We start from the raw sequence: 67,215 nt of genomic DNA, 5'->3' as shown, positions 1-67,215 counted from the left end.
GGGGGGGGAAATTTATTATGGTTTATAATGGCAAATGATACTTTAAATATTACATGTTAATAACTTGATTGGAATTATAACCTTGAATTGACAGTTTGATACTTTGAAAATTATGAGCCAGCCCTAAAAAAAACAAAAAAAACTCTCTGTATAAATATATCAGGTGACCGTTAAGGCCCATGGGCCTCTTGTCATATTAAAAATTGGTCTTGAGCACAGGATCCGAGTTTTGATCCGACCAATCACCGACACAGTAGAATAACGAGGTCGGAATGCAACCATTGACAACAGTACAGCGTCTGTGTGACGATATAGACACGAATAACCTAATATATCCAATCTGAACCTCGATCTCATCGCAATATGTAATGAAACATCTCCTGTCTAAATTAGCATTGAGAGAGAGAGAGAGTCGTGAATGGCAAACCTATAGCTATATGACGACCGTAATAATGTAAATGGCAACTAGCTCCATACATATAGACAGTTTACCGTCTAAGTCTCCTGATCGCGAGGTCCAAGTTATAGGGTGGTCTCCCCTCTAGTACATTTACAAAAATCTATGACAGCACAGCGGTAATTAGCTATGGTGCTGCTATATCTAGCAGCAGTGCAGAACAGAGCTTATAGATATTTTTTGGGAGTAGGTCGATGTTATCCCAACGCAGCCAGTGCGGGTGTTATGGGATGGACACCGGTCAGCCTTCGTCAGTGGTCAGCTGTGGCATTATAGCCGTCTGTGTAATATCTCGGATAATATAGACTGAACAGTAAGATTTGAAGTGGTCAAAAACCAAAGTCCGAATAGATATAAGAACTGGTATTATTTTATCAGGGAATGGCTTTTTAAAAAAAAAAAAAAATACCGTTATATTGACGTCGTGGATAGCGCACTCCATGATCAACCAATCAATTAACGAAATGCAGATTAATAACATCACTACAAGCCAAAGACTTTCCATTGATGTCTTACCTATGAGATATTTATGAAATAGACGTTAAATCGGTGTTAACTGACAATTTTAACAAAGGATACCAACAGTTCGTAGAAAATGGAAATCAAATGTTAATAGATTGTGCAGTAGACACAGCGCAAATAGCTGTAACAAATTGAGAACATGAATACGGTCGTTTTAAATCGTCTTTCCAAACTGAAAAGTATTTATAAATGAATATACCAAAAAGGAGTAATTTAACTAAATTCAGGTGTGGTGTTGCACATATTCTTATAGAAGTAGCCGTTATGAGAGGGTATCTGAAATAGAAAGAACCTGTTTTAATTGTAAAAATGTGTCTGAATCAGAGTCGCATTTTGAATTGAATGTAACCTGTATAAGGATCTGTGAACGGATATGCTTGCAAGAGCAAGGAGCATAGTTATTAATTTTGAACGTCTTACCGTTTCAGATAAGCTAGTAGAATTACAATAAAAACCTGCTAAAATACTAAAATGAAGGCGCAATTGTATATATATAGACAAGGTTATATTTCGTATTATACTTTACATGTATGAGTTTGTCATATTGCTTGTGAAATTCTTACTGTTTTCATTGGTCAACAACTCAGCTCTGAATTACTATAATGGGGTTCTAATCCGGTAATATGAAGTCTACTCCGGTTATATGAAAGCGCGTGACCTGCTAGTCCGGTAATATAGATGCGCGTGCTAAGGGGGACAACTCCCATTGGCTGACGCCGAGTGTGTATATCGGAAGATCCCGAACCGTTCCGATTACATGTCGTCTGTCACACCCACACACGACAGAGGACATTGCGGCAAGGATATGTTCGAATACACCGAGGACCACCAAAAAATGGAATTCATATTGAGGACTTTTTTTTCAAATTTTGTCAGTGAAACCAATGTGTACACACAATAAAATTGCACCGGCCCCTTGTTTTCGAACTGCACAAAATTACGTTCAACCAAATTTTAAAACAAAACTTTTTATCACTGTTGGCTTAGTATTGTGAATTTGAATAAATATTTTGTTAGTTAAGTTTGATTTATTGTTTTATTTTAGTGGTTGCCGTATCACAAATTCGTTATACAGGTTTTGTGCAGGTAACAATGGTTCACATTGCCTGTCTCGGTTTCATATTTTCCGAGCCGATGCTATTTTATCACATAATCGGTCTGTTATCCAGTGAAATCGCCCGTGTAATATTCATTCATATGTCACTAGTGTAATATACCCTGGAGCGTTTTTTTCATTGGCTGTGCCAGTTAGAAAATTGGCTGTCCCAGTTAGAAATCGATTGTGACGTCATGATATGGACAATGACGTGACATCATAAATTGTAAGTGGCGCAACAAAATTGCTGTCTCCGTTTGATTTAGCCCTCTACATTTTGGCTTTTAAACCTCTCAAAATGTAAGTTTTCTCAGTTATGTGATAAAAAGTATCTTAAATTTGTTTTCATTTCATATGAGCTTTTATGAAACTCGTCTCGAAGTTTTAATTTTTGCTTGTCAAGGCTCGCAAAAATAAAAACTCCTAAGACTCGTTTTATAAAATCTTTTATGAAATGAAAACTCATGTAAGATCTTATATATATATATATGCATTTGCAGTTGTGAAATTCTGTTCAAATTTCAAATTTGATATCGCTACATAAATATTGTATTTGTCTGTTGAGTTCAACGTTTAAAAGACCATATCTTTTAAAAGACTATATAAATATTTCATGTATCTCTAAAAATAGAGCCAATCTTAATCATGTAGTGTTTTTTTTTTACCAATATGTGTGGTAGTATTGATGAGGTGATGAAACAGAAGGTCCCATCATTGTATATTTTATTAGAAACTGTATCTATCTATGCTTTCTACCTGCTTGTGTATAATTATTTTATGACTGTCTCTATATTATGTATGTATTTTAACTGATACACTGAATTGTTTTAGTTGTTTAAATACTATATGTTACCAGAGGCGAGGCTGATATGAAATATTTGAACTTGAACTTGCTCAATCCATTTGCTTGGCAATACAATATGTTTAAACTAAAACTTGAGCTTGAACCTTCCAAGCTTAAGACGTCACAGGCGTAACCTCGCCGTTTACCGCGCGGGCTCACTACCACTGGCCATTGAGACGGGACTGTACGCCAGGTCGCCCCTTCAACTCATGGACAGACTTTGCACCAATTGTGACCAGAATAAAGTGGAGAATGAGAAACATTCTCTAATAGAGAATTCAAATTAATGATTTACTAGTATTATCAGTTTACACCATGTACCACGAAGACATTTCTACCTTTGACCTTCATATAAGTATATTACTCCACACAGAGTTACGGAATTATATAATATTTTATGTTTATGTTATTTTGGCCCTACTGAACTCAAGGGTCTTTGTACAGCGCACGTGTTTCTTTTTAATGTAGTTCACTCCTCCTTCTCCAAACTATTTTTATGTTATTCCTTTATTGATTGAGTCGGGTTCTGAAGTAAGTGCTAGCCTGATAGGGATCCCACCACTTGGCATAATCTTGTGTGCGCCACCTTGTTGATGAGACAAGAGAAAATAGTTCGATCCTTTGATGTACATCAAAAGAATCTCGCAGTCACGTAACGGTAAAACTTGACAAGCTTTAAAGTTGGGCGTTTCTCCTTTGTAATCTTCAAAGGACAGGTATCAGCCTAGCGATTGGTCAGTTTTTTTACATGACACCATTCAAACAGCTATCTTCGTGCCTTCAATTTTGCTATGACATATTCCAGGGGTGCAGAGAGCAAAAGTGAGCGTAACCCCTGGTTATCGAGGATGAATGAGAGTGTACACACGAACAACTGATTAACAGCAGAATATTATGAGTGAAATTCTTCGTGGTGAATTGAAAGAAAATAATGTAAGTAATATTGAAAAACAAAAAAAACAAAACTTGCAACGATGGAAGACATGCTACAGGGAAGAGAGAGATTACCTCTAATATCAAAGATGGTTCAGTTGATATCAGTGTACAGTTTTGATTATTTTTTACTGACTTGGTAGTCGTGACAGGTAGAACAAAATACAGGGACGTTGGGGAGCTACTAATGTACATGCTGAAATAGAAAGAAAACAGCATGGATGCTTTTTTTTTTTTTTTTCTTTTTTTTTAGTTTTTCTGTTAAATTTTTACTTTCAAATTGAAACAGTGCAGTATAAAACGAAATTCGTTTTTTTTTTCTATTAAAGTGTTTACTTTTCCTATTTTTGTTTTGATTCTGTCAATAGCAGACAGTCCATTATTGCAAAACATAATGGACACTCTGGTATAATAATGGATTCCTATGTGTCCATCTTGAAATATAGTGTACAAATACAACAATGGATGACGTCACAACTGGGTTTTAAGTACCAATGATTTGCATCTTATATGATGAACGACTGTTATTTGTATATTTTTCTCATTATGTTTAACCAAACGGTGTTTTTCCCGGTTGGACCATATATTTTCCCTCTCAAATATTTACGCAATGAATTGGTGGTTTCTTGCATATTTTATCATATTCTTGCATGAGCTTTTGCTATGTTCTGTCCCGGCATCACATACTGGCTTGTATATTCTCCTTCTTGGTGTAATATTTGGCATATTTTTTTTAACACATCCCGTATCTTTATGTCCCTTATGGTAGACATCTCGTTATGGCTCGCTAACAATGTGCAATGGTTACAATGGAGTGTACAAAATTTCAACTCATAAGGCTGTTTGAAACTTTCCAGTTGTTTTAGTTTAGTAAGAGAAAAGCCTATTGTCATCCCCACGCTTCCCTGTTACTTAATGGCTACTGCATCAAAGCGGTGATATAGCAAAAAACAGACCCCTCAAATTCACACCGGTCCAGCTATATGACAATCGGGAACCGTCGGCACTTTCTGTAAACGAAAAATATTTTCGCGTTTACGGAAAGTGCCGACAATTCCCAATTCGCTATATGAGTGACACTTCTAGTTTTTCGTCGTTACTTTCTGACGTGTTGCAAAACTATAATGTACAGAGCCTACGACCTAAACTCGACCTTCTCTTCACTGAATAATATAGTTTTAGTATTCTAGCATTAACCGAAACTGGATTAAACGAACCCAAAACGATAGCGATATAAAACTACCGGGTTTTCAAAAACCTTTCTGTCATTATAAACTTGATAAAATAGGCGGAGGAGTAGCAGTTTATGTACTGAACGATATATTTGCTAAAAGACGATAGGATCCGTTTGGATCGAGCTTCACATAAAGGATGAAACTACTATTCGAACCTTTTTACAGACCTCCAAATTCTGACATTAATGATTTGAGCAGATTTGAACATTCCATTGATTTAGCATATAATACCGGTATTGATAATTTAGTTATAACGGAATACTTTAACTCAAATATTCTTCGTCTTGGTCCCCGTCTTAAACGGTGAATGCATATTAATCAGCTGTATGGTATGTCACAGCTCATCAACGAATACAACTTTTACACTGAAACAAACTCTAGTTTATTAGATATTGTTTCTCGTACGTATGTAGACGAACATTTTTTAGAACAGAATACGCGCTATCATTGCCCTGTTTACGGCCTACTTGGTCTAAGGAACATCGTGCTAATTATAACAAACGAAATATCAGGCTGTTCAAATACGGAGACTAACATTTTGGCCACAGAAAACTTATAGACGTTAACTGTAACGCTCACATTAAACTGGATGACCCAAATGAATCTCGTAGGAATTTTACTGAACTAATTATGACCATTGCCCGAGAATGTATACCTGATAAGTCTGCAACAATCAGACTCTGTGATCTGCCATGGATGTGTAACACAATTGACTGGCTTAATTTCAGACGTTTACGTAACAAATGCGTTAATGCTTGTGCGATTGCTAAAAAGAAATTTATGACAACAAGCTAACTTCTATCCTACGTGATACTGATAGTCTAAATATCATTTCTGTATAATATGAAATGTTTTTTGTGTATACACATTCGGGGTTTTCGTGGTTGCTATGGAACAATGAACATAAATACAACGAATTTGAATTTGATACAGGTGTCTACTGTTTGTTAATAAAGGATATCCACGAAAGTTTGTACCACGAAACGATCTCAATGGCTTCAAACCACGAAGGAAAGTACCCATGAACATTTCGTGTTATACAGTATTAAATATTATCAAATATTATTCATCGGCAACCTCAGTAAATCAAATTCAATCAAACTCTAGTACATGCAGGTTCCAAATACGAAAATACGGGTGAAATAGCCAAATTATTCAATTATTATTTTATTTCCCAGTCTACTGTTGACGACACACGCTCCAATCGTCCCGTCAACCAAACTCAGATTCATAAATTAGATAATATCATCATAACAGTTATGGGTGGTTGCGATGCTTTATTTTTGCTCGATACCTTGAAAGCTATTAGCCCAGACCTGATGAATCCACGTTTATTAAAGGAGGGCGCAAATGAACTATCTGTGCCTTTATGCATCCTTTCTTACTTATATATATATACAAACTGGCATATTTCCAGACACGTGAAAAAGGTAGCGTCCTATTTCTCTTTTAAAGTTCATTCGAAAAGTAATGGAGAGGTGTATGTTTACGTATGTTCGTCATGTTTAAAATAAGTAGACTTTAGTTACAAAATGCCAGTCTGGATTTCGCCCTGGCGATTCTACAGTAAATTTATCATTGGCTATAACAAACGATTTGGGAAGAGCAGTTGACTTGGGAATATAAGCAAGACATTTGACCGTGTGTGGAACAAAGACCATTTATACAAACTTTTGAATAATGGATTAGGCGGTTAATTTTTCAAATGTTTCAAAAACTACGAAACAAACAGAAAACAAAAAATTATAATTAACATAATATAATGAACTCCGGTTCATAAATTAGATAATATCATCATAACAGTTGTCGGAGGTTGCGGTCCTTATTTTCTCTCGATACCTCGAAAGCTATCGGCCCAGACCTGATGAATCTTATTAAAAGAGAGCGCAAATGCACTATCTGTGCCTTTATGCACCCTTTCTTACTTATATATACAAACTGGCATATTTCCAGACACTTGGAAAATAGCTAATGGTATTCCTGTACATAAAAAGAAAGAGACGAACAGCGTGAAAAAGTAGCGTCCTATTTCTCTTTTAAGGATAAATCGAAAAATAATGGAGAGGTGTATGTTCATCATGTTTAGAATTAGTAGAATTTAGTTACAAAATGTCAGTCTGGATTTCGCCCCGGCGATTCTTCAGTAAACTTATTATTGGCTATGACTCGGGAAAATAAGAAAAACTATGTTTTGTGATATAAGCAAGACATTTGTGTGGAACAAAGACCATATATACAATGTACAAACTTAGACAAACAGAGAGTGTGATGTGTGGTATTGTTTGTGGTATCGCAGTCTGCAATTTTCGAGGTCACCTGTTCCGCTGTTTTTGATGAGCATCAAGATGCGGATTCCACTTTGTCGCCTTCAATGGTATTAGTGAGATGTGACGTCGTCTCCAGTTTGTCAGAGGGAGAATGTAAGATGAAATAATTTTCAATTTTGTTTGATTTTAATGTTATTATTGATATAGAAATAACCTGACCTAAACCAAAAGTAACAATATTCGTAGGGATTGATTGTAAGTAAAACAGTAAGTAGAAATACGAAGCTTAAGGGAGCACCTATTCAAAATTTTGCTTGTCATTGCAGAAATTTATTTTGACCAAAAGAAGTAAGATAATGTTTTCCTCTTTCCATTTTTCTTTTATTACATGTGCTGTAGAAGTAAACATTCTCGCCGGTAGCAATGTTCGCGCGGTGATACTTTAACACTACGGCGGTATTAACATTTTTGCATTGGCAATACTTCTTAAATCCTTATATTCTATATGTATATATATTATGTTATGTACATCCAAATACAATTAAAAAAGTAAAAATTTCCACTTTTACAGTTTAGGAAAAAAGTGTCATACATTGTAGGTATAAGTGTAAAAATAGCATACTATCAATTTGATTACAATTATAAGTAATTTAATCGATAGTATATTATTTGATATATGGTTTCGAATGATATTATGCATACACATAAAATATGAGGCTGATTCTTGATGTGCTTAAAGCAAATATATTGAATACATATCTAAACAAGCAAAAGATAAATAAGGCACGAAGAGAGCATTGAATCCTTATAACATGGTTAAAATGCTCGTGTATATCTCATTTTCCAACAAACTTTGCACGTGCAACACTCTTCCAAAACCTTCCCCGTATTCCATATATCAAGAAATGACATGTGGGTATGGCTTCCGATGTCGATGTAGCGAACACTTATTTTTTGTATGTATAGGATTTCCTAACAAGCAAACAACATAAAATTCTATAAAACCTCTAGATCTCCTCCTAAGACCCTGAAAAGGTCACGATCAGAATGTTCCGCTGAACTTACCAATCAGGTGACTTTGTAAGTCTGCTAAGTGTTGATTTCATGTGTCGATAGATGGATGCTTTGGGAATGAATGAAATGAAGATCTTGTAAATAGTATGACATCAGTGTTTATTGTCTGCCGAATTGAGGAACCGATGGCAATGGCAAATGAAGATTCCTTTGGCATTTTTAAAACCCAAACTGTGAGAAAGGGTTTTTCATCACGGCATGATTTGACAAGTTCTTGGCTTACACATGCTATACACTTTCCTCAACTTGCTCAGGGTGAAGGGTCACGCGTACGCACCGGGTACAATGCCTCCTTGTTTCAAATCAACAATATATGAGAATGGGGATAGGACAGGGATCAGTGCTGAACAATTGCTATCATAACACTGACTGCCCTTCGGGTTTCAGGTCATTCATGGGTTTTTCTTCGTCATGTAAATTCTGAAAAAAGAAAACAAGTATGAGTACTTTTGAATTTTATTTTATCTAGGGCGTATATATCAAACTATTTGGCACTATTGAAAGTAAAATAGATAGACAGCAGAAGAAAAAAAATGTGGACCACAAATCGACTTTATAACGGAAATTGATTAGTGTCGGTCGTGTGGAGGTGTTCACGATGATATTCCAAACATAGATATTGATTGCCTTTCTTCTTCCACACTTATTTTACCGAAAGGGAAGGACTATCTCAACATGATTTTCAGCTATAACGTAAATAACCCTAGATTACAAACGCCATAAGACAGTATCATTTTAAACGCAAATTCCTTTTTGTGTGATTGAAGAAATGACAACCTGGTATTTCTATATGTCCTGTAGTGCTTAAAGGTTAGTTAACTAACATCATATTAGACATTTAGTAACCAAATGTTGCGAAACTAACATTCTTACGAAGCAAAACATTCTAAAATTTACCACATAAAGTTATAGTAAATGGTCTTTTGACATTTCGCCATCGTTATCCACATGCAAAAGTTTCGAATGATTGCGCATTTGGTTATAAAAACTTTTTGCAATCTTTGTTTATCTTATCAAAGAAACGGTTTTCATTCTCAGGTTAAACTCGTATTCCATTGTCCAGTAATAAAGAATAGCTTACGCCATTTAGTTCGGGAAAGTCCGTTCTACGTCGGAATCGTTTTCGTGCGCTCTCCGGCAGACAACAGCAAACTAAATCACACACAGGAACCCAGAGCTTAGGATCGACGGGAGGTTGATCTGCAAAATATCAATATGTAATACAATGGTATGATGACCACCGGAGGTTATAACATATACAACTTGGCATGAGTGTGATCTCATTCTGTTATCCTATGCCGTGCACTTCTCTAGATAAATTGAATATCTTTCCTGACCGGGTTACCTCAGTCAAGGGTGAAATTCTATAACATACTGGGTTTTTCCTTGTACCTTTTCGTAAGAAAAACTACTCAATTTTGCTATAGTCTACAAGTATCCCGTCCGGACCCTGAAATAAATAGGGCTTCTTCATTTCTAAAGCTAAATTTGAATGCTTCCGCGTAAACAATGTAGTCCGTCAAACACTCGAAACAATGTAGTCTGTAAAAACTCGAAACGGGAAGTTAGAAGCACTTATTTGGAATTTTGTAAAGTTCGATGCAGAAAGCTAAACAAATGAATTATATACAGCGATATGATAATTTTGTCCACTTAAGATGCATGCGTAATACAAAAGGTATGCAATAATTACGTCAATTCTTACAGAAAAGCTACAATGTAATATCAGTCGCAAATATGATTGCTTGCACTTCCATATAGAGATTATTCATTAGAAATAGTATGGTTTATTAAGGATAGCTGTATCACTGATAAAAACTGTAATTACATTTTGTTTTTCAGCATTAATATGGTATTGATGAATTGTTGCTAAAAAAAAGCATACGGTGCAGAAATTTGAAAAAACATAATTAAAAATGAACAAAAGTATTACCAATGCAATAGCAAAAATATCAACAACGGTGTCCTCAATGTAAATATAAAACAAGGCAAGCCCAGGAATCTATCCATGGGCCTCAAACCAAATTAGCTATCGGGACAACGGAATTATTCAGGCTAAATCGAGCTTGTTATATCCAAAACTAACTAAAGGGGAGGTAACTGTTCTTACGAAAGACTGCAGCGGAAGTCTCTAGTGTTTTACCAGCAGTAGTATCGGGGTCCTTAACAGTAAGGCCAATGAGACATTTGTTTGGACGATATATATATAGAATACAATACCTTTGAGTCGACTAACAAGGGAGCCGGTTATTAACACAATGAGGACACCTAGTGCTCCTAGCCACATGTACGAGACGGAATACAGTACATCTAGTCCGGTTCTGTAGAGGAAAAAAAATACTGCATCTTATTTTGACTTTTTACTAGTATTGATAAACATCTTCTTTATCAACGAATCATTCTTTTATATCAAAATACGATACCTAAAGTTGGTTTTGTTGAAACTTCTGCCATTGATACAGGATTTCTTTTCAAAACAAATTTCGACTAATGAAGGACTTTAACGATATAACCCAAAGACTATCTACGGAAACATAGGACCCTGCGGTGTTCATTTCCAAAGCCAACCATTATGGTTAATATAAAATTGTTCACCACATTGTGTTTATTTTGCAGATAATATTTACTGACTATAAGCAAATTGATTTGAAAAAATATTTTGATTGTATGATTTATTTTTATTTTTTTAAAGACACAATTTACATCATACTCACGGTGACGTCACAGTTTCCACAGCTGGCGTGGTGACATCTATGGTGTACATGGAGCTGTTGTACATGGTACTATTGAAGGCAAAAGAGGCGTTTGGGGACAAACAGTTATACGTTGGAGCTGGGTCTAGTTTTGGATGAACCTTCACACCAGGAGAAATTATTTTTCCTAATGAAATCCATCCGACGAACAGGACACTGCACATTCCTCCTACTATTGCACCCTATGTTGTGAGAAAGTGTCAATCGGTTAAGGTTTCATTTTGTTTAAAAAGGAGTTATTTGTAATATAATTACTGAAAAATGAATAAAGGAACTGCACATTCAAAAGTTTAATGTGACCAAACAGAAACTCAAACAATGAAAACATTTTACTGCGCCATTTAGTCTATTTAGATAGTATATGTAAAATTGAGGTCAATACCCCTGCAGGTCGGGGATCGAGAAAAGAATACACCTGTTATTACCCACTGTATGTATCGTAAGAGGGGACTGATGTGGAAATCCCCACTGCAGAATTGGGGATTCGCTTTTGCGCCCTCTAATTGAAGATACAAAGGCGACCAAAATAAATGTATTGCACCCATTGCAATCTTTGGAATATTTATATATTTCTCTCTAGTTCAAACTACATTTTATTTCCTAGAGCCTTGCTTGGAAATACCTCACTTCTCACTTTAATGCTGAACGTTCGCCCAGGTAAGGAAGGCAATGGGTTCTGTCCCCAGGCCGGGATATACTTAAGTCCTTAAAATGGAAGTTGTTATTCCCTGCTTAACGTTCAGCGTTTATGGTAATGGTAACAACAGGTTCACCTGTTGTCTGTATAATGTGACTGGGCGGAATACTGTGCTGGGTGCCTCCGATATGGTGTTTCAGTGAGGTAACACTATAAAGTCGGCGTCAGATCCGCGCTATCACAAGGAGGCAAGCACCCGAACATACCCTGTCTCCAGCAAACACACACTAGCACGCTTACACAACACACATGGAGGAATGTACTAATTTATTAAAATAAAACCAACTTTAAGGTCAAATGAGTGGCTATCAATGTCCGAAGTGTCCCTGAACAGGAGAAGATACATGAGTAGGAAGTGTATTGATAATCAGACGAGAGACAGCATAACTGTGAAATTTGAAATATCAGATGGTCATGCATGGGGGACAAAACCAACAATAACACATGTATTTATTACATTTTTGCCGGTGAAATATCGGATTCTATCAACTTGATAAAATGATATCTTTCACACTGTGACAAATATCAAAAGTGATCTTTTCATTCTTTTTGGTATTGACCAATCATAACGGTATCTTTTATTCGCTGCATTCAAGGGCAACGATTTTATTTTTCAGATTCAAATGAAGCGCCGGTAGAATAAGTGGTTGCTATGGTAAATGTTTGGTACACACACTTAAGTATTTACATAAATATACAATTAAAATCCTTTTTATAAGCAGTCATACCAGAAAATAGCAGAAAACGTCGGAATTGCGTTGAGTATTTCATTTAAAATGGCGCGCAGCTTGTTGTCAAGCGTGACGTCATTATAATATGGCGCTAATTATTACGCTTCTGATTCCCGCCCTTATTTATTGCATTATATTTTTCATGTTTTATGCTTTAAAAATGTAATAAATAGAAATTGTAATGCTATCTTCAGTAATGAAAAATATATTTCACTCATGTGGCTAATATTTTGATATTTTCACTCGTGCTGTGCACTCGTGAAATATATCAACATATTAGCCACACTCGTGAAATATATTTGTTATAACTGAAGACACCATTAAATATCCTCTATATCCATTACAGGAATGTGGATAGATAATGTTAAAAGGTGTAGAATTCACATATACAATATCTTTAGTTAATAAAAAGAGCGTTTGGTGTGAAATCATGTGCGTAATGTGAACAAATATTTCTACAATTTTATACACGCAATGACTCTTAAATACATTTAGATGTACACTTAGTTGTGATGTATATCACAGGGATTACTTTTATTAGGTTATACGTGTTGCATACCAATGAATTTGCCCATGGGTTAAGGAATCCGAGAACGAAAATGCCTGTCAAAGCTCCCGTCAGACTTGACGATGTGATGTTAAAAATCTGCAAAGAAAAACACAAAGATGGCGGCATTAAACGCTCTCAAGCGTGTCGACATTGAAGAAACAAGACCCAAATAAAAAATATACTTCCATTTATCAAATAGCTACGTGTGCTTTATCTCTTATAAACCGCTTAAAGGGACATCACGTGAAAAGGCGTTTTTTTTTTNGAAAGCACTAAGATAACTTTTATATTTACATACGGATATATGTAACTCTCCGTCAACCTGGAGTATTAAACAGCAAAGTATTTAGAGGGACCTTTCAACATTACACTGAATTATCCTTTTCCAACACGAGCATGAAAACGTCAAATGACCATTAGTTTTGACAGTGTGATTACAGGATCTCACGCTGTTGTCGACAACGATGGTGTTACAATCACTGGTCTGTTTCGATTTCTCGCCACCACACAGCGTTACCTATCATTTACTTTGTTTAGTGTGTTTCGATTTCTCGCCACTACGCAGCGTAATCTATCATTTACTTTTTTGTCTGTTTCGATTTCTCGCCACCACGCAGCGTTATCTATCATTTACATTGTTTAGTGTGTTTCGATTTCTCGCCACCACGCAGCGTTATCTATCATTTTCTTTGTTTAGTCTGTTTCGATTTCTCGCCACCACGCAGCGTTACCTTCCATTTACATTTCTTGTCTATTTCGATTTCTCGCCACCCCGTAGCGTTACCTTTCATCTACCTTTCTTGTCTATTTCGATTTCTCGCCACCACGCAGCGTTACCTTTCATTTACTTTTCTTGTCTGTTTACATTTCTCGCCACCACGCAGCGTTACCTTTCATTTACTTTTCTTGTCTATTTCGATTTCTCGGCACCACACAGCGTTATCTATCATTTACTTTTCTTGTCTGTTTCCATTTCGCGCCACCACGCAGCGTTATCTATCATTTACTTCTTTTGTCTGTTTACATTTCTCCCAAACACGCAGCGTTATCTATCATTTACTTCTTTTGTCTGTTTACATTTCTCCCAAACACGCAGCGTTATCTATCATTTACTTCTTTTGTCTGTTTACATTTCTTGCCACCACGCAGCGTTACCGACCATTTAATTCTCCGGTCTGTTTCTGTTTCACGCCACCATGTAGCGTTACATATCTGTTACTTCTCCGTTCGGTCGCCGTTTCACAACACCACGAAACGTCACATGTCTGTAACTTTGCCAGTCTGTTGCCGTTTCAGACTGACGCGCAGCCTTACATATCTTGCACTTTCTCCGGTCTGTTTATGTTTTACGCCACCACGCCACTACGTCCCTCACACGAATAACATCACACAGTTAAATGTCCCCGACAAACGGTGTTAAACCAATTTCAATATTCTACTTTTGCAACCAATGCCAATAAATATGATATATTATTAGTTATGTGAGACTCATGTAAAGAATTCCTTTTGCTTATTTCGTGACGGTTACGGTAGCAAATTAAATTGTTACATTTTACTGAAAGTGGCTGACGTAGAACTAAGGTGAAAGGACAGACTGATTCTCCACGGTTGACTTTCTCGTTTGAATCACTGTCTTCAGTTTAAAACCTCGTTATACTGCCACTGTTCGTCCAGAGAAATAATGGCGTTATAATGGGGTTTCGCAAAAAATTATAACAAATATTTAAAGGCATTCTTAAGGGAAGGAGAAAAAGGGACCTTGAAATATGTTGCGGTAAGTGAGATTGCAAATGGAACAAAGGGGCCTTATATCGAGATTTACTGTATATATCTTTATAGAGTATAGACAGAGTTTACACATGATAGTTTCCTTTATCTCTTGAAAATATGACCCTAAGTAAAATAGACGAGCATGCGCCATAGGTTCAAGAACGATTAGTTACCATACCGAAGATATCTAAGTAAAGGTAACAACAGAAGACAAGGAGGAGCGAACAGTGGGCTAAAAACATCAAGAACCAAACTAAAACCCTGGATTGGAAGCGTTTTGCGCAACACATATGGCCCTGAAATGATTTATGTTGGCAAATCTAGGTACGTACGTTCGTCGAATATGACATAAGTTACAACGATGTACATGTCATTGCATGCAATGCATCACATATTGAGGAAGCACGGTTGTCTAGTGGTAGGACGCCGGGCTCGTCACCGAAGGGTTGCGCGTTCGAGTAACGGCACGGCACTGTGTTGTATCTTTGAGCAAAATACTTTACTCCGCTTGTTCCAGTCCACTCAGCTGTAAATGAGTACGAGGTTGAGCAGTGCTAGAATTGTAGAATCTAATCTGTGAGCGCCGAAATGGCATCACCAGCTCTATGTTCCCTAGGGAGTTGAGAAAGATATTGGCTGGCTGCTAAGGCCCTATAACCACGGATAATAATTAGTGAACCGCCTAGAGACGACCTACGAACAAGGATGTGATAAAGCGGTATATAAGAACCTCGAATTATTATTATTATTATTACATTTAAATCAACATGAGAATGCCAAAGTAAGGACAAATCCGTTATTCGAACTCAACATCGATAACACTATAACAAACTACGAACAATGCGTTACATAGCGCCGGGACTGGACTTGAACCCGCAACCCTTCGGTCACGAGCCCGGCGTCCTACCACCAGACTACCATACTGTGTCAAAATATCGTCATGCAAAATGACTTTCCTTTTCATAAGACCGTGTTTAAACACAGTTTAAGATACTACATGATGCTGTTTGAGATAACATAGATTCTCAGCTAGATAGAACCCGATGGAAAAATAAAAGGAGCATCTTCTGTTTCATCGACAGCAACAGTCATGTAGAGCTAGGTCAAATCCAAGTAATGCCAGGTCCTCAAAACGGGAACCAGGGTAATAAATACTAATAACGTTTAAGAAATATACATTATTTCCAAATAATAATTATCATGATAGCGATAATAAAACTTCATGGTGATGTTGTTACTAAAGATCGCAGTAAGCGAATTAAATCAGGATTGTTGACGATATTCACTGGGTCGAATACATCGTGGCTGTAAAGCTATTATGCAAGACCTGGTCGTGAAATATAAGTCGGCATGCTTATTGTAGGCCCCTCTTTCTAGAGGACAAATGAGAAATAATCTGTTCTCGTAAGGCTCGTTATTCAAGGACAAAACTTTTCATAATAAAATCAATAATAATTCGAGGTTCTTATATACCGCTTTATCACAAACAGGTTCTAAGGTCGTCTTAAAGCGTTTCACAAATTATTATCCGTGGTTATAGGGCCTTTTCAACCAGCCAATATATTTCTCAACTCCCTAGGGAGCATAGAGCTGGTGCTGCCATTTCGGCGCTCAACACAATTCTAGCATTGCTCATCCACATACTCATTTAAAGCTGAGTAAACTTGAAAAAGCAGAGTAAAGTATCTCCCTCAAAGATGCAACACAGCGCCGGGACTAGACTTGAACCCGCAACCCTTCGGTCACGAGCCCGGCGTCCTACCACCAGATTACCATACTGTATCAAAATATCGTCATGCAAAATGACTTTCCTTTTCATAAGACCGTGTATAAGCACAGTTTAAGATATTACATGATGCTGTTTGAGATAACATAGATTCTCAGCCAGATAGATGCAAGTATTCTATACAAAGAGAATGAAACGAAAACAGTTTGTACTGTATATCAAAATCCTTACTTGTGTAGCAGGACCTTCTATTCCAGAAACAACAAACGCGACCACACCGCCAATAACGGCGAATACGAAGACTGAAATAAACAGAAGCATACATTTATATACAGAACCCAAATTTATACATAGATATATTTACTTTTTTGTAATAGTTCTTTGTATATAAAACCATATGGAAGATGAACGTAACACTCACAGGTGATTGACCTACACAATTTGGTAAGAGATACAGTAAGCCAAAACATGAATTTTATTGCATTATACAGCTGTTTTGGCCTTCTATGACTTATCAGTGATATTAGGGGCCAAACAAATTGCAAAAGGAAATTCTCAAATTGTCTTATCTACCGTTAAAAAAGAATGTTTTTTTTAGAGGTGCGCTGGTTAATTTCAAATTAAATTATTTGTATAGTGTTTATATTACGCATCATGCCACTGTTGGTTCGACGCAACAGGTTTTTAAAGCAACTTAGCTTTCACTAGAATAAAAATGTAAACAGCTTTATGCCACTTGTCGTTTAACGAAAGCATTAACCTGAACTAGTAGCATTCTATTTTGACAAGTTTCACAGTCCAACAACAATGCCTAACTGGTGAAACAGTGTATAAACAGTTAGATGTACACACCTGCGATTTGGGCTATGATAATTCCTCTCCTTTCCGACATCGGTTTGGTGTGGGGTTTAACAATATCCTCCCAAAACACTGCAGACAGACTACTCAATAGAGATGACATGGTGCTGAAAACAGATAATTCAGACTTGATAAATCTTGATTCAATATTACTTATGTTATATGTTTAATTGTGATATTGTGAATTGCTTACCGTTATAAATTATCATAAGGTATACTTGGAAAACTTTGATCGTTTATCTTCTTACCATACTGGTCATACGTTTGAAAGATTATATTCCTAAAAGCTCAAATTATATTATAATTAATTATAAATTTAATAAAATTAGCCCCCCTCCTTCCTCCCGCCCGACAACTCGATATCGCAGACGGAGATGAAAGTTACATACATGCTTTACTGTAACTCCACCCCCTAACGTACATGTAATACTCACACCAAACTTTGAATAGACTCATGCTTATGCTGTCCATAGTTTTGAATAACAGGACCAATTATGGGTTGCATCGAAATATATTATACACTAAAATTATTAATAAAACAATATGAAGAAATATTAAATATGAAGCAGTATTCATTCTTCTATTTGAAGCAGAAAGTCATAGACAGTAGATATTTTACAGCATTAAATTCATTCATTTTGGACATTATCAGTGCAACTAAAGAGTGGTAATATTCAGAAACAAAATAATGATAATAATAATAATTATTATTATTATTATTTGAGGTTCTTATATACCGCTTTATCACAACCTAGATTGTAGGTCGTCTCAAAGCGGTTCACAAATCAAATTATTATCCGTGGTTATAGGTTCTTTGCAACCAACCAATATCTTTCTCAACTCACTGGGGATCATACATTCGGTGCTGCCATTTTGGCGCTCACAGCTAGAATTCAACAATTCTAGCACTGCCCGACCACGTACTCATTTACAGCCGTGTAGACTGTAACCAGCGGAGTAAATTATCTTACCCAAAGATACAACACAGTGCCGTGCCGTGACTCGAACCCGAAACCCTTCGCTCACGAGCCCGGTGTCCTACCACTAGACTACTCTGCCACCTAAAAGTATGTAAATAGGTTTGCCTGAGTTGCAACCGATAATACTATACCTGAGAGAAGCACTAAAGAGAGCCGCTAAGAACAGTCCCGGCATGCAGGGAGTGTCCTGGAATATGTCTACAACCATGGCTGGAATTAACTTTAAACAATTAAATATATTAATTAAATTTTCAGATAAGACTGGTTTATAATGTAAGAAAGAAAATAAAAGTTCAAATACATTCTCTCAATATTTTATATGGGAACCATCGTTAAACAAATTTATATTATTTGCTCATTAAAGTGTGCATTGATTGATTATTTTTAGCCAACAAAGAGCTTTGCTTTTCCTTGTGAAGTACATTAACGAAATTATGAAACCATCTCAATACACTAAACAACCTGATTTTCATTGCCCAACCGCTTCGATACCAAAGGATCACAGCCCTGTTTGTTGAAGTAAGCAAACATGACAGCGCCCTCCAGTATGGCTAGCCATGACACAAATAGAAAGGAAAACGCCGTAACAAGGTACATACTGAAATAACAAAAAACAAAACAAAATACTATCGTATTGTCCAACTCATCCTCGATGTACCGGGAGTAACGCTCAATTACTTTCTTCGCACCCCTGGGATATGTCATGACAAAATTGAAGGCACCGTGTGCACCACATTGTGGATGAGACAAGGAGACTAGTTTGATCCTTTGATGTACATCAAAAGAACCTGTTGGTCGCGTAACGGTCAAATTTATTGACTTTGGAGTCGGGTTTCACTCCTTTGTAATTATCAAAGGACATTTATCAGCCTAACGATTGGTCAGTTTGAGACCAATCAAATGGGTAGCCGCGTGTGTTCAATGTTGCTTTGACAGTTTCCAGGGGTGCAGATAGCAAAAATTAGCGTTAACCCTGTGATATTGAGGATGTGTCTAACTTACTTCCTTACTTCACACAAACCGCTAAATAAATGTAATAACCATTGAAAAGTTAAATGTAATAGGTAGTGGTAAATCACTTATTCAATGACAGTATTTGATACAAAAAACCAAAACATCTTAAATTGAGGCAATATAAATATAAAGATATAAATATCAATGTAAAAAAACATGTTGAACGTTTTAGAAAGTCGGAAGACAAAATCACATTTTTTGAAGGGTAGTACGTATTTCAATGAAACACATTAATATACAGTTCCTGTCGCCAAAGGTAATTAACAAACATGAAAGTAACTTAGTAATGCAAACCTAACGATACAAAACATACAGCTAGAGTGACTTTACATACTTTTTCGTTGATTTCAAAGTTGGCGTGGCCTTTATCCTCTGGAAGGACGTTTGCATGAAAACCGTGGCGAAGCCTCTCACTGAACTTCCAAAAACAAGACTCCAAAATGATTGTCTCAACGTCGGGTCGGGATCCATTCTTCAATAAAATGCATATGGTATTTCGAATGTCTTTGATGATTCATGCCTGAACTATTCGTAACCGCTTTATATATGAACAAATATTTTAGTCTAACTGCAAAATGATTTCTTTCTATTATTAGCAATATCATCTCAATGCCATTTTTATACTTACATTAAACAAATACAAACTACAAATACGACGCAAGGATGTACCTATATAGCATTTAGTTTATCGATGCTGAAAACATTAAAAACAAACATTTTTTTACGCGATTGACAACTTCCTTCATCTTGAACGAATCAGTGGTACTATAGTTAAAAATACATATAAAAACGAGCATGTTTGAAGTGATCTGAAATTAAGATTCAAAGGAACACATAGGCTATAAAGCATTTGCAGATACCTTGTAGATTTATAATAATATAGTTGGAGGTTCTTATATACCGCTTTATCACAACCTAGTTCGCAGGTCGTCTCAAAGCGGTTCACAAATTATTATCCGTGGTTATAGGGCCTTTGCAACTAGCCAGTACATTTCTCAACTCCCTGGGGAGCATACAGCCGGAGCTGCCATTGCGGCGCTAACCGCTAGCACTGCCCAACCACGTACTCATTTACAGCTGAGTAGACTGGAACACGCGGAGTAAAATATCTTGCTCAAGGATACAACACATTGCCGTGCCGTGGCGCGAACCCGCAACCCATTTATGCTGTTGACAACTATATGAAATAAAAATATTAGAACATTTGGAATTTTTGAACGTTTGTGTCTTGAGATGAGCTTTCAATTGAAAAGCAATACATTGTAACAAACGATGCGCTAATATAATAAAAACAAATCGACATTTTCATTAATTGCCTATTTCCTTCATGTATGAAAATATCCAAAGACTATGGAATAACGGTAATTTAGTCGTTTCATTAATACCCTGTAATTTTCCCCCATTGCAAAAAGTGATGGATGCGTAATAATGCTTACACGAATAAGTTGACTCGTCCAGTATCGTAAACAGTAGTCCATGTTTCCTTTACTCCGCCTGACTCAATGGTGCCCTATGATTGAAGATATGAGGAGTGTTGTATAAAAATAAGTCGACATACTGTGCATAATCAAAAGAACACCATTTAAGATACTTGTCACCGAATTACACATGCGCTTGGAGTCACAATACTCTGTTTGAGATGTGCGAGATGCGAGTTCATAAGCATTACATCGTGTAAAGTAACAATCTTATGACAATCCCTTTGATAATTGCAGGTTGTCTATGCTCTTGTTCACCTTTTTATACTCATTTATACAATTTCAAACATTTATAGACAATTAATTTATTCTACAAATGAATAATACCTTGGATAATTTTTGAACGAAAACATGCCTTTTTCTGTGATGTAATTGTTTAGCCTCTACCCAGGGTTACTACCTTGATAAGCAGGGCGAATATTCCACATAACATAATGATGGCCTGTATCACATCCGACCAAATGACTGCCTTGAATCCTCCCTAGAAGTCAAAACGATGCCTTTATTTGATGCATGTTATATTACAATAATTATTTCTATCTACATACATTACACTCTAAAGATGAATGACAAATAAATCTTCTTTGCTTTTCATGGCTTTTATTTTTGTTAACAAGAAATCAATATAATCAATTAACCTTAATTGTATTTGGTTTCATTCCCTCACATATTTTACCATTAGTGTATATAATTATACCAACCATAGGTAATCAACCATCAGTATATTTACTAGCACAAACAAACTTTCAGTGTATATAAAAACACCAACATAACGTAAATAAGCTTACTATCAGAGTATATATCAGCACCACAATCAGAAGACCAATGATAGACATCCATGTTGGAATACCAGCCACTAAAAATAAAACAAAAATAAACGAAACAAAAACAAAAACAAAAAACTAAAAATAAATAAATTTACATCAGAAACACACAAAATCAAATTTAAAAAGGTCGATGCTGCAAAAAGCCTGAAATTATAATCTTGTAGACACTAAAACAGAACACATTATAAATTCCAAAGAAAAAGGGGAGGATCCAGATTTTAGTGCCATGACTCTGTATAAAGTGGGACAGTTTTAAGTCTTTGTCAACTTCATGCGTGCAACAGTGTAACTGCTGTCGGCGTTACGGTAGACAAGTAAACAACCTACTAACTCCACGCATTAAACATCTTAACAGATGTAAATATTATGGTAAACACATATGAGTTTAATAACTTACCCGCTTCAAGTGATACTGCAGGTAAGAACAGGACCGTTCCGAAGTAATTGACCTTAAGAAAAGGGATAGAATATAGCGAATGCATATCTATTCAGTATGCTGTGAAAATCATTGAGATAAGTAATAATAGAATATTTCCGATATGGTCAGGTGGTATGCTTTTAACGTTTCGTAAGCGTACACGACATAGAAGTAATCCCTTTCTGTCCAAGCAATTCACTAATTTCACTTCGACGATAAGAGAATAATAATTAAACTAATGGAACTAGTCAGCATCGTATGTAGTACAATATTTCAAAACGACAAACAAAGATGCTATATTCACATTTCCTTGTTAAGTCCTTTTATAAGTCAACCAACCGAAAATGTTTTTTTTATTCCAATAACAGCAAAAGCCATTATAGGTGAGAGTTTTTCCTATCAGAAACGTTTCTGGTCTTTCCGTCAAACTGTTTGAGTAATCGGGATGAATCGTAATGTGGTGTATCATCATAAATGTTTAAAAGAGCCTTTCAAATTTTATTCTGTAAGATTTACTAGAAACGCTGTACATAAACTTTTTCATATAAACTACTTTTATTACATTTAATAGGGTCTAGGATCATGAAATGAACACTCAAGTTGAAAATTGTCTGAAGTGTGGACTTGACCAATCACATGTAACGTCATGAAAAGTGACGTCACACGTGAATGACTAAGCACAAACTTAAGTCTAAGATTGTTTCATGATCCTACGGCCAGGAAGTCAAACTTTAAGTATCTTCCCGATCTTGGATTGTTATTAAAGTGGCCTTAATAGACCTGTTATTATTGTATATTTACATTTGCGCTGCAACCCACTATTCCGTCTTTGCGTATTGCAGAGTAATCTTCTCTTGGGAGCAGGAATTGATTGTTAAGTCATTGGTTTGTGTGAGAAAATTACGTCGTTTTCTCAAAGATTGATGACGTTACTCTCCCAAACAAGTGACGTAACAATCAATACCTGCTCCCAAGAGAAGATAACTCTGCAATGCGCAAAGACGGAATATGAACATTACCAGCAGAAATGCATTTCATTTGAGTATGAAAGCAAACACTCTCGTAACGTAACACGTGGTTTACTTATGACGTCATATATCAACCTTGTTCAATGAGCGTCTTGTCGCTTCGCTTCGGATAACATTTCGTTTAAAGGATGACGCATATACAAAACGCAGTATATAAATAAACTGTCTGAGAACAAATAAATGAAATTCAACAATTGTTCTATGGTAAAAATGCAAATACATGGATTGTTAAAATTCACATGCCGGTATGAACGCAACTCGGTTACATCCATATCAAACATGAAGCCCGGCATGTAACCGATTTGCGTTCATAGCGACATGAAAAAAACGCCGTTCAATCCCTATTTATTTCAGATCCTTTAAAGTCGACCCTGTGTAGATATTGATGAATTTGTTATCTTTGATATATAATTGAACTCGAAATGGCACACACACACATATATATTCATTATAATTTCTGACGGAAAACTTACCCCATAAAACATACTCAAAACAGTCGCAAACATTCTGATGCCATGTGACTTGAAACGGAGTTCCAGGTACTGAAGGAAAATACATATCAGGTAACATACACCTGTTAATCACAAGACAAAAGAGTTAAACAATAAAGTGTTCCATTACTAGCACCACTGTTAGATAGTTATAACAATAGTTCTAAAAATGATCAATCAAGCAATAAACTGCATATATGTGGCACACAACTGGTATAACTGCCATGTATGTCGCAGACAAACCTGAATGGTTTAGATGCGACATACGTGGCAATGCAACTAGCCTTCGGTGTGGAAAGGTCAATAACTTAAAGAGTAGCAGAGAAACAGCTGACTTCACCTAATGTTACCCCACATACAAAAATAAAACGTTGCTATAACATCTGATGTATTTGGATTTTTCTATATTTGAGAAAATAGATATGATTTATTCTATTAAATAACCGTCGCTAAAAGAGCCAGTGTGGATAGTTTTTTAAGAGCTATTTTCCGGGCTCGTAATCTCAATATATAGCAGTAGTTTTCCGACTTTGTATTATAAAAATAGCAGTGGTGGTTATGCTCTCATAACTGACACTCCTAAGAATAGTATAAAGAAGGGCATTGTCACACCAAATAAAATGCATAAAAATAATCTCATTAGTAATACAAGTATAAATTACCGGTGATAATTATATATTATTACATTATGTTTTCATGGTTTGTCGTAAGAAAAAATATCTCATCGCTCACACGTGGATAAAATCGAGAGGCCACCGTATGTGAACTTGATTTTTTATGCACGTGTTAGCGATGAGAAAATTGTTCTCATGACAAAACATGAAAATATTGTGTAATCATCTATATACAACTACCCCTTACGAATTTATAAAAACCACTCAAAACCATACTTCTACTTCTAGGCTCAAGGTTCATCGATCGCGAGATACTCGATGCATAACATACGTAAACAAAATGAATAATTTCGCGGAGGAATACCATTGAACTTGAAACTTTGTAGAAAAAAACCCGTTTTAAAACAATTATATCGTCCTTTTTTCTCCATATGCACATTAATGCTTAACTGGTGTTGAAACCTTTCAAATAGTTTTTCGTAACTTTATATAGATTGCTTTTATGCGAATTTACTTAGTTGGATACAATTTCCAGTGCAGTACGTCACCCGGCGCGAAAAGAAGTTATTTATTTAGAGAAAATACGTTCCTAAATGGGAAAAAAACATTCTCAAGTCGTTTTCAACCTATTTTTTAGTATTCCCATAATGATTAACCCACGATAATGCTAACGGTAGTCGCAATGAAGTGATATAAAGGTGATGATGATAAAATTACAACAGCACAGTGACGAAATAATTACCTCAAATGGGATGTTGGTATAAAAATGAACACATAAATGGTAAAACAATTTCACGAAAGGTTGGTGAAGCAATAACCATGACTTGGTGATAACATTAATGTGGTGAAAAGCTATCCAAAGAACTTGTCGTTGTAAAACAGCAGCGTAAATTTTTGATGATTCGCTAATTTTAATTGTACTATTTTGCAATGTTTCGTATTGATGATAAATGAGCTCTCCGTTAAATTAGACTATACACGTGTACAATGGGGTAAGTTTTTTTTATATACTGAATGTAAACATGTAACCAACCATACATAAATTTGTTCGAATTTGAAGTTCAAAGAGAAAGACAACACATATTTTTTATATTGTCATTAACTAATCATCCGAAACATTATGTAATAATATATTGTACCTCGATAATTGCCAATATAGTACAGTTGAATATCGTCCTTTTGTCCAGTCAGTAATTTTTCTATGAATTAAATAAATTTAGAACTTGTTTTAATTGTAAAATGAAAAATAAAAAAAATAAAAGGGCCACAAACTATTTAAAAATAACAATACATACCTCATATATACTGGTGATGTTTAACTTTCTGAGGGCTGGTACGAATACTGTTCGACTTGTCATATCAGCTATAAAGAATCCAACATAAGCCATGCCCCACTGCATACCATATAAGTACACTTCTGCCGGTATACCAAGCATCAGTATGCCCGATTCATAGGAAACCATCAACGAAATAGCAACTGGTAAAAAGGCCATTTTGGAATCCCCCATAATATATTGCGTGGTAGTTTTCATTTGCCCTCCTCGACGAGCTTGAAAGAGTCCCACACCAAGAGATATTGTCACGGTTACCGCCACCACGACGTAATCCTCCCATTTAAGGAAAGTCATGCTTTAATCTATCGAAGAATTCTTCTCTGTTTACAACGTCGTCAAATATTTAAATATCTGAAAGAAAAAATAGTAGAATTAAAACTCTGTACGAAAAATGAGGAGATACTTCATTTATAAAATGTACTCTTGAATGATAAGCAATGCCTGCAGCATATGTGGCATGACGGGGTGTATACTGTTCATTACAAAAGAGACGTTAGACGACAACAATCAAATGTCACTTTGAGTAGAATCTGTATTCGCCACAGCAAACCCAGAGTAGCACTTTGCATCGTGACGACGAATGTGTCGTTTTTCAGCTTAGATTGAAAAAAACACGTTCCTCATTCCGTTATACATTAAACATTAATAGATTTCTGCGCATCAATCAATACAAAAGAAAGAAGATACCTTTATAAGATACCGGTGTTTTTTTTTTTAGTTATATTATATTCTCATAACAAACCTGTTGTATCATAAGCTCTAAGGTGGAACCATCTATATATATTTAGTTTACTTCAGTGTTAACTCCAGTTCACTCCAGTGTTCACTCCAGTGCACTATAGTGTTACCCTCGTTTAAAAGACTGAAGTACATATTTCAATAATTGATGATGATGAAATGGGTTCCTTTGTGATATGAAAATTGAAAAAGAAAGGAAAGAATCATTCAACTGAATATTATATAATATCGAATCAACGATATACATATTTTTTGTGTGTTTTGATTACTTAAAATTTCAACTGCACAAAGAGAATTTGTACACCATTTCTGGTGATTATAGAACATATATAGATAGCTGTACTCTTTCAGAGGGAAAAAGTTTAAAAGTACACTTCGTCATAGTTTAATTCACATCACATTTCATATCAATGTTGTAGTGTCAGGATGGGGGATCAGTATCTGTTATGTGATATGGATAAATGTGGTAAGTTTTCCCATAATATTATACTTTATATGAAAGGTTTCTCTATAACACGAGATCAATAGAGTAATTAGCTCATTTGTTTCATACCAACAAGTTAAGAAAAGATAAAATTCCAGAAAAAAACTTATAATCATGGCATGGCACTTTATAGATAAAAGGTAAATATCAAGCTAAAGATGTGTAATTAATTTAAGTTCGATATTCCCCAGTTGCCTTCTTATAGGAATATTTAGAAAAAATGTATGAGTTAGTCTGGTTTTGTTTTCTTTGTTAAATATATATATACATCAGGTACATGTACATGCTGATGGTTGAGTAAGAAAATAGATCCCAAAACCACCACCCCCTCCCCTGGGTCTACAGTGTTCCCCACACCAACGTAGCAGATATACAGATGGCCTTGTGGTACAGTAATGAATTGCCCCTTGTTAAAATGTTGACAAAGTTCAAGGTTGCAATTGGTAAAGTTATATATACATGTACAAAAATGATATAAGTTGATTAATTTACTAATAAAAGATCAGATAAATTAAGTTTCACAAGGAGCCTCAAGTTTTAATCATACAGTTACAACTTTACTTCATTGGCAGATTTAAAGATGGTTGATAGGGCAGTGTAACCATACCCTTGACACATATTTCCCTTTTCAATATGACATCTACCTGAGAATATATGGGCAATGACCACCCACTGACCATTCACCTGTGGTTACATGGGATCTGATGGGCTGCCCCTAATCTTGAGCACCGTATGTGAAGGCAATTAATCCTGTCAATTAATCCAGCCCATTGTCGGTCAAGAAGATACACAGGTAAATCAGTATATGGTTACAAGTAAGATACTGTGGCTGTCCATTCGGTTTACAAACTGGGTATTACATAAATAGTCAAACCTAATTGATAACACACCCCAGCATCAATTAATGGGTCGCTGAACCATGATAGAGCCTTTTATACCTGTATGCTCAGTGGTCCATACTAGCCTCAGGGCACAGGTGTTACAATTAAAGGTAAATTAGGAAATATAATTTTGAACATTTCAAAATAAATGGGGAAGGATTATGAAAAGGTCAAATCAAAAGAACAGTGTTACTACTTTTTTGAAAACACACTCAAATCTGTTCTTAAAACAATGACATCAAACCGTATACCTTGTGTAATATACACACCCTCAGGGCATTTCAACCCCAGTTTCTCCTGTGCTAGTTACATGGTTCAGACAGGTTAAATTTACCTGTAGAAAAATCAATTTGGATACCTACCTATTTAATTAATTCTTAATAAATGTTTTGTTTCATTTATTAATTTATTCAGCATACAAGAGGGACGAAAATCATAGTATGTATAAACTGATGAAAAGGCCAGACATAATATGATAAAGAAAATTACCTTGTGAACTGTAGTTAACTCCAGTGCGCATTGATGTAAACTCCAGTGCACATCATTGTAAACTCCAGTGCACATCGCTGTGAACTCTATTTCACTTCAGTGTTAACTCCAGCGCACAAGCTATCGAACTGGAGTTCACTTTAAAGATGAATAAAACTTTACCATTCAGACATGGATCGGGGAACTGGACAATGGTCATAAGGTCAGTGAATTGAATCTTTGTCGAATTGGCCGTGAGATGTGTGACAGAGCAGTCTAGTACTTTGAATCGGATGATAAAAGGCAGGACGGCCTTCTCCTTGACAAGAGACTCAGGGTAACAAAATCCTGCAACTGTGTGTGTATATACGATTTTTACATAGCTTATTATATATCACACCTAGATCAACGAAATCCAATTCTGTATAGATGGATATCGTTGCCAAGTTTGTGACGGATCGGCATGACCAACTAAAAAAGGGGGTGTTTCTCTTTAAAGTTTACTCTTTAAATACAGATAGAGTAATTGTATGATAATTTCACAATGCTATCTCTTGACGTATGACAGACAACGTTGTATTACGAAGAGTGTATCTACAGGTACTTGGGGCGGACTCCAACAAGAAAGATGAGAGGGGGGAAGTCTTTTAAAAATTACCTTCAGGTGAATGAACATGAACTTCATTGAGCATAAGGGGTCGGGTCAATGTTATGTAAAACTGATAACTGCTGTACTCATTGGAAACAGACTTACGAGGAGGACTGGAGAATTGAAACATGCCTATTCATATTTCCTCCCCAGGTCTAACATCGAATGTTAGCCAACACATCAGGGTCATTTAGGCCGTTTTAGATTTCCAGATTTTTATTTGTTGCGTTTTGTTAAATATATATGAAACAGTAAATGAGAAAGTTTAAACAAAAAATGGGTTGTGTTGTCTTTAGAAGGAGTTAGGGTTAATTATTTCAAAATCCTATATATTTCAAAATCGGGTCAACATAGACAACTCTTATTCACACATTCGTTAGGAAACATTTATAAGCTAAGATATATCTATATTTGTATGAAATTTAGTTTAATTTAAGGACAAATATAAAACACTTCACACACAATATTGAACAGAAGAAAAAAAATAAAATTATTCTAATGTTTATAAAGTATATCTTTTACTCTTCAACAGAATGGAAGCCAAAGACTATTTATAATGTAAACTTATGTTTCGATTTGGAATAATTTGATTTTATATTTCAGTAAATTTATAGACGTCACCATAGAGAGGAAAGTAGAAATGATATTAATACATAACGCTTCAAAATAAACAACGTGATTGACATGGTCCTAGGGCGGCCTTGAAATTCCCTGAAACCCAATCAAAAACATCATATGACATAAACTCAGATGTGCGATCCCCACCAACACCGTCCTCGATATCCAGGGGTTACGCCCACTTTCGCTCTCTTCACCCCTGGAATATATCATAGCAAAATTGAAGGCACAAAGATAGCTGTTTAATTGGTATCAGGTACAAAAACCTGAGCAATCGCTAGGCTGATACCTGTCCTTTGAAGATTACAAAGGAGAGACGTCCGACTTCAAAGCCTGTCCATTTTTACCGTTACGTGACCGCGATATTCTTTTGATGTACACCAGAGGTTCAAACTAGTTTTCTCGTTTCATCTTCAAGGTGCTGCACACTGAGCCTTCCATTTTGCTATGCCATATTCCAGGGGTGTAGAGAGCGAAAGTGAGCGTTACCCCTGGATATCGAGGATGCACCAGCTGAGCAGTTGGAGTCTAGAAGAGGGATACAAAAATATAAAGGACATATCAACAACCTAAATGCCAACTATATGAATATAATCATTATCATTTAGGAGAATATAAAATGTTCTCAAACATGATGATTTATTTTGGTTAATTGGTTATCTATGTACTGTAAAGCGCTTTAGATTGGCTTATTCTAGCTAGATACGGCGTTGTATATCTATTTATTTATCCCAGTGTCACGATGCTGACACAAAACGAAACTTGTTAGCGGGCACCAATTAAGCCACCCACTGATTACGATTGAGGTTGCTCGTGTCCCAGGGTTACACTGCATTGCTCAAAAAGCCAGCTTAAGCCTCATATGTTTTGGCTGATCAAGAATATGAACTTTATGAATGAGACTGATAATGGGCCAGTCGCCAGGTACTTACTGGCCGTAGGTCGGTGGTTTTCTCCGGAAACTCCGGCTTTCCTCCACAAACAAAACCTGGCACGTCCTTATATAACCATAGCTGTTAAAGGGACGTAAAACACAAACAAACCAAATCAAACAAACCAAACTTTTAACAAATCTCTCAAATCATGGGTAAATTAACACCAGGAGCGTTCGATATTACAGTTGTAAGATGTAAACCAAACACAGTGAGCCTCGATTCAGATATCAAAATTAATGTGTCGGAGTCTACATATTTATGACTCCAGGGTATTGACCGATCGGCCACATTGCAGGTCTGACACCGGAAGACAAAGAATTGGTCAGGTCTTACAACATAAGACTCGGAAGAGAGGTATAATAATGTCTAGAATTACTTAATAATATAAGGTGTGATTGACTCCGACTCCGACTCAGGCGATAGAACAATAGCCCCCGAAGTTGGTCGGAACGATCAGCTGGAATTTCATTCGGACAAGTTTAATATGTAAAATTTATGCTATGAAGTGTTTTATACGCACCTTTTTCTTTTGCTGTATTATTTCAATGTATCCATTTTTGGGGTGTATTTCAAACTTTTGACTCAAGTTCTTCTGATAAGATTTATATTTGTAACGTGCAGGCAGTCACCCATCCAACTACTGACCACGCTCGACGTAGCTGATCTAGTGAGCGGGTCCCCGGGTTATATCGCATAAGGCAGTATTTTCCCCTCATATTCTATAGCTGTTACACAATTCTAGACTACTTAGGCTAAGTAGGGGGGTTTACCGGTAAGTTCAGATTCACAGTACCAAATAAGCTTTCATTGTGCTTAAGTGATTATTCAATGGAGATAATAACAACCTATATGTATGACGCTAAGCCTTCTTTTGGTAACTCCCACACCCATAAATATTTAAAAAAACACCCCACTTAATTCGTGAATCTGCGCCACCATCAACGCCTGCATGGAACACGCATTAAGAGTTAAAAACGACTTCGAAAAGTTGAATAGGGCGCTTCGTTTCTTTCTGAGGACCTTATGTCACCAAGGATTTGACATTATTTGGATAAAAGTTGACAATCAAATACAGCAATTAGTAGAATCGAAATCGCTCCCTCTCTTAGATTGAACAAAAAAATAACGAGAACGTAATTTGCGTATTTTTGTCAATGTTTGTTAATAGGAAAAGATGTTGTGCTAAACAACAAAACGCCCTGTTCTCTAAAAACAAAACAAAAACTTAGGCTGATTACATGGTCAGTAATGGCCGTGGGCGGTCTTTCCGCAGACGAATATGTTGCCAATCGTCCCCCGTTATACTTAAAGAACTCATAAAGTTATTCTTTCTTTAGAATTTGATCAAGACCTACTAAGCGTTAAAAAACCTTCCATGGTAAACACAATCTATGTCAGTTTTTAATGAGAAAGGGAACTTTAAAAGAAACTATCACATAACTACAGGCCAATGCGTGTGACGTTGTCGGCGCTGGCTGTCTACTCCTACTCACATTGGATATTTGATATCTCTCTTGTTACTGGCCACCACATCAAGGTAAAGGTCAACACTGCACTGGTATTATCGGCAGATTGATGGGTCATCTATGGTCAGGAAAACGTAAAATCCTTTCTACAGACAACTCCACAACTCTGTACGTCATTGACGATAGTTCCGTAAGACATACTGTACGCCAGACAATTTGCTCCGCAGTTTACCTTTAGCCCTTTTCGTCCTTTGATAATGAGTGCAAATTTAGCATGACAGCGCATATTTTTAAACAGCATACTCATAAAGAGCAATTAGATGTGAAAAGCACAATTTACACTAAAGGAACAATTGATTTTACCGGCCATGTGGGAAAGTTTGGCTTGGCGAACAATAGATTGTACCGGTGAAGGGCGACAGTTTGGCTGGGCGAACAATAGGTTGTACCGGTGATGGGCGAAATTTCGGCTGGGCGACAGTTTCCCTGTATATAGTAGTGTTATAATGTTTTGCATATAATATGACGTATTCTGTTCTGGTTTTCTGCCTAATTGAACTATAACATTATCGTTGACCATATGTCATTACGATATAATGAAATAGCGGAGAGTACATCTCGCGTACATGAAAATGGACAACTGTCAGACTTTTAAATGTTTTAAGGAACCATGTGCCACTTCCAATAATTGTAAGCATTCATTGGAAATTAGTTTTTGACACGACAATATATTTAATAAATCATTCCTGAAAAGAAACAATACTTACAGGACGTTTATGAAATAATGATATATACGATAAATAATTTGGCTAAATATAATGACCAATATTGTTCTGAGTGTAAATCAATAAATGAGTGTAGCAGGGCTACACCAGGATTCGAACCCTGGACTTAACATTGATATACTACCGCTGAAAGTGTCTCGTCGGTGCACCTGTACAACAGTAATGCACAAATGAAATTAAGAGGAGGCTTCTGTATATACAAACAACTATAATGTAGTGGGACAAGGGTCCTTGAGTAGCTATGGCTATTTTCCTCTATTGTAGTAAACAGCGTTTATGGCATGTGTCAACACCCTACCTATGTACGTGTGTAGGTGTTGGTATTCCCGATTTTCACGTATACGCACAGGAAGACTAGGCAGATTGCAAGAAACGATAGCTTCCCATCAAAAAAAGTCGTAGACTAAACCTAATTTAGAAACGTCGAATACCCATTTTAAAGCATATGTGAACTTTTGTGGTGCTTATATATAGTGTAGCTGCTTGTACTTCAAATTTAGAGCTGTGTAATGCATTTTAGTGGATAACAATTGATTTGAAATGCGGTATGACTAAAAGATAACTAAACTTTCATTTCGTAAATCTGTAGATTTATCTGAAAGTATTACATAATTCTAGTCCATTCAATGGCGGTGAACGTGATCGGGGTATTACGCAGTCTTGTTAAACTGTTACATTATTATATTTTGGGGTTATGGCATGCCTGTTTTCATATCAGACCCCAGATTGGCCCGAGCTACCTATATCAGGCCAAAGGGCCGAATGCCCGCGGGCCTGATATAGGTTGAGGGCCAATATGAGGTCTGATATGAAAATAGGCATGATATAACATTTTTATCAGAAATATTTTACTGCTGAAAATAACCCATTAAAACAAATAGTTTTTCTCTTTGTGTTGCCGTTTTTCGTGCTGTCGACAAAACTACCGGTGTCCCCCCTTTTGATGTTAGCAAACCTTGCATCTTCCAACCTTTAGTCATTTTCTTTGTCGATAAGTTCATCTAATTCAAGTATTCGTCGAGCTAACGACTCTAGTACTGCCTCCATGAGACTTTTATTGTAGACGAGAGGTGCAGACGACAACAACAACAAAACCCTAAAATTTGAAGCGGTCACCGAAACGTACTGTATTGGTCTGACCCTACCTTAGTAGGCTAGTTCATTCCGTCATGGAGATGCTATCTGGGTTATTGTTTTTGGCCTTGGATATTCGGAAATACAATTATTGCGCCAGTGTGCGGGCGATTGCTTCAAACACCACGCTGACAATACTCACGAACATTTTCATTTCTCGCGCACGACTGACTAAGAATGCGTTGACGGCGCTTCCCTTTTCGTTTGTAAATTTATTTTTTTGCATTGTTTTCATTTGTTCCCGATTTGGTTTCAAATACTACATTCATACACAGCGTTTTGTTTGTTAACGGCATTGACCCTAACTTGTCGTCTTGGGTTTCCGATGTTATCTGTACGACGTTGCACATTTCTCCGTTTATTATCCTTTAACCTCAGTTTATCCATAAGAACAATATACCGTGTGAAATAAAGGTACGCTTGTCTGAGATTTTTTGTGCAATTGAAACGGGTGAATAGAAAATATTATGAGAGATAGAAACTACTGTATTATTTGTAATTTTACTACTTAAATTGGGGATGTTTGTTTTTGTCTTGTTGCGTAATATCTGCAAAGCATTAAGTAGTCGTTAAAAAAAAAACTAATGGAAAAAGACATGTCTGTTCAAATGTAGACGGTATGTGTGTGTAATTGATACAAAGGAATATGCTTTCTTGACGAATTAATTTTTGAAGCAAATATTCTACGCACCTTATATAAATAATGCACAATCTAGGTTAGATACTTTAAACAGATTATTTGCTGGTCCTTTGGCGATGTTATAAGTACAATACTTCATTACAGAAACATCTTACGCACGAAACATACAACATTAGCTGACTGTAGGGGACATACAATGACTATAAAGACATGGAGATATTTACGGAAAATATTGACAAATATCATGCAATGTATCTGTATTTTAAGCAGTTTTCCAGATGGAATATTCTTATTATATAGTCTATGTAAATTAAGCGAATTTTGTTTAACTCCCCCCCCCCCCCCCCCCCAACAAGTTCAAAGGACCAGTAATGTAGGTGTTTCTCGAGTCCATGCTGGGATCAACTTGTCTTGGCCTAGGGTCTATTGTTGGTGTTGAACCCTGTTTGTTCCATCTCGTATGGTTTAACGTGTTGTAGTATTGTAATTTATGAATGTATTGTATGCTAATTGGATGTAAAGTCTTAAATCAATATCGAATTAAGTATTTTCTTGAGTGTATTCAAATCATTTCAGCCTTTGCGTCTCGTTCCTTATTGATGTAGGAAAAAGGCAAAGTGTTTGCTATTTACTTGTAAATTGAGGTTGATATAGTGACCTGTTTCGCTACCTGGGCTAATGTTTGTAAATGTATAGCTTTATAAATTTAGCTTACAACACGGCCACATTTTTATTCTCAGTTCCATGTGCTCGCTGGTGCTTATCGGAGAGCTGCCGTAAAAAAAGATTTGTCATCGCCAATCCCAACTTACAAGTACTATCACAAAATGTGTTTGTAAGTTGCATCTGAAAATGTTTTAAGCAATTTAAAGAAGCTGTTTTTGTGTGCAGTATTTTGTTATGTTATGCATTGTTCTATTTTCATAATATTGTAATATTTTTTTGTTGTTGACAACATGATGTTATTGTTTACTTTTTTGAGTACATGAATGTTATCTTCAAGTTTGCATTTACTGAGTTAAGTAAATATATTTGATGCTACTCAATTAAAAGACTTTAACTCTATTCTGTCCAATCTCCACTTCATCATTGCAGTGTCTATCCCTTTATTAAATTGTTTTATTATAACGTTAAACCTGAAACCTCAACTTAAATAAAAATCACTTAATTTCTCGAGATTCATTGCAATATAAAATTTATAATTAACGCATATTCCTTTAAAATAAGTGACCTTGAATGGAATCCGTTTATCAATGTTAAAAATATCAAATAAAGAAATATATCACTATTAAACTTATATTTTTGCATACTTGGATTTCTTTCACACTTCACTGGCGCCTTTCCGATTTTACTAGGGAAAATATAAACCTGTGGTTCCCTACCTATGAATATATTACCCTAACTTTCATATTCCTAAAAAAGTCTTTTTACACAACCAATACAATTTTCTATGTGACGTTTCGATGACTAGTACGATATGTACACGGGCAATTACAACAGACAAATGACCAGTGAAGCGTATGCACACAAAGGTGTAAAATGTGTACGAGTTAACCGTAAACCCGATGTCCATTTCGGCTACGTTTACACGTTTGTGTTCCTATAAAAGTCGTCTCCGCGTTATAACTTAATACTGTGTTACCAGAGTAGCGTCAGTAATTTCATCACACTTCTTCTGCACATTCATAATGTCTCTTTTACATTTGGTGCACTATTTCACTTATTTTTGTGTTAGAAAATGTTGGAGAAAAATATCAATTACGTTTGCTTGATGTCGACAGAGCGATATGACTTTAATGGGATAAGAGTTTTAAAGTTAAGCATTCGCAAACGCCAAATGCTTAACATCAAAATCTTACATTTTGTGTAAGAATATTTTCTATCTTCATAAAATTTAACCCAGGAGCTACAAAATCTATCTATTCTCAAAACAGAGGTGAGATAAAATTAATTAACATGGGGGATAGGAGGTAAGCAATTACGAGTAAACAAATCCAAGACATGTTATCAAACTTTATAAATGATAAGATTTTTAGCCTAGTTCTACAATGCATCCCGAATAGGCTATACTAATCCATCATATGTTGCTTTTAAATCACGTTATATACAATGATGAATGAGCAATGATGAACAGGACGCAACTCTTAACCTGTCATATCTGTCACATGTGGATAATATTTATATAAACATAGTTTTCTATGTGTTTCATGTCATATAACTATTAATTGAAAAGTTAAAAAGAATATAGAAGAATCAATCATACCTACTTTAGACCAAATGGAGCAGTCTAGATCTCCCTGGTAGCTGATTGGTCAACAGCAACGTCTCGTAGTGTCCATATAAAATCACATATGTGTCATGCTCCTAGGCAGAAAGCCTTTAAGTTCTCCTTCGGCCGATCTAGGGTACATGTAACGCCGGTTAAGTTATGCTTCGTCGGTTTCTAACATAATGATATACGACTTCATTTTATATACTCTCTTTATATACCGAGCATGTTGATGTAAGTGATAAACATTATAAGGGGTATCACTGTTATACGAGTAGTTTTAAATTGGTTTGTTTTCTCGGTATGAATGGAGAGGCATTGGACCATGAAAGGTCACTGGAGTAAATTATGTCCCAAACCCGTGTATTCTGACGATGCGTTTAACGTGAAGTTTTTAAATCTGGTACATCCTGAATAAACAAATGTGAAATTCTAAACTAGATACTGTATATATAGGATCTTACACGAGTTTCCATTTCATATGAGAATAATGAAATTAGTCTAGGATTTTTTCAATTTAGCGAGCCTATTGTGGTTTGCATGTATTTTGTAACCCTTCTTCCCTTATATCCAGTTGTCCACTCTTAGTGATAATTTACATTATACATGTGAGACACTTAGCAGTGTACACACGGTTCATTAATTACACGTGTGTTAAAAGTGTATTCACCTCTAACAACATGGCAAACAGTTCATTTTGCATATCTATCTGTCATACCATTTGATTACACTGTATACACTGTGTGCACACAAATATCCTGTGACAAAATGTAACTTTCCAGCATGAACAAACAATATTTTCAACAAACAGTTTCTTCAATGGCGAAAGTTTACATTGCATGCTTTCATCATTCATTCTAAAGGAAAACTCATTTTTATACGCTGACATGAACCTGGATGAAAGTATACGCTACTATTCTCTTTTCAATTCAATGGGAAAAATTAATCTAGAATTTATCGTTTGATATTCATATATAGAAAGTCTTTTTAAGCATCATTTCACCAGAAAGCTCAATATGCTAGGACAAGATGTTATTGAAATTCTACCGACTCATGTGCAAAGGACATTCCATCGAACTATTATATACATGTACATCCCGGTTAGCTATAGGACTTCAGCGGGGCAATTGTAGCCCTGTATATAACACTTCAATCTGTTAAAATCTATTATTCTAATGCATAATTCCACCATTTTTACAGAGTGAGATCAGATTTCATGTAGGCGGATGAAACAAAAATGCATCCGTGATTGTTCATTATGTATGGTGTGATAAAAAAGAAAATGGTATATAAAGGTTGAACAAATGCAAACAAGTTACAGTCAGTTTCAAATTAACCTGAGGAAATTAATGTGAAATTAAATCTGCTACAAACAGCCCCGCAATCAGCACTAGCACATCAAGTTGTGAACTACTTACCAACTCTCCCTATGTAGGGGGAAACCCCCGATTTTGGACCCTTAAATTTAGTCAATTCCTATCTAATTGTGACAATGTGTTCTAAACGCCAAGAGTTAATAGCCATTCTGTAGGTGAAGAAATGGATGCTCAGGAATTTTTCAATTTCAACAAATTAAATACATCACGTATATTCGTTAACCTATCCTTCATGAAATCCACGAGATACAGACCCTAAAGTCGTCGTGTATATCCAACCACTTGATAAACAGGATAAGTTACTATGGAATAAACAATTTGTAATACTTCACAAAACGATATGCATTAGTAGGGGATATCAAAAAATCTTTAAAAGCATCTGATTAACAGTTCATGTCTTTTAAGAAGGTTCCCATTTCAAGTATGTAATGTAAGCGTGTGAGGTGGAGGCGGTAAATTGGTGTAATTGCCTCTTTTCGATAGCATGGATCTGATACTGACATGATTTGTGTTGCCTCACTGAAATACCTGCCAATGGCACCAAGCACAGCATTCCACCCGGTCGTATTATACTGACTGCGTCAACACTCGGCATCCTTCACGGTCTCCGTGATTACCCGTTGATATCCAATCAACTGTTAGTAGTTAGGTATCACCTTTAACATGTCGCTGTAAATTGAAATCTTTTGCATCAGCAACGTATGTTATAAAGAATAAGATGTGAACTCGTATGTTTTGCTGTCTGTTGACTTTGCCTGTGGTTTAAAGTACGATAAACAATTGCCTGTTTCGCTTTCATTGAATGGGAGCAATTGTACGATGCATTCAAATTACTGTCAGTAAATTGGAATCTGATACGGGATTGCAACCGTCAGTGTCAGTACTGTCAGAATTTAGGCATAGCGTCGAATATGCCGATGCAGTTGTAAGGTGTACATAAGAAGTCTTCTGTAGACTTTGTTGCTATCTGTGGTAGAGAATCAAGTGCAATTTTACTACATGTTCTGCTGTGAAATAAGCATGCCCGATCGTCAATGTCGTTGTAAGCGACAGCAAGTCGGCTGCAGCTGTGTTAGAGAGTAAAATGCAAAGTCCTCTACTTTTCTTGCTGTAGCTTATTGCGAACAATTACTCCGAGATCTGCAGTATCGTAGTCAGCGGTAAGGAGCGAGAGACCAGGTCCTCTGGTACAGTGTCACCTGTTACGGTGTCAATGATCACAAATTGTAATGCAGGATCGATTGTGTTATTAAACACGATATGCGGTATCCGTTGCTTTTTTGCAGTCTGTAGAAAGGAGTAAGATGCGGGGTGTTTGTGTCGCTGTCAGTATAAGAGAGTGTGATGTGTGGTATTGTTTGTGGTATCGCAGTCTGCAATTTTCGAGGTCAACAGTTTCGTTGTTTTTGATAAGCATTAAGATGCGGATTCCACTTTGTCGCCTTCAATGGTTGTAGTAAGATGTGACGTCATCTCCAGTTTGTCAGCGGGAGAATGTAAGATGAAATGATTTTCAATTTTGTTTGATTTTGTTGTTATCATTATTATAGAAATGACCTTATCTCAACCAAAAGTAACAATATTCGTAGGAATTGATTGTAAGTAAAACAGTAAGTAGACATACGAAGCTTAAGGGAGCTCCTATTCAAAGTTTTGCTTGTCTTTGCAGAAAGTCATTTTGACAAAAAGAGGTAAGATAATATTTTCCTCTTTTCATTTTCTTTTATTACATACACTGTAGAAATGACAATTCTCGCGGGTAGAAATGTTCGCGCTGTGACACTTTAAAATCACGGCGATATGCACATTTTTGCATTGGCAATGATCTTAAATCCGTATATTCTATATATATATATATATATATTGGTATGGGTCAAAGAAGTAATATAGACGGTATTGTTATGTACATCTAAATATATTTGTACGTGTGGATTTTTTTTCTCGGCTAAATTAAACAATGCGAAAAGACGTAACATTTCCACGCTGCGAATAATTTCCACCTTTACAGTTTAGGAAAAAAGTGTCATACATTGTAGGGTTAAGTGTGAAAACAGCATACTATCTATTTAATTACAATCATAAGTAATTTAATCGATAGTATATTATTTGTTATATGGTTTCGAATAATATTATGCAAACATATAAAATATGAGCTTGATTCTTGATGTGCTTAAAGCAAATATGTTGAATACATATCTAAACAAGCAAAAGATAAATAAGGCACGAAGAGAGTGTTGAATCCTTATAACATTGTTAAAATGATCGTGTATATCTCATTTTCCAACAAATTTTGCACGTGCAACACTCTTCCAAAATCTTCTCCGTATTTCATATGTTTTAAGAAACGAGCCGCGGCTCTGGGTTTTCTTTGTCGATAGAGCGAGCACTTATTTTTTTAGTATATATAGGATCTAACAAGCAAACAACATAGAATTCTATAAAACCTCTAGATCTCATAGGACCCTGGAAAGGTCACGATCAGAATGTTCTGCTAAACTTACCAATCAGGTGACTTTGTAAGTCTGCCAAGTGTTGATTTCATGTGTAGATGAGCGGTGTCGATAGATGGATGCTTTGGGAATGAATGAAATGAAGATCTTGTTGATATTTAAGGAATGATTTTTATTTTTTCAACATTTATGAGGTCATAACAACAATGGGTTTATGGACATATTGAATGAATCGTGTTAGCGATTCATGTAAAATATGTCCAAAAACCCATTGTTATGACCTCATAAATGTTGAAAAAATAAATATCATTCCTTATATTTACATTGACGAATCCTTTCAGTGGATCGATATAACAACGAATAAAACAAATAAACAGGGTTTGTTCCTGCTTATACACGGGTGCAACGCAGTGGCGAGAACAGTGTTTTTTCGCGGGGAAATGTGACACTATCGTGAGAGATCTTAGCAACCGTCAACAACAATAACACAACAAAATGTAGTTCCATATTCAATGTTTATTTGTAGCACAGGACACGTGAATACGTGGATATTTCACAAAGCACAGTTCAATAATATTTTAAGATGTAAGAATTAAGCATCTAGGTCGGTCGTTCCGAGTGAGTAGTTTTTGTAGTGTATTACTACGCAGTGTGATCAGGTTACTATCAGTTCCCACGTGCTGAGATTCTATGAACACCTGTGTTATGCATTTATGAATGTAATTTTTGTCAATGGGTCTAAGCATACAGAATGTAAATATTATGACATCAGTGTTTATTGTCTACCGAACCGATGGCAATCGTAAATGAAGCTTTTTGCATTTTTAGACCCAATCTGTGAGAAAGGGTTTTTCATCACGGCAAGATTTGGCAAGTTCTTGGCTTTCACATGCTATACAAGGCTTTTCCTCAACCTGCTCAGGGTAAAGGGTCTTGCGAACGCACCGGGCACTGTGCATCTTTGTTTCAAATCAACAGTATATGAGAATAGGGATAGGACAGGGATCAGTGTTGAGCATTTGCTATCATAACACTGACTGCCCTTCGGGTTTCAGGTCATTCATGGGTCGTTCTTCGTCTAGTAAATTCTGAAAAAAACGAAACAGGTATGAGTTCTTTTGGAATTTTATTTTATCTAGGGCGTATATATCAAACTAATTGGCACTATTGAATGTAGGTTTCAATTATTGCAATAACCTCAGTTTTTAACAGAAGTAAAATTGATAGACATTAGAAAAAATAATGTAGACCACCAATCGACTTATTAACGGAAATTGATTAGTGTCGGTCATGAGGAGGTGTTCACGATGAGGATGCTTCCATATCCTACACATACATAGTGATTGATTTTTCTCCTTCCACACTTATGTTACCGAAAAGGAAGGACTATCTCAACATGATTTTCAGCTATAACGTAAATAACCTTGAATTACAAACGTCATAAGACAGTATCATTTTAAACGCAAATTCCTTTCTGTGTGATTGAAGAAATGACAACCTGGTATTTCTATATGTTTTATAGTGCTTGAAGGTTAGAAACCTAACATCATATTAGACATTTATTGATCAAATGTTGCGAAATTTAATAACATTCTTACGAAGTAAAACATTCAAAAGTTTACCTCATATAGTTAAAGTTATAGTAAATAGTCTTTTCACATTTCGCCATCGTTATCCACATGCAAAAGTTTCGAATGAATGCGCATTTGGTAATAAAACCTTTTTTGCAATCTTTGTTTCTCTTATCAAAGGAACGATTTTCATTCTCATATTAAACTGGTATTCCATAATCCAGTTATGAAGAATATCTTACGCCATTTAGTTCGGGAAAGGCCGTTCTACATCGGAATCATTTTCGTGCGCACTCCGGAAGACAACAGCACACTAAATCACACACAGGAACCAAGAATTTAGGATCGACGGGAGGTTGATCTGCAAAATATCAATATGTATGGTATGATGACCGAGGTTAAAACATATATAACTTGGCATGAGTGTGATCTGTTATCCTATGTCGTGCAATCCTCTAGACAAATGAAATATTTTACCTCAGTCAAAGGTTAAATTCTATAACATACTGGGTTTTTTCCTTGTACCTTTTCGTTAGAAAAACTACTCAATTTTGCTATAGTCTACATGTATCCCGTCCGGACCCTCAACTAAATTTTTCTAAAGCTAAGTTTGAATTTCCGCCTATACAATGTGGTCCGTCAAAAACTCGAAACAGGAAGTTAGAAGCACCTATTTTGAATTTTATAAAGTTCGATGCAGAAAGCTAACCAAATGAATTACAAACAGCGATATGATCATTTTGTCCGCTTACGATGCATGCGTAATACAAAAGCTATGCAATTGTTACGTCAATTCTTACAGAAAAGCCACAATGTAATATCAGTCATCTAAAATGTCATCTTTTTCAGGTTTATGTGATATAAATTATAGATAGTCTATTTGATTAAGTTGCAAACATGATTGCTGGCACTTCCATATAGAAAGTATTCATTAGAAATAGTATGGTTTATTAAAGATCACCGTATATGTTTGTATTAATGACTTTTGTTTATCAGCATTGATATGGAATTGATACATTGTTGCTAAAAGAAAAGCATACGGTGCAGAAATTTAAAAAACATAATTAAAAATGAACAAAAGCATTACCAATGCAATAGCAAAATATCAACAACAGTGTCCTCAATGTAAATATTAAACAAGGCAAGCCAAGGAATCTAGCCATGCGCCTCAAACAAAAATAGCTATCGGGCCAACGGAATTATTCAGGCTAAATCGAACTAGTTATATCCAAAACTAACTATAGGGGAGGTAACTGTTTGTACGAAAGAATACAGCGAGTACATCTAGTCCGTGTCTGTAGAGGAAAAAATATTGCATCTTATTTTGACTTTTTACTAGTATTGATACACATCTTTATCAACGAATCATAGTATATCAAAATACGATACCTAAAGTTGGTTTTGTTGAAACTTCTGCCATTGATACAGGATATCTTTTCAATTTATCATGTAAACAAATTTCGACTTATGAATGACTTTAACGATTATATAAGAATTTGTTTGCACAACTCAGAGAATATCTATGGAAACATAGGACTCTACGGTGTTTATTTCCAAAACCAACCATTATGGTTAATATAAAATTATTCACTATATTGTTTTTATTTTGCAGATAATATTTACCGACTATAAGCAAATTATTTTGATAAAATATTTGATTGTATCGTAGTTTTTTTTTAAAGACACCTTTTACCTCATACTCACGGTGACGTCACAGTTTCCACAGCTGGCGTGGTGACATCTATGGTGTACATGGAGCTGTTGTATATAGTACTATTAAAGGCAAAAGAGGCGTTTGGGGACAAACAGTTATACGTTGGAGCTCGGTCTAGTTTTGGATGAACCTTCACACCAGGAGAAATTAATTTTCCTTATGAAATCCATCCGACGAACAGGACACTGCACAATCCTCCATCTATTGCAATCGTTAAAGGCTTCATTTTGTTTCAAAACAAATTGTTTGTACTATAATTACTGAACAATGAATCAAGGAACTGCACATGAAAATATTTAATGTAACCAAACAGAAACTCAAACAATGAAAACATTTTACTGCGCCATTTCGTCTATTTAAAATCCATATATGAACTCAAGGGCAATACCCCTGCAGGTCGGGGATCGAGAAAAGAATACACCTGTTATTACCCACTGAATGTATCGTAAGAGGGGACTGATGTGGAAATCCCCACTGCAAAATTGGGGATTCGCTTTTGCGCTCTCTAATTGAGGACACAAAGGCGACCAAAATAAATGTATTGCACCCGTTGCAATCTTTAGGATCTTTATATTTCTCTCTAGTTGAAACTAAATTTTATTTCCTAGAGCCTTGTTGGCAACACCTCACTTCTCACTTTAATGCTGAACGTTCGCCCAGGTGAGGAGGGCAATGGGTTCTGTCCCCAGGCCGGGATATTTATAAGTCCTTAAAATGGTAGTTGTTATCCCTGCTTAACGTTCAGCATTTATGGTAATGGCAACAACAACACCTGTTGTCAGTATAATGTGACCATGCGGAATGCTGGGCTGGGTGCCTCCGGCATGGTGTTTCAGTGAGATAACACTATAAAGTTGGCGTCAGATCCACGCTATTACAAGGAGGCATTTACACAAACATACCCTGTATCCAGCATACATACACACATGCACGCTTACACAATACACATGGAGGTACGTCCTTAAATGCCCTTATATGTTAATAGGACGTTAAACAAAATAAAACCAATTGTAATGTCAAATGAGTGGATATCAATGTCCGAAGTGTCCCTGATCAGGAGAAGATACATGAGTAAGAAGTGTATTGATAATCAGACGAGAGACAGCATAACTGTGAAATTTGAAATATCAGATGGTCATGCACCGGGACAAAAAAACAATAACACATGTATTTATTACAGGATTGTGGATAATTAGTGTTGAATTCATATATCTATTGTAATACAATGTATTTGGTTAATAAAAATAGCATTTGGTGTGAAATAAAATCCTTGAATGTAAACAAATATTTCTACATTATCATACACGCAATGACTCTAAATTACATTTAGATGTACATTTAGTTGTGATATATATTCACAGGGATTACTTTTATTTTATTTTACATGTTGCATACCAATGAATTTGCCCATGGTATCAGAAATCCCAGGACGAAAATGCCTGTCAAAGCTCTCGACAGACTTGACGATGTGATATTAAAAATCTGCAAAGAAAAACACAAAGATGGCGGCATTAAACGCTTTCAGGCGTGTCGATATTGATGTAACACGACCCCAATAAATAACAATACTTCTATTTATCAAATAGCAACGTATGCTTTATCTCTTATAAACCGCTTAACGTGAAAGCACTAAGATAACTTTGATATTTACACACGGATGTATGTTATTCTCCATCAACCTGAATTATCCTTTTCCAACACGAGCATAAAAACGTCAAATGACCATTGGTTCAGACAGTGTGATTACAAGACGACACGCCGTTGTCGTCAACGATGGTGTTACAATCACCGGTCTGTTTCCATTTCTCGCCACCACGCTGTCATTTATTTTGTTTAATCTCTTTCCATTTCTCGCCACCACGCAGCGTTACCTATTATTTACCTTTCTTGTCTGTTTCCAGCTCCCGCCACCACGCAGCGTTACCTATCATTTACCTTTTTTAGTCTGTTTCCATTTCTCGCCACCACGCAGTGTTATCTATCATTTACGTTTTTTGTCTGTTTCCATTTCTCGCCACCACGCAGCGTTACCTTTCATTTACATTTCTTGTAATTTTAAAGTACTGTGTTTGACCAGACTCTTGAATTACAAGTGATCAAGCGTCTGGTTGAGCGAGGCTATGTTTGACCAGACTCTTGAGTTACAAGCGACCAAGCGTCTGATTGAACGAGACTACATGGATATGTAATATACTTGAATATATTTTGCTAAGGATTCAATGGTGTAGGTTGTACGATCAGGTAACTAGACTGATTAAGATAATTGTACTGTTAAACCTAGACAGGTGTAATGTACAGACGGACATCCATACAGCCACAGACAACACACTGTGTTGTTTGTTTGGTTGTCATTACATGTATTTACCTAGTGTTCCGATTTTAGGTCGACGTAAAACCTTTTTCACACTTCCGATAGCTTTGCAATACACTGTTTCTAATGTACGCATGCGTTAAAGGTTTTATTCAAAATCATTTTTTTGAGAATAGACGAAAGCAGTTGGCATTCATAATATTTATTTATTGCATAACTGACCCATTTTACTATATCATAATTACATGTCATAAATATGGTATAACACATGTGTAATTAAGCCTAACGGTGCTACGATTGGTTAAAACCTTGGAAACATATGCCTACGTCACTAAAGGTACTTACTTTATTTACTATATCGCATGATACATTACTGTTATTCTAAATAAATGTGAAATGTTTCTTTTGTTATAATAATTTGTATTGCATTGAAAACTGTTCAATTTTTTTTTTCAAAAAATGGAGAAAAAAATCTGGAACTACTTTGCACTACGCGGAACGACAATACTATGATAGGAGTATTTTGGTTTTTAATTATATAGAGTCACCTGAGAACACAACATTGTGTTTGAAAAGTTTTTTTCAAATTATGCATGTTATGTGATAAATATAATCTTACATTCGTGTCTATATCATATTGAATTAAATAACCTCGTTCAATAAATTGATATAACAATCGTCTAAAGGCTTGTGTCATATTAAGTTATTGAACTCGTTTAGTAAATTTAATGTGACATTGACACTCATGTAAGATCCTCTATGTATCAAATACGTGCTGATTCAAACGGTCATGTAGTCAATGAATGTAGCTGTTATCAAGAATGTGTTGTGTTCAACACATGAGTATACTAGAGTTACTATTGTTTGTAGGCAATTGATCCAATTTCCATTACATGTTGCCCAATGTTCAATGTATGGGTTGATTAAAACTGTCATATTCTTTTGATAGTTTCAAATTGGAAATTTCGGTCTACGAACCTAAATGAAAGCTGGCCAATACAATTTCAAAACGAATAACCAGACAAAAACGAGAAACATTAGGGACACACAGGGAAAAAACCGTTTTTACGTCTTACAAGTGAGATAATTCCAAACTTTGACTTGTTTATTCGAATTAGACTAATTTTTTATTTCGAGTAATTAATACGATTTTTTTCCCACATGCTCTAATGTTATTTAATTATGTGTTTTTTTTATCAAGCAAGTGTTTATTAAGGTTAGATATATAAAGAATTCCCTTAAATTCCATTTATTTGTGTTTGCCAGAAGTTATCATAACTAATAATGTAAACAGAGCACATCCAAGCCTTATCTGTTATGATCCTTACCCCTCATGAAAAAGATATCTCACACAACCACTACTGGTTTCCTTACTTCTTCACTTGAAATGGGTACACCTTTAGGAGTTTGTTAACAGCTGTGGTTACTCACATGGGAGTCACATTGGGCGTGATTTCATTAGCCAATCTTCTTTTATGACGTCAATTAACAATTTTTTGCTTCGTAATCTTCAATAGTGATGTCATAATGCATGGCTTTTATTTTCGGAAACAGAAACATTGCATTTCCAAAAGAAACATGGTTTTTAAGAAAAAAAATGTCTGAACATTAGGGGAGAAAAAGGTTCTCAAATTCGTGACGATTGGTTATCATGTTTCTCTTGTTAGTTAAATTTCAAACTTTTAAACAGAATTTGACAAACATGATAATAAATCACCACTCTTTGCGGACCCCAATGTCCCCGACAATGACATCAATCTACATACTGGACTTGATAGGAATAACTGCAGACCACATTGAGTTTGCAGTGTTGGTATTGCCGGCTTTAGCCTCCAGAATGTTTGTGGTTAAATACACCACAAAACCTAGTATAGTGGTTATTTTCTCATAAACTTTCCAGATGAATACGTCAGTAATTTTTACGAGAATAAGCCCCATTTTTATATTGTTTTCGGTTTTTTTTTACGATTGAAATCAACAGGCTCAAACTAGTTTAACGTTTTAGGGCAACAGTTATTCATCGTACCAGGTCATCAACAAAGTGAGAGATGAAATCACATGTGTTGGCACCTTCCATGATATTAGACTTGCACAAGTCCGATATTTGGGAAATTATAAATAAATAAAAAAATAAATAAAAAAATTTCGCACTGAATATAATAATAAGGATTGAATCCTGTTCTGGTGAGGGTTTTGGGTATCAACATCAACGGGCTGTGAAACGACTTTAAAACGAAATGCTTCGCCGATCATAAAATTTATCTCAATGCCAATTGCGGTTTATAACCCATAAACCTTAACAGAACCTGATTCAACCCTAAAATGAACACTTTACTCGGACGACAGGAAAATCTTACGTTTCTTCACAAGTTCACAAAGTATATGTCAGGCTTTTAGCTGTCATCGCATTCATGATCGCCCTGTTCATACATATATATATATTGGACTTTACGTATCAACGCAAACAAAGGAAATGATGTTAAGAGGTGAAATACGATGAAAACATAATGTAAACTATTTTCGTGCTAAAAAGCATAGTATATACAAATGTCGACTATCGTTGGTGGGGAAATCATTCCTCTACATGCAATAGAAATTTCAACAATTTAGATGGCACAATGTTTAACTCATCATATTTGTTTTCATAACCGACAAAGAACTAAATTGTTTCGATTTATATACCGAGGAATACTTATTTCGGGCGTTTTAGTAAACCAGAATTGCGTGCCGGGCGTCATCTACTCTCTGTCTGATAGTTTACCGAGTTACTCAGTAGTGAAGCAGACGTAAAAACACTCGAACAAACAAACAATGTCCTTGAGACTTAGCATTTATGAGACAATGACACGTTTTTTTCTCTCCAAAAGTTGCAGTTGCTTCCCTTGGACAATAAACGGTGATGTGTACGTTAGTTGAAGTGTCGGTCACACCGTATAGACAATAATAGCAAGTAAAATTAAACTCCCCATGCGGTTTGTTTTTTGGCGTCACTTTTCTTTTTTAACCTTGCCTTATTGTAGTTCAACTAAATCATATACCATATAAATCATATACCATATCCGATAAATCTGTATCTAGTATATCTCTCAAATACAATAGATAGTACAGACATACCTGTAATACGACATGGAAATTTAGACAATTTTCCGTTTAGTTTATTATTGTTACTTTTAAAAGAGTCACAACTACGTTCAGTATAACTAAAAGAAAACGTGTTAAATGCATGAAATATAAAAGTATAGATAAAGGAAATATATCTTGGCCTTGTCTGTAACATAACAATATGGCTGAGTATGAGGTTCCCTCAATATTAGACACTATATTACATATTATAACGGGATCATTAATAATTTCATTATAGTGTTGAAATTTTCGGTTATACGTCCTACAATGTAAAAGCATGACATAATTATGTATCAACTAAAACAGGTTCCCCCTTACTTAGTATATTTAGTGACTACTTGTGGTGGTGCACTTTGTCCTTATTTATCAACAATAACAGATAATCCATCTCGCTCAAAAATAAAGGTTGAGAAAGGGAGTCGGCTGTATTGCATTTCAGTCCGTCATTGACGTCACAGTTAGTATTGTCATTTGTTAGTTTCACAATAAGTCTTGCTCTCTGATTTGTCCGTTTAGTGTGAAAGTAACTAAACATATAAGTTGGCACAGTACAAAAAAATAAATTTTATTCAAAAGTTACACAATATTGTAACTTCAAAAATGTCATTATTTCCATTTTTATATTGTCTTACTTATAAAGTGATAGTTTTTATTAAATACAATTCACTGTATAAGTAGTGTGTTAGTAGTTTAAAGTTGTTGATTTAAGTTGGTGTTGAAAACAACGTTGTGCCCGTTGCGATGTTTCCCGGTTCAAACACATGCATACATGTCGAAGGATCTAGCAAGTTAAATTTCCAGAAAAGTGATTAGACATGCACCAGTAGGGGTATCTCCTTACTCTAGCGGTAGAGGAGTACTAGGAGAGGATTTAATATCAGAACCATTTTCTAAATAAAATCCAATATATATATAGAAGGCACGGTAGTCTAGTTGTAGGACGCCGAGCTCGTCAATGTACTGTGTTGTATATTTGACCAAGATACTTTACTTGGCTTGTTCCAGTCTACTCAGCTGTAAATGAGTACGCGATTGGGCAATCCTATAATTGTTGAATGCTAGCTGTTAGTGCCGAAATGGCAGTACCTGCTGTATGCTCCCCAGGGAGTTGAGAAAGATATTGGCTGGTTGCAAAGGCCCTATAACCACGGCAAATAATTTGTAAACTGCCTTGAGACGACCTACGAACTAGGTTGTGATAGAGCTGTATGCTGTACATATACTGTATGCGTGTCACGAACTGCAGATGTGGTATCAGTGACTGGGATGATATGGTAGGATGTGTTGTTAAGGGCAACACACCTAGATTTGAAAAAAAATCATGTACATAAAAAAGCTTCAAAAATTTTGATGAAACTTCTTTCTCAGATGACGTAAACAAAGCCCCTTTTCATGCAATGTACGTTTTTGATGATATAAATGATATATACTGGGGCCATGAAAAACTACTGCAGGATCTAATAGATGAGCATGCACCCTTCAAAGAACGAAAGGTCAAGCCTAGTAAGCTCCCATACATGAGAAAAGCAATATATTAAAAACGGATGCTATTTAACTAGTACACTAAGATCAGAAATAGCTATAACTGGTAGCAATACAGAAAACAGAGAAATCTGGTCAATAAATTGAAGAAACTATCTATGACCGAGTTTTTTTATAGAAAGGTGTGGTGGGGGACCAGAGTCTAAAGACTTCTGGCCAACCATCAAACCTTTCCTATCTAAAAAGTCCCTCGGCGGTGATAATGATATTTTGCTGTTGGAAAACAACAAGGTAATATCTGACCAAATATGTGTGAGTAAACTTTTTAACGACTTTTTGGCAATTGTTGCAGATGACATTGGTAAAAATTTAAATTTCAGACCACCCTGCTGCGCATGCTGGAGGACTGGAAGAGGGTCTTGGATGACCACCACCATGTTGGTGCTATACAAATGGACCTTTCCAAGGCCTTCGACTGTCTTCCGCATGACCTGTTCCTCAGGAAACTCTCTGCATATGGAGTAGGGGAGGGGTCTATGCGCCTCCTCCAGAGCTACCTGGGGAACAGGAGCCAGAGGGTGAAGCTGGGGCCCAACACCAGTGAATGGAGACTACTGAAGAAGGGGGTACCCCAGGGCTCCATACTGGGACCACTGGTTTTTAATATATTTATTAATGACAGATTTTATAAGATTAAGGACTCTGTATTGTACAATTATGCTGATGATAACACTTTAAGTTATGAAAACAAGAATGTTGATGTGTTAAAGAAGGTCCTTGAAAGAGAGGCTAAAGTCCTGATCGATTGGTTTAAATCTAACGGAATGCAAGCCAACCCAGATAAGTTTCAGGCAATTTATTTTGGAAAAAATCAAAATGATTTAACAAATTTCGAAATTGAAGGAGTAAAAATTGACTGTGAAGAAAATGTAAAGCTACTTGGAGTAAATATAGATTCAAAATTAAATTTTAACCAACACATCTCAGAGCTATGTAGAAAAGCCTCAAAACAGTTGGCGGTACTCAAGCGAATTGGAAACTCCTTACCAAAAAATGTAAAAATGTTAATTCTCAAATCCTTTGTAATGTCAAACTTTAATTTTTGTCCTGTTATTTGGCACTTTTGTAATAAATCTAGCACAAACAAGATGGAAAAAATCCAGGAGAGAGGACTCCGTTTTGTACTAAATGATTATATCTCAGACTACAAGGATATTTTATCGAGCACAGACTCATATTATTTACATATTACTCGCATGAAACTCATTGCTTGTGAAGTTTTTAAAATTGTTAATAAGTTATCTCCTGACTACCTACAAGAAATAATAAATATAAAATGTTCATCTTATTCATTTAGGAATGAAAATACAGCACAGCTTCCACGGGTCAACACCACCAGGTATGGAAAGAGTTCCTTCCGCTATGAGGGCGCCCGCATATGGAACAGCCTGCCGAACGAATTGCGTAAAGTGGAGAACTACTCCGAGTTCGGCAGACTGATCAGTAGGTGGGACGGGCCCGAGTGCGGATGCACTTTATGTGTTGGTTAGTGTTTTTGGCTACCTATTTTTCCTGCTTCGTATGTGTCCTGTGCTGGCTGAAGTGTATTGTTTAAAATATAACGTACAGCTTTACATATGGCTCTGTGCTTTTTGTCAGCTTTGTAGTTTACAATTTGATGCTTTTGTCATATGTTTATTTTCTGCAAAAGTGCTGTACATGCTTTATATGCTTCATATTTTTACTGTTTAACGTCTCAATATGTATGTATATTTTGCAAAAGTTTCTGGTTATGTATTTTGTTCTTTACATGTGTTTGTCGAAATACAAGCTCTTCGTAGCTTATGTTGTATGTTTATAATATTCGACGTAAAATAAAGCTTCTGTATCTGTAGAGCGGTATATAAGAATCTCTAATTATTATTATAATTATTATAAATCTGTTATCCACATCACTTGATAACTCATCTTCCCAGGCTGTTAGCTTCATGCCCTCCTAGGGATTTACAATCACAAGGACACATAATGAATGTGTGTTTTTCATACCATTCTGAAACATTTCGTATACAACCATATTCACACTGGCTATCTTGGCAGCAAAACCGAGAATGAAATATATGTATAGAAGGGATGTTTTTCCAATGATTACGCCGTTATGGTGTATATACATATTTACCATGACACCCTATCAGGCTTCATCAAAAGCTGATCTGCTTTCAAACATGCATGAACGTTTAATAAACGGTCATGCCTCTTTTATTAATTCTGAGGAAGTACATATTTGTACCGTAATGATAGTTTTGTCATCACTCGTATTAATAAACTATTTAACTAGTAGTTAATTGGCGGCCATACACAGTTTGTTTCATGCCACAGTATTTGATACGAGGTTGCATGCTTTATAATAATTTTTTATGGAAATAGATTTGATCTCAAAATCGATTTATTAAAAACGTAGGATGTGAATGTAGCATTTTTACAAATGATTACATATTTAATTACGTCAGTGAATTAATGACTGTTCTGTCGACTTACATGTACCTCCCTTTGTGCAAATACCAGAACTACATGTATTGGTTCCATTATTGACAAATGGTTTCACTTTGATAACAAATCTATATACAACGCGTGCATGGTGCTCAAATGGAATAGCAATTAGCTGTACACACTATTAAACGAAAGTCCAGATGGATTTATAAATTCGTCAACAGTTTCTTTCATTGTAGAAAATGATTTTCTGAAATCTCTGAAGACCATTTTGCAATTAATTTTCGTTCGGCTATTTGAACTCATCATAAATACTTGGGCTGTGCTTGAGTGATATTAATGTATGTTATCAATCAATGAAAAAGAATCCCATGTGTTCCTCAAACAGAATTTTCGTTCTCATGATTAAAATCGATCGTTTTATCTATAACCTCAATTGAAAGTACTCAACGAACTCCAGTTACAAAAATCAATTTTGCAAACAAGGCTTCATACTTCATACACACGATCTTCGAGTAATCCTTTTGTATCGTACGGGAAAATACATATTGCACAATTTATTTCACTTTTTAAAAACATAAATAGATAATGAAAAGGGAAGGATCGAACCAAAAACTGTTGGCAAAATCAAACTCGATCACCCTACATTTATTTCATATTACAGGAGTGGGGTGGGTAAAATATATGGTCTATTATAACTTTTCACAAGAAGACTATCCAAACGTTTTATACTTCTGATTTGACGACGAGATGTTTTGTTATTTCCAAAATATACCTGATGTTTTTCCTTGCCGAGCCTCCAATCGATTTTGTAAATGCTATACTTGTTTTGCTGACAAACTTGCCAGTGCTAGGAACATGTTATCAATAATTTAGTAAGGTACATTATTTATGGGTTTAAACTTGAATATTTGAATTTAAAAGTTTTTAGCTGAAGTCGTACTGTTTAAAGACTCGTTATACGGCCTATCAACAATCTGCTGCAGTTTACTGAATTACTGGGACGTTTTTGGTAATATTTACAGCACCGCAATGTAATCACGTCTTTGATCGTGTTAGAAATGTTTTACGTGTTTTAAGGAATAGCATATCAGATTAAGGCTATTAACAAACATACAGCTTGATACATTGCCTAACTGTGCATGATTAACGATGAAAAATGGAATTTGACATTTAACTAAAGAGTAACTTTTCTAAATACTTATATCACTTACAATGCGATGTATACATGGATTTAACAAATGACGAGGCCATTTTCACAGCTTTTTCTGATCGTGTCTCGAATTGATTTTCAGAAATGCTTACACTGGTAATGAGAACAAAATGACAAGGTTATATAATTAAATGCGTTGTTAGGTACAATCTTAAGGCCTTGAAAATCAAAATCGATTTTTTTTTGGAAGGAACAAAAACTATCTTAAAAAGTCTATTACTCTATTAAGAATCATATTTTTACCAATCAACGGTCTGTTATGAGTAACAAAATTACAATTCACACTAATCCAACATCACATTTTGGATTTATTTTTGAAATAAACTTCTTCCGTTAAGAATACTATTTTTAGGGCTAGATAAATATATCACTTAAAACATTTAAAGGTTGGGTAAAGTTAAAATATGAAAGTAATTTTGTTTTAGTAGCAGTATTGTACTAAATTGCCATATTACTTCAAATATACAGTCAACAAGAATTTATTATAGAAGCAGTCACAACATTACCTTATTGCGCCTCTAATTGCGGTCAGGGCTCTTGTACTTGTTTCAAGTAAAACCTTGTCAGATGTTGGATAATAACCCACATGGCTTGATAGACTTATCGAATTTGAAGAATGGATTTTTTTTTAATTAACATGCTATTATTACTTGCAATCTTCAATATCAATAAATTAAACGATTTACGAGGGTGTGTTGGCTACAGTCACAGACTTCCCTTGTCATGTCTCTTATCGATCTTAAAAATGATCTATTTATTTTTGTAACCAGTATGGCATGATAGGTAATTACTTAAGTAGTTAAATACACAACGAATATGCTTATAATTAACCTGAATAATCTCGATAATATTTTTAACTAAGGTCGTACTTTCGATAGCCTCATATAACTTCAACTCGACATTTTTCATTAGTTTCATTAGACGTTTTAGTACAATTGCAAGAACGTATTTAGCATGTCTTAAAACTGTTCAATAAATACAGTACCTTATGTGAGTACAACCATGTCAGTCAGATATTGGTAATTTCCAATAAAGATAGATATATCAAAATAGATAAAAATTGAAATATGGATTTAATTTCAATTGAAGCCATATTTCAAAAAAATCGATAAAACTTGAAATACGACATACATTTCGTGAATGAGGAAGCTAGATTGGTTACAATAAGCAGCTTTTCCTGATAATTTATATGATTGATTCAACACTGATCGCCCGATTTACACTACTTATAATACTTAGAGTCCACAGTATGAATTAATTGTACGATTTAAGAGGACGTTGGGTACACTAAAGCTTTTTACTTGTCATGTCTCTCATCGATCTTGTTAAAGCATTAATTGTTTTGAGCACATCTTTGTCAGGGCTACGGTAATGGCAAACGTAACGTGATATACTCATAATATGTTTACAATAAACAGTGTAAAGTGAAACGTTATACTTATCTAAATAGCTATTTCGCTTCATTTAAGGACTAACTTGAATATATTTTTCATAATATGGAGATATAACACAAAAAATTGGAGTGTACTCTCATCATAAACGGCTTCGCGGTTTATTTAGAGTACACTCCGTTTTTTTGTGTTATGTCAGTGAAATTAACTCAAATTATTTTCAATCTACAGTCAACATCAATTGATAGGAATGGCCATGACGTTTTTATTTAAACAACCACAACCACTTGTCATGTCTCTAATCGAATTCAGAAATACCATACTGGTTTTAGGGACACTATGGTATGATATGTAGTTACCAGCGTAGTTAGGTAAACTGTGGAGATTCTATGAACGGAAAACGATAATTGATATTATCATAGATCAATGACTCAATCACACAATAAATGATTTAACAACAAGGTATTGTGAAGATCTTGGCCACAGTATTTAATAATACATACAAAGTGTACACTGCAGTTGGCGTACCACAAAACACAATGCAATGCTATCAAGAGGATCCTGGGTACAGACATCCCCTGATGTAAAGTCAATAAAATTCAACAAATCAAACACTTGTTTCCAATCGTTAATCATGGAAACTTCAACACTGATGATACTGATTTCCTTTATGTAGCGACTTTAAAACTGAGGTCGCACTGTTTATTGACTCATATCCCTTCCAATCCATATACACATTATTTTAATGAATAACGAGGACGTTTTCGATGCAATTGTACAACTTTTAACATATGTCTACCAAGCTATGGAATGCGGTACCCGTTTTGAGTACAGCTATGACAACCAAGGTTTTGGTAAATACCAACTTGGCTAAATATATCTAAACATATACATACAAACATTGGGAATTGGAATTAACTTTCAACTGAAATCCTATACAAAGTCCGAATAAAATAAACAATTATGAGGACGTACATGACTAACTCACAGCTGTTTCTTATCATGTATTTTATCGATTTTACAAATGCATTGAACATCTTGTTTACATGATCAGATTATCAGGATCGGGTAATTGTAAATGCAACTTGATACACCGGACGTATTTTTCTTAATAGATTGTGCATTTGAAAAGGTAAATCTTGGACTTTTAAAAACATATCACATTAAATCTCAATCTACCAAAGATTAGGACGATTTAGGTAAGATATTAAATAATATACCTTTTAGCATGATACTGTTAAATAAGACCAAGATTACCACTTACAAAGGAAACTGTCGGTATAAAACTCGTATAGAAAATATCTTCATGTCGAACTGCAATTTGTTCGTGACACATTGAAGAATGAAGGGTACCCACTAAATTAACGAGGTTACAAACCCCAACGACAATTAATGATATAAAAGTATACTAAAAAGGAATTTGAAGATTGGAATTAATTTGCAACAAAGTTTATTTCCTCAAAATGAACATATAAATATTATTTGTAATTTACAGTCTAATACACAAGGGCGGTCTGGGAACAATCACAGACTTTCCTTGTCATGTCCCTAATCGATTCAAGAAATGCTCTACTTGTTATGAGGTTAAGTACGTCAGGGCTGTAAGGTAATTACTATCGTAGCGAGGTACACTGGAAATATATTTAAATGCGGATTTTAAATTAAAATAAGCTTTTATCTGAAGTCTCATGTTTTTCGAATCTTCATTACATTAAACACAATGTACATGCATTTCATAAATTATGCAGACGTTTTGGAATCAATCAGACCCCTTCCCTTGTCACGTCTCCAATCGATTTTAAATATGCTCTTCTCGTTACAAGTACTACCATGTGTAAGTGTTGTGGTATTTGCCAATGTGACTGTTGCAGAAAGAAAATTTAAATGAAATCAAAGAATTATTCTTTAACCTTGCGAGCAACTGATGTCCATATTATGTTAAAGTGTATATATTAAACTGGTATCTACACTTAAGCTAGATATTCTGGAGAACATTAATGTGCCCTAGTTTCAGACGTATGTCAAATAATGCATCATGCTAATATACGGGTTGCTATTGATTTATTGACAATGTTTCGTCACGACACTGTCATCCTTGGTGAGATCAAACGGTATAATTTCAGTTTATGTGTAGGCGTATATCATAACCTGCTCCTTAACATAGAATGGATATCAGTTACCTACATCTCTAGTACAACGCTGTATGTGTATGCTATAGACGTAAGCGTTTGAGAAATTTAACCTGTTATTTATGTCTGTAATATAAATAAAGGATCTTACATGAGTATTTATGTCATATTGAATTTATAAAACTCGTTCAATAATTTAATATGACACAAGCCTTGAGGCGATTGTCATATCAAATTATTGAACGAGTTTAATGCTAGTGTCAAATTAAATATTGAGCTCGTTAAATAAATTCAATATAACATGGACACGAATATAAGATTCAATTTAGCACATTAAGTTTATGATTTAAAACATAAACTACAAACACAATTATGTGTTATCAGCTGACTCAGTTTAGTCAAGACCGAAGTTCTCCGATTATTGTAATGTTTTCCGTGCGGTGCAAAATTGTTGAAAATTATTTTCGAGTAACAGTTTCAAATGCCATGAAAATTAAAATGGCGAAATAAACTTTCCAAATTCATCTAGAAGCAAGCACAATCAAATTGATCAGAAAATAAATGCGGTTAAATAAAACTATTACCTAGTGTTGCGTAGGAATATGTTCGCACAGTTCTGACCAATCGCAGCACCTTTATGTTTTATAACACATGTGTATGACCATATTTAGCACACGGCCTTATGATATAGTAAAATGGGTTTGTGATGTAATTAAGTGTATTACCTACGTTGTAAAACGTTCATATAGCACAACCAGTGAAATATTTATGTGCGATGCTTTGGTGTCTTCAATACGATATGTAAAGTGTCACATTTATCAGGCAATGGCCAGCAGAGTGTATGTGCACTTCAATGTTGAAAATTACGTATGTACACTAAGGAGTTAATATATAATTCAGTGAAACCTGAAGAGCCCTGTGAAGGGTGAAAGCAGCTAGTTTTTTAGTCGGTCGTTAATTTTATTTTTTCTATATATATATATATATATATACACGCTATGACAACTAATCGTCAAATGGTCTCGGCTTCTTGGTTCAGCGTAATACGAACAAATAACTTGTTGTGATATATGCGCAAGTATAAAGTTTAGGAGTTTAAAGAACGTTTCATGTTATCCCTTACGATTTTCCCGTGGTTCTCTTATACGAATGTACTGTTTTACACCATATCATTAGAAAATAAACGAAACCATTTTCTATAGAATGTCAAATTTGGTAACTTTGTTATGGTATGGTATTGGGGCCGTCACTTTACAGTACAAGATGTTGTTATGTTTTGACTTTTTATGTGACAAATTAGTATCACGAGTTATCTTCAGAGATCTGAAGTTGATAATCAATATATTGTCTGTAAGTTGAGCTTTCATGGTTTTTATATATATTTGATGCTACTTGTGTGATGCCTACTATACGCTTTAGTACACTATAAAGTATGTATGCCAGAGAAAAGAGCTTTATATTGCTATATTGCTAAAAATCTTAATATTATTTGTATCACCCCTTAGATGTAACAAATGTGCGTTAACATAAATATTGTGGATTTGTAACCAGGTCTAAGGATATGAGCCTTTTTAAAACATTTGGCAAAACCGGTAACAGAATACCCTATTGTTTGTAAAACATTTATTGCACGTGTACTCACATCCCGACTTTTCATCTCTATGTACGCTACTTATTGACAAAGGTAAGTATTCAGTTACGTCATTGGATTGTGAGAGTAACGTCATCAATTTTTGAGATAACAACGTAATTTTCTCACACAAACCAATGACTTAACAATCAATACCTGCTCACAAGAGAAGATAACTCTGCAATACGCAAAGACGGAATACAAGAATGTGAATACTCCAAACAACATACAACCGAAAGCTTCTCTAGTAAGGTAAGTTGCATCATGATTAGGACCGAGGAGCAGCTAATCAAAATATTCCAGTGATAAAAAGGTATTAACGCAAACCTTAAACATAACTGAGGTGAGATAGAAAAAATAGTACACCTGTACCACCACAGCCTCAACAGACAACAACAGAATCGAGACTTAAAATCGATACGCAGACAACAGCAAAATGAAAGGAAAGCTTGAACCAAAAACGAAAAACAAAGAAGCACAAACACTCTATATGGTGCCAGTCTTTTCTCCTAAGACATTGTTGAAATCTTCCATTGAAAATAACAAAAACATTAAACAAAGCAAAACACTCATAAACAATAAAGACGAATCTTGTCATAAGAATTGAAAGATAAAATATCTTGGTTAAAACAGACACAAAAAACATCCAAAGAAAATGTATAACTGTAATGCTGAAAACATACTTCTGTGATATGTTTTTAGCACCATGGTGTCTATTCTGGAAAACTGCTTTTAAATAAAATTAAAAAAAATCAACATCTAACACTATTCGTATCATCAAATCAAAAGATAAAATATCTAAACACCAAACACAAAAATGCATACCAATAATGCTTAAAACGTTGTTCTGATTAAAGGTTTTCAGCACTGTGATGCTCTATTCCAGAAAACGTTCATCGACTATATACTGCAAATGAAATAAGTCAATTAACGAGTGCATGCTTACTGGCATTTAAAAAGCAATTAGTTTCTTTCCCTGCTGCTTTTCTGTCAATACATTGATGCATTTGCATAAAAGTTTATCGTGTTGCACACCTCAGTGCATTAACTCAGAAGGCCATTGTCTACCAAGTAAAGATAAGCTCGGGGTTACTAGTGAATCTATACTGCACACCTCCGTACATTAACTCAGAGAGCCAGTGTCTACCAAGTATAGATAAGCTCGAGGTTAATAGTGAATCTATACTGCACATCTTAGTACATTAACTCAGAGAGCCAGTGTCTACCAAGTATATGTAAGCTCGGGGTTAATAGTGAATCTATACTGCATACCTCAGTACATTAACTCAGAGGGCCATTGTCTACCAAGTATAGATAGGCTCGGGGTTAATAGTGAATCCATACTGCACACTTCAGTACATTAACTCAAAAGGCCATTGTCTACCAAGTATAGATAAGCTCGGGGTTAATAGTGAATATATACTGCACACCTCAGTACATTAACTCAGAGGGCCATTGTCTACCAAGGATAGATAAGCTCGGGGTTAATAGCGAATCTATACTGCACACTTCAGTACATTAACTGAAAAGGCCATTGTCTACCAAGTATAGATAGGCTCGGCGTTAATAGTGAATCTATACTGCACACTTCAGTACATTAACTCAGAGAGCCATTGTCTACCAAGTATAGATAGGCTCGGCGTTAATAGTGAATCTATACTGCACACTTCAGTACATTAACTCAGAAGGCCATTGTCTACCAAGTATAGATAAGCTCGGGGTTAATAGTGAATCTATACTGCACACCTCAGTACATTAACTCAGAAGGCCATTGCCTACCAAGTATAGATAAGCTCGGGGTTAATAGTGAATCTATACTGCACACTTCAGTACATTAACTCAGAAGGCCATTGTCTACCAAGTATAGATAAGCTCGGGGTTAAGGTCATAGGAGTGTATTGATAAACGGAAGTAGGAAGTACATCCCTAGTTGAAAATCCAATGTAGGGAGACAGTATCACAATTTCCGCATATTCTAATGTTTAATATTAAACTGATGAATATTGTATGTTTATTTTTGACAGAACAGTGTTTTCTCTCCATATTAAAGTATTTCAAAGCAATGCAGGCATTAATTCAGGTGGGTTTTTTTTATCAATGAGCCACATGAATTCATTTTTCTGTACTTCAGGAAACCGGCTACCTATTTCAATACTTTGAAATTGTTCAAGAAAGATAACTCTTACCTGCAATTACTATGTGCATATGGTTTTATTATAAAATGTCAATTTTTAATCGTTTATTGATAATTTATTTGACATAATTTCAGCATTTTTTAAATTGATATACATTAATGCAATACTAATCTATGGCAGTATAATTTTTATTGACATTATTTTGTAAATTATTTTGTCTTTCATTTGTTTTCAAAAGTCAATCCTTTTTACATAAATTTGCATCTAAATTCCTTAAAATTATGACAACCTAAATAAGTTTTGTTGCAGAAAAATTTCTTTACTTCAAAGCAATATAACTACAAAGTTGGAAGAAATTCTACAAAGAAATGGCGACACAATCCTGTTACCTTAATAGTGAATCTATACTGCACACATTAGCAAGGTAGACCTGATATGTTCAACGATATACAAAGATAAACTCAAATACAATACTTTGGTATCAAACTATATTAAACTTGGAAACAGGAACTGGTTAATACTATATACAAGTTCATAGTACGTATTACCTATCTTTTAATTAGCATGATGGATTCTATTACAGTTCGCTTCATTAAGTCGTGTGTTTTCTTTTTTCTTTAATTTACATGAATAGACTAAAAAAAAAAAAATCTTTTTATTTTCTTCTAATATAATCGCAAGAAATACATATTTTGTTGACAGTTTCAATAATGTTTTAACTTTGGACATTCCTTGCCCTCTGTGTTTTTCAATGATGAGCCCACATCATTTATCAGCCAACCCAACATATGGTACTGTCCTATTTGGGAATCACACTTCAATACAAGTAAAGTGCTGAAAGAATTCATGCTATCGCGGTTGAAAGTTTTTTAAGCAATCTTTTAAGTAGGTAACAGATTACCCTATTAATTAAGAAAAACCCCTTTTAATTATTTGTATAACATTTATTACACGTGTACTCGCATCCCGGCTTACCGTCTTTATGTACGCTACGTAATGACAAAGGTAAGTATACAAAAGTGGGGATACTCCAAACAATCTAAAACATTGTAAAATATATGTTGTTTACGTTTTGACAATCCAGTTTAACAATTTCCTTGTGATCACCACATACGACATTAATTCACCATGTAATAAAGCGATTAATCAATCCATATGTTTCTGAATAAGATCTTCGAAATATATCATATAAGAATTAAACAGTGCTAAAATGTCAGGACAGTCACATTTATATACCTCTAGTATCGTTATGTAGCACTATCTAAAATGGTGATAATGAGCCTTCTTAAATTGTATATGCATTGAATTTAGGAATTTGATATGTCATTTATTAATTGCGTTAATACATCTTAATTACTTTTTAATTCTTATATTAAGTTACATGCAAAAATAATTAAGAAATTTTCAGTTAACTACAGAAATATTTTAGAGCTCTTTTGTATCATATCAACTTAGAGTTCAGTACATGATCTAAAGCCGTTAGTATACACAAATATATAAGTATACTATAGTTCTCAATAGTGTGGCAGGGTTCAATTGTGCATAGGATTAAGGTCGCCTTCTAGCTTCGAGCTATATGGAATTTCCCTTAAGCTCTGTGGTAGAGCGTCCGACTCGTAACCTGGAGATCGAGGGTTTGATTCCCGGTGGAAGCACACTTTTTTCTTTCCTGTTACAAATGGTGTCCGTGGCCCTCTCTGTAATGACAGGGAGTTAGAACCTAGGTTGTGGTGTTCGAGGGCGAACAAAGTTAAACAGGGGGGAGTAGTGTGGCAGTGTTCAATTGTACATAGGATTATGGTTGCCTTCTAACTTTGAGCTAGAGGGAATTTCCCTTAAGCTCTGTGGTAGAGCGTCCGACTAGGAACCTGAAGATCGAGTGTTCGATCCCTGGTGGAAGCACAATGTTCCTGTTACAATAGTAATACTAATTTTGATTTACAACATTTGATATAGCGCTCAAACTAGCTAGGATAAACCACTCTACAGTATATAGATATACATGTTTTCTACAATCAATACTGTTAGCATATACATTAATTAATACAATTATGAGAAATGTGCAGGAACTGCCTTAATTAGAAGGCGCTTACAACTAATTTTATGCCTTCTTGCTAATATCTCCACATGTGTGTATGCCCCTGTGTGTACTGGAGATGTACTGTGTTCCGTTTGTAGTGGGACCGTGCTTCCAATGGTATCATTTATAGTGCCACCTTACTTGAATGCTACAGCACAGATACCGCAACATCCATCCCAGACCATTATATACTCCACCTGCGTTGTGGAAGTTGTGTGGGCAGGAGAAAAACACTTTCTCTAAATATTCCACGCGTACGACGACTTCGAGAATCAAACCCAAGGCGCCTACGTGGAAGGCCGGAGTGTTAACCATTCGTCTAATCCGTCAAAAATTTACAGTACAAAAGTCAAATGTTCGCCTTTCATTGGTAAAATCAATTTTCGCCCAGTGTTCATTTCGCCCTCCAAACTTAATTATTTCTATGTATAGCACGATGTGTACTATTATGCGTTATCATGGTAAACTTGCCCTTATTGCGGAAGGCGAAAAAGGCGAAAAATTATATTGCGCCAAGAATATCCCGGTATACAATACATCTCTTTAATTGATCTATATATAAGTTTTATATTTTCTGAAAAGCATTACTAATCATTGGCGTATATTAATGTTCAATTTTCATACCTAAAACTTGAAGCGAACAATATGGAGTACAAAACGATGACAGTGATAATAAAATAATTACGTCATGTTATTAAAGAGTGAAATTGTACTTAAGAGGGGATGTCACGAACCATCAAGCTTAAAATGGAAACTTGAAAATTTTCATTTTATGTCTTTTATCTTTATATTGACCATTTTAATGGTAATAATCTGTTGCTGCCATTTTAGTTAGATTTAAATCATTTTTTTTTTTAACTTTTGTTGAGGATTATAGTTGATACCATGGAAACTGCTGATAGTACAAAAATAAACTAAATTTCCATGTTTTCAAATAGATTTTACTGGCATTTTCTACTGTTCAACATATTTTAATTTACAAGTATATTAATGTTACATGTATAAAGTTTCAAAACAAATATATTTTAAAAATAACATATTGTTATTATGTTGCTATGGTAACCAATATTAGACCTACTCTTTAATAAAGCACAATTCTTAAGTGATTATTTCAAATCTGCAACAAGATAGAATGAAACTGAACATTTACAAATATCAATGCTACATTTAAACTAAACCATAGGCATAGGTTTGCATACGATTTTTTTGCAATAGAATAATTTCTTATATATTAACCTAGAGAAATGGATGATAAATTTGTAAAAATACTCCTAAGCAACCAATTTTATCCCTTAGCAACAGCATCAAAAATGGAATTTTTGTTAGCTACGAAACATTTTTTTTGTATTCTTGAAAGAACATATAGTAAGTACTACATTGAGAACTAAATAATAAATTTTGCCGTTTTCATTAGTGTAGACAATGACATAGTAACTATGACGTCATCAAACAAAATTTCATGGTATCACTGTCCTGTTTTGTTTTTCACATGCACATGATCTGAAAGCATCATATTTCACCATAAAAGAAATTATATTCATGAAAACTACAAACCTATTCAAGTTTTCATTTTTTCAGATTACCTCCCTTTGTTGGTAGTCTGGAGGGGAATCGGTGAAATTCACCTGTCAGGAGAATTCATATAACTCGGACACTATTAAAGTGAGAAAAGAAACAGATACATCGTTTTGTTCATTGTGTCGTTTACCAGACATTTAAAAGGTTTTGATTAAATTTTGGGAAAAGAAAGTGATGCATAAGGTAGCAGTGTACAGTAGCATACGGTGTCCATGGGTGATATTTTTGTACAATGAATAACCCCTGTAATTTTTCATGTATCAAAATTTAAAAAAAAAAAAAATCAGCACTAAAACTGGCATATACATGATGAAGTGGACTATGTGGGCTTCACTTTAAAAAAATGAACTTGGTTTGAGACTACATTTTTGGCAATTTACAAATCTGTGTCTACACAACAAACGCTAGCTATTCACGCAGTCTTTTTTGTACTCTGCACATGTGTAATTATTATTTAATTCAAGATAAGTTTTAAGAAAAAAAACTATTACTTGCGTGGGTCAAATTTTGGGTTAAAAATCATTTTTTTTGCATTTTTGTTTGTGTTTTTTGATGTGGTAACATGGTTTTCACAAGTCCTAAATCTGGGGAAAACACTTTCTGAAAAAAAATCATTCTTCTAATAAGAATGTATTCAAAATGTAGTTTATAAATATATATATATATGTAGGTGTGTTGTGCAGGATGAATCCACTCTCCATGTTTATCTGAGACTTGCCCTTTATTTTAAGGATAATGCCATTTCTATACTGTACTCTGCTACCATATGCTCTTACTATTGAAGAGCTCCTTAAAGGGAGATAATTTCACACCCTATTTATGGTAATAAGTGCTCTAGATTCTCATTGTTTCCCAATACACTGTTCATAGGCTTCTCAATTTTATTCTCGATCCAAATTGAAAGGGGCGGTACTTTCCGTATAAAGATAATTTATACAATTCTATTGTTGTAGAGCTAAGAAAAAAACAGTTGAAAGAGGGACCTAAAATTTAAAACATAAATAAATTACCACCTTGGTGAATTGTAATCAATACAAGAAAAAGATAAAAGTGACAAAATAATTGAAATGAGACCAACACAATTATTTCTTATTGATGCCTTCACAATTTTACTCACTAAAACATACTATAATTGGAGAACTTAGTCACATTAATACATCTTACCAAATTTCATGACCCCCACTCTTCCTTGTTGGTTTCCATGGTAACGCAATGCAATATTGCAATAAAATTGGGCTGACATATTAGCAGTGGTGTCATTGACCCACCACAGAAGCAAAAACAAAAAAATCATATGAAGCAGTTTCAATCATTTTCATTGAGGAAACTTGATGGTTCGTGGCATCCCCTCTTAATTGTTCGCACGCCATTACTGCTTCAATAAATCGGTTTGATAAATGGATCATAACTTATATGTGCCAGCCAAAACTTGTAAAATGCAATATCCTGTAGTGTCAGAGTGATAATTATGGTCCTACATGCATCCTTTTGTTTGGCCTCCGATGGATTTCTGAAATGCTATACTTTTCTTAGAGCTAGCCTACGATTCAATTACAATTCACTGGCCCGCTTAAATTATTAATATAACATCATGTTCAAGAAAATTAATGAATTTTTTTATCTCTCTATTGTTAGCAATGAACGTCTTAGCAACAGTTACAGTCATATGATATGGGGAGCCAAGGGGAACAATGTCTTAACGAATCAGTAGGTAGGACGGATAAGAAAGCAGATGCCGTTGGAAGCACGGTCACACTACAAACAGAACATGTTACATATCT

The 67,215-nt window shown here is 35.2% G+C and overlaps 1 protein-coding gene across 4 annotated transcripts; it reads right to left on the bottom strand.

Moving 5' to 3' along the window:
- Window positions 1-6,990: 6,990 nt before the first annotated feature.
- LOC110451315 (sodium-dependent multivitamin transporter-like) lies at window positions 6,991-36,990 on the bottom strand. Of its 4 annotated transcripts, none has more exons than XM_021499368.1 (17): window positions 36,759-36,990; window positions 25,659-26,048; window positions 23,732-23,800; window positions 22,210-22,261; window positions 21,774-21,841; window positions 21,386-21,466; window positions 20,944-21,017; window positions 19,842-19,979; window positions 18,956-19,091; window positions 18,625-18,713; window positions 17,508-17,620; window positions 16,887-16,957; window positions 13,169-13,255; window positions 11,143-11,363; window positions 10,649-10,749; window positions 9,510-9,628; window positions 6,991-8,848 (listed from the first exon to the last, which is right to left on the bottom strand). In XM_021499368.1, the coding sequence occupies exons 2-17, from the start codon at window positions 25,989-25,991 to the stop codon at window positions 8,786-8,788; spliced, it is 1,815 nt and encodes a 604-aa protein (XP_021355043.1). In that variant the 5' UTR covers window positions 25,992-26,048; window positions 36,759-36,990; the 3' UTR covers window positions 6,991-8,785. The 4 variants fall into 4 exon arrangements, with proteins under 4 accessions (XP_021355043.1, XP_021354963.1, XP_021355122.1 ...); XM_021499288.1 differs by having other exon boundaries at window positions 36,763-36,990; XM_021499447.1 differs by lacking the exon at window positions 36,759-36,990 and adding an exon at window positions 30,991-31,107.
- Window positions 36,991-67,215: the final 30,225 nt, after the last annotated feature.

Source organism: Mizuhopecten yessoensis, unplaced genomic scaffold, assembly GCF_002113885.1.
Source record: "Mizuhopecten yessoensis strain PY_sf001 unplaced genomic scaffold, ASM211388v2 scaffold81, whole genome shotgun sequence".
Lineage (NCBI taxonomy): Eukaryota > Metazoa > Mollusca > Bivalvia > Pectinida > Pectinidae > Mizuhopecten > Mizuhopecten yessoensis.
The sequence above is the reverse complement of the archived record's forward strand: the minus strand, read 5'-3'. Positions and strand labels throughout refer to the sequence as shown.

What these genes read in the sequence shown, in the direction of transcription:
- LOC110451315 (XM_021499368.1), bottom strand. Translation starts at nt 25,991, where the DNA reads ATGACTTTCCTTAAATGGGAGGATTACGTCGTGGTGGCGGTAACCGTG. An exon ending in GGACGAGTCAACTTATTCGT is followed by an intron (nt 19,980 to 20,943) that starts GTAAGCATTATT and finishes ATTTTATTGAAG; the next exon opens with AATGGATCCCGACCCGACGT. An exon ending in TAGAAGGTCCTGCTACACAA is followed by an intron (nt 13,256 to 16,886) that starts GTAAGGATTTTG and finishes TTTTCTTTGCAG; the next exon opens with ATTTTTAACATCACATCGTC.